At 32.2% G+C, this 72,089-nt stretch overlaps 1 protein-coding gene across 4 annotated transcripts; it reads left to right on the plus strand.

Moving 5' to 3' along the window:
• The first annotated feature begins 4,763 nt into the window (after positions 1-4,763).
• On the plus strand, positions 4,764-54,765 carry LOC127723540 (V-type proton ATPase subunit H-like). Of its 4 annotated transcripts, none has more exons than XM_052230190.1 (16): positions 4,764-4,898; positions 7,452-7,524; positions 27,100-27,181; positions 28,098-28,197; positions 30,076-30,165; positions 33,282-33,395; positions 35,657-35,761; positions 37,577-37,645; positions 37,920-37,948; positions 38,982-39,092; positions 39,771-39,855; positions 42,931-43,109; positions 45,151-45,276; positions 48,772-48,873; positions 51,512-51,625; positions 53,542-54,765. In XM_052230190.1, the coding sequence occupies exons 1-16, from the start codon at positions 4,824-4,826 to the stop codon at positions 53,615-53,617; spliced, it is 1,530 nt and encodes a 509-aa protein (XP_052086150.1). In that variant the 5' UTR covers positions 4,764-4,823; the 3' UTR covers positions 53,618-54,765. The 4 variants fall into 4 exon arrangements, with proteins under 4 accessions (XP_052086150.1, XP_052086151.1, XP_052086149.1 ...); XM_052230191.1 differs by lacking the exon at positions 37,920-37,948 and adding an exon at positions 38,058-38,086; XM_052230189.1 differs by lacking the exon at positions 37,920-37,948 and having other exon boundaries at positions 4,765-4,898; positions 37,577-37,674.
• Positions 54,766-72,089: the final 17,324 nt, after the last annotated feature.

The raw sequence follows: 72,089 nt of genomic DNA on the forward strand, positions 1-72,089 counted from the left end.
ATGAAGGACTTATCAAAAGGACGGTATAAATATATTTAAAAACAGGGTCAGGTCCCATGATATGTGAAATAAAGTTCACAATTATAAATTCCGGAAATGCAATATAACAAAGAGATAAATGTATTACACATATAATACACAATACAGTATAATATATCTGTCATTGTGACTATCTCATATAATACAATGGATGCTGACATTCTAATCTGTAACTTAATAGATAAAAAACATCTGTTTGGGATTCGAATGTCAATTCAAATCATATTATTGAATTAAACAGCATCAAGTACAGTCGTAAATAAACAAAAAGATAACAAAAAAAAAGTAAAAAATAAGTGCATGCTATAAAAAATAACATGTGAGAGTCCAGCCCAGTCCAGTCCAGTCCAAGAATTAAGTCCAGTCCTATCAAGATTTTACACTTTGCCGCTCAAAAATTAATACGAATATAAGATAAGATAATATGATTTAATATGATCTTTGTATTGGTATCTAATCCAATATTACAGGATTATTACCAAAATTTGACAATAAAATTTCGATAAAAATAAATTCATCAGCAGTGAACTTCTCGGATTTCAATGACGTAACATTTTCTTGCTGAATACCTTTTCATGACAACAGTAATATATACCCAACAACACAAATAACTTAACACTTCTTCCAATATATATAGTAGTTTCATAATTTCTTGTTTTGCCTGATAACACATAACACTCTCAGTTTTTTGCTTAATATTATAAAAAAAACTCTAGTTTATTTAAAACCTTGAAATTAATCCAGGAGTTTAAAGAAAAATTTATATGGTAGTGGCGACAATGGGAATTTCATTGAAAAAAGAGTTAAAAATCAAAATCAGAGATTCGTCAATTTCAAATTGGTCATCTGTTGAAAAAAAAATCATCGATTAAGACATTGAACTCAAATGTATTTTCATATCTTGTTTTTAAGTGAAAAGATACACTATACTGACTTAAGGTATATTTCGGCAACCCTTTTCTTTATAGGATTGAAAATGTGGTTTTTGAGAGTTGAACTAAATTTTTTTTTTAAATCTTCCTTTTCACAGAATTGGATGTTTTTGACCTCAGGAATATAGTGTCAAAATTTTTGCTCATTTCAATCATTTTTTTTTAAATTATATGGAATTAAAAGACAGTCGATGCAAAGAAATTAAATATAATTCTTAATTGTCATATAAGTAAACAAGATACTTGTGACAAATACAAAAAATAACAACAACAAGAATGTTTTGTCGTTGTTATTTTTTGTATTTGTAACAATTATCTTGTTTACTTACATAACAATAAAGAATTTTAAGTATAAAAAAAAATGGAATATAGGATTATCTATTGCGATGTCATTACAAAGTTTTATACGTAATATTTCATTATTTTCAATTTGACAGTAAACGTGGATGAATGGAGATGTTGCGTTTATGTTTTGGTTAATATAGATACCATATATTAGTAAAAATCACAAATATAGAGACTCCGATGATTATGGTAGAACGATTCCACGTGCATGAATCTAATTTAAAGTTGTATTTCGCAACCTGCTATCTGTGGTAATATTCAAAGCTTATAGATATAACAAGGTATAGTAGGAATAGTCCTTTAAATCTGTCTCCTTGGCTAGTTCATGATTGAAGTATTGTCTCGATATTATTTCCATGGCTATATAGTAGACTTATTGATAAATAGACTAACATATTATATGGCTTTCTCAATACAACACCCGTACCTTCCCGAGAAACAAATATAATCATAAAAGCTCTTCTCGAAGAATTATATTGGTTGAATGATAAAGCCTGGGTGATAAAGTCGCTGTGCAACCGTGGTTGAACCATTGCCAATTGTTGTATAAAATTGAGAATGGAAATGGGGAATGTGTCAAAGAGACAATAACCCGACCGAAGAGCAGAAAACAGCCGTAGTCCACCAATGGGTCTTCAACACAGCGAGAAATTCCGCACCCGGAGGCGGGCTTCAGCTGGCACACACAATTTACTAATTATATCACAAATGTTATAATTCTATTGACCGTTGTTGTTAAATCACTGCGTCTAGTATTTTTGTCTCGCCTGCGACGACATAGGGATTACAATCCGGCGGCGGTGGCGGAGTAAATTATTTGTATTGAAAAGCTTTATATTTCAGAGGCCAGTAGACCTGGAGTCTTCTTACCTTGCCTCCAGATGCCTTATGTTACGAAGTTTCCGTCTGTCAGTTATCTGTTGTCCTTGACCTCATTTTCATGGTTCAGTGACCATGGTGACTGCTTGAAAAAATTTAGTTTTTTATATGTGAATTTCTCACTTATCATGAGTAATAGGATATCTATATTTTGTATATTGGTTCCTTGCAAGGTCTTCATGGTCGCCATGCAGACGGGGTTCACCTGACCATTGACCATTTATGGATCATTGATAATGTTAAGTTTCTATGATACTTGTAGTAAAACTAAAACTAAAGAACTTTCAACGTAACATAAATTATGAATATTAAAGCAGAAGCGAAATTTTTGCGTGTGCACTGTTGTTGGAGAAAAAATCATATTAATTCGCTAATGCATAATTTGAGGTCATATAACCCCGTAAATTTGTGGGTTACATTAAAGGGACATTAGTTACGAATTTGAAAAAAAAAAAAACAACAAAAAAAAAAACGAGTTTTTGTTTTGCAAACATTTATAAAAGCGGAATAATGAAATAATATTTTAATTTTACCTTTGGTTTAGATGTTGCATATGTGTTCATTTAGTGGTTTATTCATTAAACAGAGAACAATGCCAACATTGAAGTGTGAAACAAGGGAGCCACCAGGAATAACAACTTCGTGGACTGCTCCGACCCCCACAAATCATTCTTGTACATTTATTTCTAACCTATAAGAAACAGACCTAGAAAAATCCGATTGAACAGCTTTTTTATTGTATGTTCTTATATGTTTGTTTTGTTATTGTACTGATAGGATTAAAAAGGGGGACGTTTGAAATCTAATCTCCTGTCATGGTTTTGTTTTTTCTTTATCGACTGTGGTTTCATTGGCGCAAGCTAGCCGGCTCATTTGTATAATACGGTGACACAAGTAGCAGACACCGAGATAATCCTAGTCGAAAGGGGTGTCCAGGATCGAGACTAAATATAAGTTGCATTAATTTTGCCAACGTGTGTGATGTCCAAGCTACCTGTATTTTATATGTACACAGCCTTATTTGGGAATGCAACCTGTATGGTCCAAATTGTAAAGACAATCTGGACCATATATGCATATTGGTCTGACCACTCGGGTCTTGGACGTCCCGGCAGACTCATTATAATATGTACAACGAAATATACTTATATCGTGCGCGTTAAATTGAACAGATTACTGGACAATTTTGACAATATTCGCATATTGGTCTGACCACTCGCGCCTTGGACGTCTGTATAATATGTGAAATATACTTATATCGTGCACGTCAATCTGACCGGACTATATAAGTATATATGGCTAGGTATGAGAAGATAGTAGGAGTATTTTGCTGGGTAAAGCAAAGGAAAGATGTTTGATTAAAATAAGATCAAAGGACCAGGAAACAATGTAGATTAAAGAAAACAATTATAATGAAATTTAATCATAATTTGATGCACACGCTTATTATTTCCACATTATACTTGAATTTGTCTACCGTATCTACGATGTACGTACTTTGATATACAAATATAAAGATCACACAGACTATTATCTCTATGATACGGTATCCAAATCCTATCCAAACCTCGCTCCGCTCACAAGTTAAATACAATGTACACGAAAGTTTACAAAAAAATACTAAGCAAACTGGTCACTGGTATATGTATTCCTATCTACTCGGAGAGGTGTCTAAACCCCGGCAAATGTAACATATTTTTTCTACCAATGAGGCGTTTATGGCCGAGTGTTCTAATTAAGTAGTTCATCTACGGTGAAAGTTATAACTTTTCAACATTGAGATTATGAGTTCGAACCATGCTTTTGTGAGGTGTATTGGACTCCGATCTTCGTTTTCCAGGTACTGCGGCTTCCCCGCCAATAAAAGCTGGCCGCAATGTTTAAGCAAAAGGTAGAGCTGAAAGTTGCGCCAGCACACACTCAAACTTCTGTCAATAAAAATGGCCGCATTGAGATAGATTGGCTAATTGATTGTTGTTTACTTATCGTACAGTAGCAAATATTTCATAGAATTCATTATGACTATGGTATTGATCGAGATTGTTCCTAAAGAAAGTATATCAAAATTGCAAGAAAACACCGAGAAGACGTTGCAATAATTGGACGAATGTTTAAACAATCAAGCTTATGTAGCATAAACCGATTTAGACAAACTGGGTATTTGAAAACCTGCAAAGTTAGTATTTTTTAACGGAATCCGTCGAAATTGTATGTCATATGAAAGAACTTTTTTTTTCTTTCAAATAAATATTTCATTGGATGTAGGAACACAACTTTCCTAGCGTCTATAGTACCATGTATGGAACTTCAGTCTCGTTATAGTATCTTACGGAAGTAAGAATGCGTAACAGTACAGTGTATATATAATCTTTTCCGGCAGTGTATTTCACCCTGTTTAAGTGCGTTTACTACATATAACGGTTCTGACGTGCGTGCCGGCCCCCTGCTATCAAGGTTAGATTGCGATATTTATGTAATTGTAATAAACTTTTTATCAAAACAGGTCGATAGTTTATCTTCTTTCTTTATAATTCAGTCATAATTTATTTTCCTTTTATAAATAATCACATCCGGATGTGTATCGTTACATACATGTATATATGATTTCCTGGGAACTTTATTACAAACATGCCTGGTAAAAAGCATGACAAGGGATTACACAAGGAGTTACACCATTTCCCTGAGTTCACAGACAACGATCAGGTTTGAAGTGAATTATTTAAGTTCATTGAAAATAGTTAAATTCCTTTTAAAGTGCACTGCGCAGTTTCTTTTTCGTCTTCTGATTTTATGTTCTTTGGTATTTTGTTAACATTCAAATTTTTTACGCGAATTATATATGAAATATAAAATAAGTTTAATTGCTGGGCAACTGAGGTGCTGGTAAAAAAGTATGTACATGTCAGAGATCAATAAAAAAAGGGGGAGACAGATAATACCGTAAACTTAATGTGCTAGAAGGTATAGGATTTCATTCAAATAAGGGTCATTTCTATGAAAAGATGAAAGAATGGTGGACACATATGTCATGATAGTGGAAGCCATGAGAAATAAGAAAACTTGCAGCTTCAGAATCTAATTCACGCTGAACAATATTTTCAAAAGTGTACACCAAAACGTTATGATTATGGATACTCTACCAATCATAGTATTTAAATAATTTTGGTGTTCTAAAAATGAAATTAACCATAATTCTTGAGATTCTGAAACGATGAATTGTATACGTTTTCCACTAATTATCTGATATTGTGATTTCTTGACTGAATATCATATTATTTTGTGACATACACAAAACTGTCCAGTATACGTCTGCTGCAAAGGAGGTTGGATTGTGTCAGATTACTTTAACATGTGTTATAATAATCTCAGATTGTGTATACTGGTTTTCTTCTGTTCGTACGTGTATCCGTCCGTCTGTCCGTCCGTCCGTAACAAATGTCTGTAGTACTTTATTTTGTATCAGCAACTCAGATTACAGCTTCTTGATACTTGGTACCAAGGTTCGTGTTGCTAAAAATCCAGATTTATTCTGTATGTTTATTACTGTATCATATTTGTTTATCGTTTGCTGTATTGTACATACAGGCCGATGGTTTTCTCGTTTGAATTGTTATGTTGGAGCCTTTCATACCTTCTATTCATCATGTGCTACGCGCATTGCTGAAAGCCGTATTGCGACCTATATATAGTTGCTAACATCTACGTCATTTTGGTATCTGGTGGATAGTTGTCTCATTGGCAATCATACCACAACTCCTGATTTCAGATTATAATTTAAAAACTCGATCCAAGCGCGCATTTCGTTTACACGGAACTTGCCAGTGCCGCTGAAATCAAAACATTTTGAAGGTCAAATCAAATACGAAGTTGACTGAGAGCTTTGAAAACCAAAAATTCCCCTAAGTTGTGTCTGGGATAGAAAAACATTAGTGTTCCGAATGATTTGAACATTTCATGAACAGTTAATTTACATTAAAGACCGCTTCAATGATATTTGACTACTCGGTTGGTGATAACCTGGTGTACGAAACGTTCACCAGCAGTGGTATTGTCCCATGTGTCTACTTCCATATGAATTTCGTTTCATTCAAAAACAAGAATGGGCCTATAAATTAGTGAACATTCCATCCGTTTTCATTGCTGATCGTGAAAAAGTTTAAAGAATCACAAAAAAAAAATATTGGAGCTATTGCCCTTGGAAAAATCGGAGGTGGACATTAGAATGCTGTTCTTTTATTAATATTAGATAAGCGAGCCGATTGTCGATATTGACAATAAAACGCTTTTCGTAAAATCCCGAATTTCATAGCTCGACTTTTCCCCTTGACGTGAATTTCCCTTTCTCATGTTTGTTCTTAATTAAGAGTTCTACTCTCCTTGCACGACAAAGACCCTGCCTCCATAAGTTGACGGCTAGTCCTATTTCATGGTTGCGGATGCTGAAGTTATATGTTCCTACTCTATTCAACTCCCTATAAATGTCCATGGGGGATTCAAACTATGTTGCCCTTTTGTGTCCAATCCTACTCCCCTTTTTCATTGCTTATTCAGTTCATCGTCTCGGTGTAGACTTTTATTCTGCTTTGGCGTAAAATTCTAACGATAAATCAATCAATTTCTCTGAAGATCAGTAGCATGTCCAAGTGTTGTTGGGGAAAAGAAGAAACAATAAAGTATCTGATCTTTTGATAAACTAACTATTTCTTATTTGTGTAGTTTTTGTCACATGCATATTTACCCTTGACAATCTGAGTAAAACTAATGATCTTTTTCCATCGTTTTCTGACTTTAAAATAATACACGAAGCTATATATATTATGGTAATGATTTTGATGGAATAAGGAAAAATTGGTGAATGTCGACAATGCAGGCTACAGTATTCTTTTGAAGTTAATTGTGTAATTGGGTTACTGTGATCATTGACGTCCTTATACATGGACTTACGTTGGCAAATTTGATTTCTAATCCATTGAAGACCCCCAACCCCCTCAGTAAAGCTATTAAGGTACTGAGTTTGGTGGAATAAGGAAAAAGGTGGAGAACAATGACAAAGCAGGCTATAACATGAACAGTAACAATTCACTGCAGCAGATTCGCATTTAATCGAACATAAATGTCTCCGGCTTCAGTGATGCACCGGCGAGGCCAATAGTTGTCTTTTGATTAATCGTGTGGTTGGGTTGCTGTCTCACTGACTTACAGTATGCATTTCCTATAATTCTTGCTTACGAATTGACAACAATTTTGTTTTTACAGAATAATACCAAGGAGACATTAAATAATGACAAACAGGAGTACTCTACAGTTACTACAGAACACATACACGAAGGTAAATGACACATCTAACCCTGTTTTTTTTAAGTGAAAAAGCAGCATTGCTATACATTATCTTTTTTTAATTCTATTTCATATTTGTATAAAAACAAATTCGTGTATTTTTAGTTTATATTCTTGTTGTTATTTTTCAATTACATATAATTTATTTTTATAATTGGTGTGCATGCAATGCTTTTTGATAGTTATAGTACTATAAATCCTTGTTGGTAAGCTATGAAAGTTAAAATTTACTTTTCAAATTTAGCATTTGAAGCCAGGATACGTATGAGCGGAATTCTCACAAATGTTCAATAATGCACTAAAGTGCTTTTTCAATCCGTGTTGTGCTATATGGTGAAACTATGATTATATACTTAGTTTGGTATGTCTCTTCTTACTTGTTTAACATGTTTAAACATATTTATATTTTACTCGGATAAGGATAATCAGAGACTACTATATATAACGTCTCAGGGATAATCAATACGAGAAGAATACTGAATATTTTAATGTTCAAGTTAATAAAAAGTCAAAGTTTGGCACCAAAATTTCACAATAGACATTATATAAAATACCACACAAATACATTCTAGTAGATATATTAACTCTATATATTTATATATATCCCTTCCAAGATTAAACTGATAACTTGAAAACGGAAAATGTTGTAAGGATATGTTTACAAACAAAAGTTTTAACGCGTGTTCGACATGCGAGCCAAAAAATAAGATTTCCAGTATAGATATAAACGTTGCATTTCGTGCAAAATTTCTTTGTCGTATACATTAATCCGATCACCATTGTCTCCAACAATATCCCACAAACAGTACAGAGTGAAAACAAAATATCCGCATTTTTTGGTTTATCCGTATGTTTTTATTCAATGGAAGCTAGACTTGATGCGTTCCGCTTTTTATATACACCAAATTGAAAAGCTGTAGATTCACATCAAAAATGCGTTTTGATAAACATTAACTTTATGCTAGACGGAAACAGTTTATCGACAATGACTATCACATGATAATTTTTCTACAAAAATATACCAAGCAGACAACTTGGTGAAAATGGCTAATTTAGGGACTATTGGAAGCGTAATTGGCAATATTGATGATTTAGAGAAAGGTTATTTGAGTTCTTGTTTGTCAATTTATTTAAAAAAGCAAAAGTCATCACTTGACTTAAGGTTCATGTGGACCCTTTGGCTAAAATGGCTGCATTTTCACCTCAAAATTTACTCTGAGTACAGACAAACCTGCGCATCTGGAAAAGTTTTAAGGCATAGCATGCCCTAGATAAATAAACTTCTAATGCATGGTATGTTTTAGAAAATTAAAAACTTAACTGGATTTAGCAGTGCACTTTTTTTCGTCCCTGCAGAAGATGATAAAATTAACAAACAGTTGAGTTTCACTTGATATGGTCCACTCAGATACACAGTTTAAATCACCAATTATTGTCAGGTATCTATTGTCCATCTATTGTCCATGTCAATCAAAACAGTTCACTTCAATTATTACCTGTGGGGAAGTTCTCAAACCTCTTTCCCAACTTAGTTTATTTTGGCACCTTCTGGAGGAATGAAAAAAAGTGCACTGCAAAATCCGGTTAAGTTTTTAATTTTCTAAAACATAAAATATATTTGAATTTTATTTATCTAGGGCATGCTATGCCTTAAAACTTTTCCAGATGCACAGGTTTGTCTGTACTCAGAGTAAATTTTGAGGTGAAAATGCAGCCATTTTAGACGAAGGGTCCACATGAACCTTAAACCCTTAGACCCTATAGGCCATATTTTGGATATGCAAATTATAACATTTATAATGGTAATGCTGCACACTTTCATTTGTTAGAATAAAGCAAGTGCTACCTGATGAGCTTCCAAAAGATATTGGTTTAAAAGTAGATTGTTGCCTGTTAGTAACTTTTCAAACTCAATCGCATGTGACTCGTCCAGTGTATGTGGGGCAAAGTCAAAATAAATGGTTCCCTGCATATAAAGCAATATTTATCAATCATACTGATAATTTGATTGAATAAAGTAATTTCAAATGATGTGGCTTGATGTGTAGAATATTCCTGCAAAATATCTTTGGAAAATCTCAAGTATTAAAAAAATGACGTTAAAAAAAGATGCCAAAATTGTCAGGAGTGCAACACTTTTTTGTGACATTTTGAGAAAATACTTTTTTTTAAAGACACAGCAAATTGTTGTATGGAGGTATGTGCCTTAAATTCTAATTTGTTTTACAACAATTATGTCTTAGTGATGATTTTAGCTTAGAATGAAGCTTCTCCATTAAACCATTTTGATACAGATGTGTTTTGAAAAAAAGTAGTGCCCTGTCAGGAGTGCAACACATAAATTAGTACTACTGAGGAATAGAATGATTTTTTAATAAATGAATCACACCTAAACATAAACAAAAGTCAATCCTGTAAAACAAATTTGTCCTTTCCAGAATGAATACTTCATTTACCTGATTATTGATATAAATAATGTGTGAGAGTCAAGTAAATAAGGCCTCCCTATGAGTGTCAGGAGTGCAACTTTGAAGTTTAAAGACTCGCACCTAATAAAAACAAAAGCCAACATATTGTTCTGTTTTATTTTTCAAAAGATACTATACTAGATACAAGATTGCACCCAAAGAGTAGCCTGATAAACAAGGAATTTATCTTTTTGAGCCAATTCTTTAATGTCAGGAGTGCAACAGTTTTAAAATGTTATTTTTTTGGACTTATATTTTAAGATAATGTCAGCTCCTTATGACTTATTTGCATCTAAACATGTTTTCTAACTATTACGGCTACATGTATGAGTTAAAATAAATTCTTAAGGTGAATTTCAAAGCAGGACTTTGATCCAAGAATTAAGTTTTGTCACAAGCAAAAATATCTGAATGATGAATTTTCATATTATTTTCAAATTATGGAAGCTTATTGTCTTAAACTTTGTCCTTTGATTAGGAAATAACCATATTTCAATTTAAAAGTTTTATAATGGTTTCATGTAATACTAATTAAATTATTATAATTGTTATAACAAACAATTAATTTTGTTGCACTCCTGACATGAATTTACCATAACAAGCAGTTTTGCACATTTTGAGTTCAATTTTTATGATCCAACCTTTGAAAGAATGAAAGATGGGAAAGGTGGTTGTGAAACTGAACTTTAGAAGAAAATCAGACAGGCTAAGTGCATACAAACACACCATCAAAGTCAACAACAACTTCAACTTTGAGGAGTAGAAAATTGAGAAAAACACTGAAAGAAGATCGAAATCTGAAGGACAAACTAGACAAATATAAACAAAGAAAGTACAAGAAAACAAAACAATGTAAAACTAAATTCAAAAGACATAGACCAGAATTAAAAACACATATGAGAAAATGAAAACAAAACAGAGAAAGTGGCAACAGAAGAGAAGAAGAAAATTGACACAAGCTAAAAAAAGTTGCAAACCAGCAGAAAATTGTCCAGTCAAGTAGCAGAAGTACAGATGCAGTTACAATACATAGGAAAATCAGAAAGAGAAGTCAAAGAATAAGACATTATCTTCCTGACCATCCCAAACCTTGGGCTAAAATAATTGAGCAGATCATATCCATGCACAGCTACACCAAGGTGGTTGTCAGAATTAATGAGAACTGATGGCAGCTGTGTGCAAGAAATTGATGAGTATTGAACATGTTGAAGTATAAACAAAGTTGAGGAACCCCTCAAAAATCTGAAAACTGTTCAAAAGAAAATGGCATTTTCAAAGAGTCCCTTAGTTCTAAACTTTTCAGGTAGCATTCTTTTCTTTTTGAAAATGCCAGTTTCTTTTCAACAGTTTCCAGATCTATAAGGGGTCTCTCAACTTTGTTTTCACTTCGGCACCCATCAATTTCTTGCACACTTCCATCAGTACTGATTAGTTCTTACAACTGCCTTGGTGTAGCTGTGGATACAATGTATTCAATTGTTTTAGGCCAAGGTTTGGGTTGAAGAAGGAAGAATTTTCCTTATACTTTGACTTTTCTTTCTGATTTTTCTAGAAAGTGTATCTGCACCAGTACTTTTGCTTCTTGACTGGACATTTTTCTGTTGGTTTGCAACTTTTTTGGCTTGTGTCAATTGTCTTCTTCTCTTCTGTTGCCAATCTCTGTTTTGTTTTTTTCATTTTCTCCATCTGTGTTTTTGTCTTCAGGTCTAAGTCTTTGTAATTTAATTTTACATTGTTTTGTTTTCTTTGCTTATATTTGTCTAATGTGTCCTTTAGGTGGATCTTCTTTCAGAGTTTTTCTCAATTTTCTGCTCATCAAAGTTGAAGTTGTTGTTGACTTTGATGGTGTGTTTGTATGCACTTAGCCTGTCTGGTTTTCTTCTAAATAAAATTGAGAATGGAAATGGGGAATGTGTCAAAGAGACAACAACCCGACCACAGAACAGACAACAGCAGGTCTTCAATGCAGCGAGAAATTCCCGCACCCGGAGGCGTCCTTCAGCTGGCCCCTAAACAAATATATATACTAGTTCAGTGATAATAAAGTTCAGTTTCACAACCATCTTTCACATCTTTCATTCATTCAAAGGTTGGATCATAAAAATTAACCTCAAAATGTGCAAAACTGCTTGTTGTGGAAAATTCATGTCAGGAGTTCAGCACAATTAATTGTTTGTAATAACAGTTATAATAATTTGATTAGTATAACATGCATGACATGAAACCATTATAAAACTTTTAAATTGAAATATGGTTATTTTCTTATAAAAAGACACAGTTTATGACAATTAGTTTCCTAAATTCAAAAATTATATAAAAATTCATCATTCAGATATAATTGCTTGTGACAAACAATAATTTTTGGATGAAGGTCCTGCTTTGAAATTCACCTTTAGGAATTTATTATAACTCATACATGTAGCCTAAATAGTAAGAAAACATATTTGAAGGCAAATAAGTCATAAGGAGCTGATATTATCTTAAAAAATAAGTCCAAGAAAATAACATTTTAAAACTGTTGCACTCCTGACATCAAAGAAATGGCGCAAAAAGATAAATTCCTTGTCTATCAGGCTACTCATTGGGTGCAATCTTGTATCTAGTATAGTATCTTTTGAAAAATAAAACAGAACAATATGTTGGCTTTTGTATTTATTAAGTATGAGTCTTTAAACTTCAAAGTTGCACTCCTGACATTTATAGGGAAGCCTTTTTTACTTGACTATCACACATTATTTATATCAATAATCAGGTTAATAAAGTATTTATTCTGGAAAGGACATATCTTTTTTACAGGATTGACTTTTGTTTATGTTTAAGTGTGATTCATATATTCAAAATTCATTCTATTCCTCAGTTGTACTAATTTTTGTGTTGCACTCCTGACAGGGCACTACTTTTTTTTTAAACACATCTGTATCAAAATGGTTTAATGGAAAAACTTCATTCTGAGCTTAAATCATCACTAAGACATAATAGTTGTAAAACAAATAAGAATTTAAGGCACATATCTTCAGACAACAATTTGCTGTGTCTTTAAAAAAATGTATTTTTTTCAAAATGTCACAAAAAAGTGTTGCACTCCTGACAATTTTGGCATCTTTTTTTAACGTCATTTTTTTAATACTTGAGATTTTCCAAAGATATTTTTCAGTTATATTCTATACATCAAGCCACAAAATTCAGCCCATTCTAAAACAGCAAAGACTGCCATTTTAAAAAAAAATATCAGCGTAATGTGATGAGACTTGAACTTCTGTATACAATAAGTAATAGATATGAAAAAGTTCAAAAATATTGTTTAAATGAAATCAAAACGTTAAATCTGAAAGGTATATACACTTCATCTAGAAATCATGGGCTATTTTGATGATGTATAACTGTTTTGATATAATATATATTGAGTGTCAGGAGTGCAACAGAATAGGAGAAAAAAAGTACCTTATATAGGTAATAATTTAAAAAAAAATTATAGTTCAGAAAAACTTTAAAGATTGCAGATCTCTTTATAAGTTGTCAAACAACAATTCTGCTGAATATTTAATAGAATTTAGTTAATAGTTTGGTAACTTAACCTGATTTTAATAATAATGTGTCAGAGAAATCAATTTAAATATGATCTGAAGTGCATAAGATGCATAAGTTAAAATAGAAATAACATTCAAATGACAGATTTAGGTCTTTATAAATCAGCAATGATTACAATTTTTTTAAAATCATGAGTATTTTTTTCTAGTTTCTGTATTTTTTGTTTGGTGTATAATATGTCAGGAGTGCAACAAAAACAGGGGAAATTGGATGTATTTTCTTTTTGATATATCTTCTTTATTAAAAGATTTATCTATCAGTTTTTTTTCCTCAGTGAATTTGAAAAAGGGTTCATTTTAATATGGAGAAGTTTTTTTATCAACTAATTGATGATTTATGTTTTAATCAATACTTTTTCAATCAATTTTAAATGAATTGATAAAAAAAAGCCAAAAACATAAAAAAAAATGATAATCAAAGAGGAGATTATTAATCATTGCATCAAAAGTAATGTTTGGATCTCTGCAATCAATTGGGGTGAAAAAAATATAAATATTTGATATTGTTTGTCTGAAATAATATTCCAAAAATGTATACTTGATTTAAATTTTGTTTATTGGTTTATGTCAATAAAGTTTCAGAACTTTTTTATTTCTTTATACTTTTTTATATCCTTATGGATTTATTAACTTAAATGTATATGTATCAAGATACAACAAAAGAAAATGCACTGAAACAATGTTGAAATTTGGTCAAAAATTTAAAATTTGGACCATTTATTTTGACTTTGCCCTGTGGTTAAACTCTGTCTGTTAGTGTCATGTTACTCGTCGGGTTCTCACCTCCTGCTTCAATCCCAATCCTTACAGTCCTAATAATTATTTCAATATAGCTATGTGTGATTTATTAGAATAGAATGTTCACAAAAAACAGATTGATATGATACCTGTGAAAGAGGACTTAGTCTGTATAAGTACAATGTAGCTACATGTATTTAAAATATGTATATATATACTTATGTTTAAAAAGGTATTTATACCTGAAATGGTATGGTGTCTTGTTAATCTGTGTTTACAAAAATCTGCATTATCTAATATCTATCATGAGATTTTTTGTTCCTACATGTATCTTAGAATTGTATGTAGAATAAACATTAAAATTCATAACCAGGTAACTATGTAAATAACACGAAAAATCACTTCCCTTCTAAATTATGTTTCTTCAAGTGATTTAGAAGAATCAGACAATTTATTAAAAAAAAAACAACTAGCAGACCCCCCACCCCCTTCAAAAAAAAAATTGTCAAATAGTCTCTGTTTAATTTTGGAAGATGCCATTTGAAATTCAGTTCTTGAAATAAGTTCACATCATGACATCTATCCAACATTACTTTGACCGACTGAGAAAAAAAATTGAAACTTTCCTTATTTAACAGCACAAAAATTATTAATCCTGTTTAACTTTAATATTTTATATAATTTTGAATTTCAAAGTATATATCATAGCAGATTTTATACGATACACTCTTGATAAGACAGAAATTCATGATAGTGAAATTCCAGTTATCTCCCCTTGTTCAGCTGTATCATTATTATCCAAACTAAACATATTGATAAGATGTATGTTTTTATAGTGTTACCATTTAATGTAAGATACTGATTTCATTGCACACAATATTTCTGTTTAATGATGTTCTAATTACCAATTATAATTGAAAATTAATTGATTAATGGTTAATGATATTATCTGTATCAGTTGCTTTCATGGCTGTTCTTCTGTTTAGTGTACATTAGATGAACCTATTAAATAGAAACAATGCTATTATTAATAATATGTTTTTAATTACTTATCAATTATTTCCCTTGCAAATATATGGTCCTAAAACATCAAAAAAGGAAAAAGAAAGAACAAAGCCTTGAGGCGTACAAAAACCTGGAAAAAGAACTAAATAATAATCAGGTCAATCTTGAACATGTTTGACTCTTGACTGAAAATCAGAAAAACAGTCAGTTATGTGGGTATTTTTCTTCATTCAAAATGACTGAATGTAAATTGTTGAACTACGTGTAGGTGCATATAAAATCATATAAAAAAGCTGTAAAAATCTTTCTTTTTTTTTTTTTTTTTAACCAGACCATAAAATTTTTTTGAAATGAATATGTTTTTGTCAAATAGGTATATATCTGTGTAAGGGAGCTACCATTTGATTTTTAGGGGGGGGGCTAGGATGAAATTTGTAAAAAAAGGCAGGACAGGAGTTTTGAGTAAAAAAAAAGGCAGGATGACAATTTATGTAAAAAAAGTCAGGATAAACTAATAAAAAACTGTCACCGGGGGTAGAGATGCAAATTAGTGCTTTAAAAAGATCAATCTATTATCTTTCTGTGGAATTTTTTTCGGTTGAATTTATGCTTATGCACTAAAAAGATCCATTTGTATTTAACCTACCACAATCGACTGTTTTATGAAAATTTGTCTATAATTTAAAAGTTTACAAATATTTCGAAGCTCCATACTATAATTTAAGTAAAAAAACGTTTATAAGATGCATAAAATCCTAAATTATGCACCTTTATTAAAGTTTTAAAGCCCATAGAAACAGATGTAAATAATTCAAATATACCAATTTGACTTTTTTACCTTCTCTAACAAAGAGTTCCATTTCTTTTGTTTAATTTCAACTGGGTATCTGCATGTGTCTTGATAGGGATCTTTTATAGCTTAATTTTCTGTATTGTGTTTCGCTCATTGAAGAAAGTTGTATAGTGACCTTAGTGGACTTGTATTTGCTAACACCCACATCATTTCATTATATGGTCTCTGGTGAACAGTTGTCTCTTGAGGCCGAAAAAAAAAAATCTGTGTTTCCGTTAACCCGACCGACCCTGTTTTTTTAGCCCCGACCCTAATTTTTTTATTGGATCTTAAAAAAAAAAAAAAAAAAAATTGGTATCAACCGACCCTGTTTTTGACACAGGCTTCTGTTAATCGACATAATTATTTATCTAACTGCACAGAAAGCCAGTAAAACTTTATGTCAAAAGGTATTCCAAATAGGTTAAAATCCAAGAAATTTGCACAGCAGGTGCTTCAAAACATTGCAAATGGCCGCAAAAAAAAAAAAAAAAAAAAAAAATCCGACCTACCGACCCTATTTAACAAAATGATGTTACCGGAAACACAGATTTTTTTTTTTTAGGCCTCATTGCTCATTGGCAATCATACCACACCTCCTTATTTTCATATTGTGAATGGGAAATTTATTCAAATAATTGAATTATGCAAATTTTGACATGGCCTAATCCCTTTGTTATACATTGTACATGTATTTCCTGTGTGTATGAATGAATGGAGATTTTGTTTGTTTCACATTTTAAACATCACCTGTGATATATCTGATTTTCATACAATTTTCAAAATGTGCAAGTACAGAAAAATGTAACATGTAATTTCCAAAATAAGATTTAGTTTTAAACTTTGTTTCTGAGTTCTGAATTGATCTTCATGTTTGTATAATTAAAGTATTTAATCTTAATTACAATATACAATGTATATATATTTAACATTTTTATACGACCGCAAAAATTAAAAATTTTTTGGTCGTATATTGGTATGACGTTGGCGTCGTAGTCGTCGTCGTCCGGCGTCGTCCGAAGACACATTGGTTTTCGCACTCTAACTTTAGTTTAAGTGAATGGATCTCCATGAAATTTTACCATAAGGTTCAATACCACGAAAGGAAGGTTGGGATTGATTTTGGGGGTTATGGTACCAACAGTTAAAGAATTAGGGGCCAAAAAGGGGCCAAAAATAAGCATTTTTGTAACTTCCAGACAATAACTTGTGTGTAAGTGTATTGATCTCTCTGACATTGTACCACAAGGTTCCATATCACAAAGGGAAGGCTGTAATTGATTTTGGGGGTAATTGCCTCAAAATTTTAGGAATTAGGGGCCAAAAAAGGGGCAAAAAACAAGCATTTTTCTAGTTTCATGACAATAACTTGTGTGTAAGTGTTTGGATATTTCTGAAATTGTACTACAAGGTTCCATATCACAAAGGGAAAGCTGGAATTGAGTTTGGGGGTAATTGCCTGAAACGTTTAGGAATTGGGGGCCAAAAAGGGGCCAAAAATAAGCATTTTTCTAGTTTCCAGACAATAACTTGTGTTCAAGTGTATGGATCTCTCTGAAATTGTACTGCAAGGTACCATACCACAAAGGGAAGGCTGGGATTGAGTTTGGGGGTGATGAATAATAAGGGGGTTCAAAAAATTTGGGGGGGGATTTTTTTTTTTTTTCTTTTTTTTCTTTTTTTCCTTTTTTTTTTTCTTTTAAAATTTTCCATTTTAAGTTGGTTATTTCTGATTTATATTTAAAAGCAAATACTAATGATATGGCAGGAGATACACACCAAACAGGATGTGTAAATTATTATATAATAAGTATTGTGCAATAGCAAGAAATTTTCAATTCCACAGTATTGCACAATAGCAAGAAATCTTCAATTGCACAGTATTGCGCAATAGCAAGAAATCTTCAATTGCACAGTATTGCGCAATAGCAAGAAATATCCAATAGCACAATATTGCGCAATAGCAAGAAATTGTCAATTGTACAGTATTGCGCAATAGCAAGAAATATTCAATTGCACAGTATTGTGCAAAAGAAGATACTTCGTATAAATTGCTTATTTCTTGATCAATTTCAATGGGGTTTTATTCTTGAATTCTTGGGGTTCTTTAATATGCTGAATCTAACCGTGTATTAAGTTTTTGGATTTTGGGCCCCGTTTTTAAATTGGTCCACATTGAGGTCCAAAGGGTCCAAAATTTAACTTTGTTTGATTTCATCAAAAATTGAATTATTGGGGTTCTTTGATATGCCGAATCTAACCGTGTATTTAGATTCTTAATTTTTGGTTCCGTTTTCAAATTGGTCTACATTAAGGTCCAAAGGGTCCAAAATTAAACTTAGTTTGATTTTAACAAAAATTTTAATTTTAGGGTTCTTTGATATGCTGAATCTAAACATGTATTTAGATTTTTGATTATGGGCCCAGTTCAAGTTGGTCCTAATCGGGGTCCAAAATTAAACTTTGTTTGATTTCAACAAAAATTGAATATATGGGGTTCTTTGATATGCTGAATCTAACCATGTACTTAGATTTTTGATTTTTGGGCCCCGTTATCAACTTTGTCCACATTGAGGTCAAAAGGGTCCAAAATTAAACTTTGTTTGATTTCATCAAAAATTGAATTCTTGGGGTTCTTTGATATGCTGAATCTAACCATGTATTTAGATTTTGGATATTGGACCATAAAAGGTGAATGTCCAATTTAAAATTTTGAAGTTCTTAGACCACATTCATTCTGTGTCAGAAACCTATGCTGTGTCAAATATTTAATCACAATCCAAATTCAGAACTGTATCAAGCTTGAATGTTGTGTCCATACTTGCCCCAACTGTTCAGGGTTCGACCTCTGCGGTCGTATCAAGCTGCGCCCTGCGGAGCATTTTATTAAGACTGGTTTAAGTAATTTTACAATATCTGATTTTCATAAAAATTTCAACATGTTCAAATAGTTTATTATATACTTATATGATTAGTAGTAAATACATGTAAATTGTATGTTTAATACGACCAATGTGGTTTCCAACTTTGCTTTTGATTCTTACCTGGTACAGAAATAGTTCTTCATGTCTGTAAAACAATAACATTTATAGGATTTGATAAGACTGGTTAAGGAAGGTTTTATGTAAAACTCACAATTTTGTCAACAAAAGAAGCAATATTAAATCTATCTATTTAACCTTATTTTGTAATAGTTTGATGTTGTTTAAGGGAAACACAATATATAAGGCTAATTCAAAATAAATACCTTTATTGTGTAAATAAACCGATTTTGTGATAATAAATTTTCGCAGGGAATGATTTCAGTTTTCTGTTGATGTTCCACCCATTAAAACTCTATCAGTATTATTTCACGTGTTTGAATTATTCTGTGATTATGTGAAATAGAAATTAATATTTTCAAAATTTTATCTACTGTGGATTCATTATTTTTCGTTGGATACCAATGTTCGTGGGTACAGTTGAACCACGAAATTAAATGTTCAACGAATGACAAATTTTCTAGTGGCTTGCATGCAGATTTCGGCAAAACAACGAAATCAAATATCCATGAACATGCAAATTTTCCTTGATCCACGAAAATTGGTACCCACGAAAATAAATGAATCCACAGTATATTAAATTTATTCTAAATCTGAATTTTATGTGACCCAATATTGCAGATTATTAAGTGAAGTTATGGTTTTATTTTGGAATTTTTAAGAAGTTGTGATTACATATACATGATATATACATTATACATGTTATACATTTATGCATTTCAAAATGGAAAAGGTGAGTTCAGATGTTTATATAAGAGATAAATGAATTCATAAATATTAGTTTGATACTATTTTTATTTTTATATTTTATGGGTCGTAGGTCAGGGAGAAACAATGAATTAATTTATGCATGAAATACAACTTTTTACCTCCTTTGATAAGAGCAAATGATGAAACAAGAAAAATGCAAATTTTTTTTCTTCATGCAATTATCATTTATGTTTTTGAGTTAATTATGATTATAAGATTATTTTTAGGAATTGAATTAGAATTTTTAAGAACAACAAAATATTTTCTGATGTAATGTTAAAACTGTTTGCATTAAATTTGAAAGATTTCAATTTTCATTTGTAAAAATAAATATTGCATGTTTGTCTGAACTGATATTGGGATTAATGTAACTTACCTTAAACCACATGTTAAACCACATGTTACCCTTTGAAGGCTGAAACGATCTTATTAATATAAAACCCAATCATCACTTCCTGTTATGCCATAGGAATATTTGTTTATGGGTTGCAACTCTGATTTTTAGTCAAATAAATTAAAGACCTAGCTGATTTGACATCAAAGATAGCTTACATTAGGTTATTGATTTTCAGATGACATTGATTTTATTTCCAACAAGGATCACTGTACACAGGATATTGCCGGTTGTGTACTGTAAATTGAAACTGGTGTACCAGTTATTAGGGTAGCTGAAGCAAGTGGCAAAGAGTTGCACTAGATATCTGTTTTTTATATGTAAATGTAGTTAAATTTTACAAACTATATCTACAATTATATCCCATACGTGCAAGTTTCTTGTTACACTTGTGTAACCATATATATGCATTGAAAATCGTCTCTTGTGGATAGTGGTCTCATTGGCAATCATACCACAACTCCTTATTTTATACAGACGTGTTTTTTTCCCCCCCTCCACTATTCCAATTCTGGGTACACTGGTTTCAATTTACAGTACAGTACTGGTGTATTATTGGTGTACTGGATTTCACCGTGAGGAAGAAATTTGAATTTTGATTAAAATGTGATTGGACTAAATCTGACTTTTCTTATATAATTGTTATGTTTTATTTCCAAAATTTAGCTGTCAGCACAAACAAATATAAACGTAATGTTGGTAAGACACTCTGGTATCACCACAGGGTATTTTAGGGTAGCGCTTCTACACCGTTGAACTAAGGTACCACCCTTGGATTTTGAGATTAAATGAAATTTTTTTTATATGTTATGCAAATTGGTCTTACATCGAAATAAATTTTTGAACAGTTGAAAGACTTTGTTATAAGCACCAACTTTAAAATTGTATCTGTGGTGATCTCTGATGCAGTTCTTGTTTTAAAATTGAGAAAAAAAAGGATGGAAATAAATTTAACTGGTTTTGAGGAAGTTCAATGATTAGGCTAAACAATAACTGTGTTTGTCTCTCCCTGAATTTAGTCACAAAATGGAATAGATTTAAATAGGGTTGAGAGAATGTGGATTATAAAATGAACCAAAATTTCCTTCCTTTTAATGGTTATATGTTACTTTCGTTTTCAGTTAGGCCTTTACTTAAAAATTGTATGTTTCCCTAAGCCCAACCTGGAAAAATAGCTGTTCTTTTGAAAAATGATTGAGTACTTTAATGAGTGTTTGCTGAGCAATCACAGCCTTGTTAATATCATGCTTATAAGGTGTATATTGACTAATTTATATTTGAATGAAAGATTTTAATTTACTCAGATCGGTTTTGGAGAAACAAACAATAAGTTGAATTTGGCCATTTAAAGAACTTTATTTGTGTTGTTTATTGAAAATCAGAGAGAAAAGAAGTTAATCTCTATTCAAGTTTTCATATTATTTATTAGAATTGCATGCCTTAGAAGTTATTTCTATCTAAACAATTATCTATTTATATAAAATTAAGTACTAGTAGCGAACATCCTTGGAAGCATTTCTTTCTTTAATTATAATTTACTTCGCTGTGGTAGCAAAATTTTTGTCTTGCCCTCATTTTCAATTATTGAACATCGTTTTAAGAATATGTAATATGTTTAAAAATTGGGTGAAGTGAAGTAGATTTGTAAGATTTTATTTGCTTTTTGTTGACAGATGCATTATGGGAGTTTATTGTCTGTCCATCTTTCAGTGAATGTCTTGCAATAACATAAAAATGCTGACACAAAATCTCATCGGGGCCTCGGTGGCCGAGTGGTCTAAGTAATCGAACAGATTTGAATAACATTTTATCAAGAGAAAAGTAGTCGAACTACTGTATCACTAGCCTGTCAACACTGAGGTTGTGAGTTCAAATTTGTCACATTGCAGGTGCGTTAAACTCCAATTTTAATTGATTAGGATTGTCAGTTTTCATACCGAAGGTTTATGGTTATCTCCAGGCACTCCGGCTTCCTCCACCAATAAAAACTGACCGCCACAAACTTGCACAAACATGCTGAAAGTAGCGTTTAAACACCAATCAATAAAAACAAAATTTGATCAAATTTTGACACAATGTAAGCATGGTAAGGTTGAATGAAGACTAATTATATTTGATTGTGATACTTTTCAGCATAGTTGAATGTAATCAGTTACAGGATATTTATTGACAGAAACAAAGGTAGACAATTTATCTTGTTTATCACCATGACTTGAGTATGCTTCAATAAATCTGTATGAAAAAGGTTTTATAAAGGCAGGCCAACTTTCTAACTTGTTGATTTTAAGATAAGTTTAATTTGTCCTGAGTTATTTAACTTAAATCATCAAAAACTATGTGTAATTTTTCATATGTCTGGTGATTCCACTGAATCATGTTAAATATTTTGACTATATCACAAATAATTATAGAGGGAAAGTCGATTTCAGTTTTTAAATTTTTCAAAAACTTGACCCCCCTTACCAACTTTGGGTTTTAGTTGCCCTGATGTGCTTTCTCCTCCCTATTTTTTCAGTTCAGTATTTTGTGAAAATCATTTGAAATATTTCATCAGAAAAAAATTAAGAATATGAAATTATTTTTATTTTTTACTTTTATTGCCTTCCACTCAATTGCATAAGTCCTGAGAATAGAATAGCATTGAAGAGAAAGTTATGTTTTATGTCAACATAATTAGTCCATTGTAAAAATTTGTATTGATTGCATACAAAGTAAACAGTTATCTGAACTCTTATGCAAATGAAAGTCTGTGTTTGATAATTCAAAAGTCAATAGTCAATTACCATGTCATTTTTGTCATGCTATGATACTATTATAAACTTGTTGAGGGAATTACAATGTAGGTAATAATTAGCTTCATCCTTTTGTGGATTGTCTCAGAACACAACATGCAATAATAGACTTAAAAGTATTACATAAGGCTTCTGGATATTATTGAAATATGTTTGTTTTTTTTTCTATGACCCCAAAGTTTTTGTGGCAGTATAAAGAATGGTATTGATGTTGTCCTTGTCGTCATCCAACAACATTTGGTTTCTAGACAATAACTTGAGTACAAGGGTATGGATCTCTATGAAATCGAACCACAAGGTTCCATATCACAAAAGGAAGGTTGGGATTGATTTTGGGGGTCATTGTTCTAACTGTTGAGGAATAAGGGGCCAGAATCATTTTTCTTGTTTCAGGACAATAACTTGTGTTTAAGTGAATGGATCTCTATGAAATTGTACCACAAGGTTCAATACCAAATAAGGAACATTGTGATTGATTTAGGGGGTTATGGCCCTAACAGTTTAGGAAAAAGGGGCCAAAAACAATACTTTTCTAATACTTTGTATAAAGTGCTTATTTCTTGACCAATTTCATTGTGGTTTAGTTCAAAGTGAATGTGTTTTTAGATTTTGGGCCCAGTTTTTAAATTGTCCACATTGATGTCCAAAGGGTCCAAAATCAAACTTTGTTTGATTTCATCAAAAATTGAATAATTGGGGTTCTTTGATATGCCAAATCTAACTGTGTATTTAAATTTTTAATTTTTAGGCCCTGTTTTCAAATTGGTTCATATTAAGGTCCAAAGGATCCAAAATTAAACTTTGTTTGATGTTGAAAAAAATAAAAATTGAATTCATGGGGTTTTTTGATATGCTGAATCTAACTGTGTATTTAGATTTTTGATTTTGGGCCTGGTTTTCAAATTGGACCACATTATGTCCCATGCTGTGTCAAATATTTATCATACTCCAATTTCAGAGCTGTATCAAGCTTGAATGTTGTGTCCATACTTGCCCCAACTGTTCAGGGTTCAGCCTCCGCTGTTGTATCAAGCTGCGCCATTTGGAGCATTTTATTTTAAATGTACTACAGGGTTGTTTTACGACCTTAACTACCCATGAGGTTCTCGCCCAGTCAGCTTATACATCTCAATTTGCATTACTTGAATATCCTAAGGTTTAGATATGCAAAAGGGGGAAGGGTTGTTGCCATGTAAAACTGGTTAACCCCGCCACGTGTTGTGCCTATATCAAATTAGGCTTTCTGGACCATATGTTGATGGTTGTCTATTTTTTAGAGGAGTCAAGGGTTGGCAGTTGGTGTAGTCAAATAGTTTTGTTAAAGTTCCTTTTTACCTTGTTATAAAAACATACAGTAATTTCAAATTTTTTAAGAGAATATGAAATTTTATGCTTCCTTCCAAAGATTTGAGTTTTTATTATCAAACTATCTCATGTACAATGTATCTTTTTTGTACAACTGATAGCACAGATGTTGAAAAAATTGTTTTCAGCACAATTTTTAATTACACCAATATTTTATTTATCAATTAATTAATATAACTAAATTTTGAATTACAAAATAAACTTACTTTATTTAAGTTGAATATTTTCACAAACTTTTGACAGTGTTGCAGAATTATCAATTTTGTCTGAGCAGGAAGTCTGCTTAGTTTGAAAACTTCATAGGTGAGAACTTTGAGAAAACCCGCTGTAAAATTAAGATAACCATAACAACGCATAGATTAGAAAAAAATGTTTTCTAAACTAGTTTAAATTAGTAGTACCTTCTTCAGTCTTCAAAACATTGGTTCCACATTAAATAATATCCATGTTTAAAGTTATTCCCTGAAGGGCTAGCCATCCATCAAATTTGCATGAGTGACACATGTTCCGAAAACCAGGAAAATAGCGAAGTACATGATTGTATTGATTTTACTTTTAACACAACAATTTAGAAAGTTTCTTTTCTCATACATCTGTGCAATTGCTATGTTATACAGTGTTTAATACAAAAAGAGAATTAAAACGTTTTTATAAATCCTTGTGTTGTTACGAAATTTACAACTGCAACATGTGGGCTGTTCAATTGAAGCATGTACTGAAAATTGAATAGGTTGAATAACTGTTTAAAAGTTATACAATTTCTGAAGATTTCGTCATGATTTACAGTTTAATGGATCTAACTAATGGATGTATTAATTAGTATCAAATTTAGAGATTGGAGTGACAGAAAAATAGAGTTTATGGATGTTTTGGATATTTTTAGCTTCACGTTATTGTGCCTTTAACAATAAGATACAGCTAAATGAGCATATCTGTATTAAAAATTTAATAGACAACTGACATTTATTTTTTAAGTACTGTGACAAAAGTAATTTTCAAAGAAAATTGAATTTGGAACTGATCTGATTAAAACTTTGTGAAATCCACGATAAAATCTATCCTATGTTTAATGATATTTCTGGTTACTCCTGCTGATCATATACAGTTTCAGTAAGAGACGGGTTTACTAGTGTTCTTAATAGGCTAATCCATTAAGACAACAGGAAGAAAAAGGATTGGAACCATTTTATGTTTAGAAGTAAAACAATATTCTTCATCTGTTCTGGTATCAGGACCTAATTGCTGATAATTTTGAAAAGATTGGATATAAAGACATTGATTTTCATCACAATTTTTCGCTAATTTTGTTACGGGATATTTAGCTTGAATATTTCCGACTATTTGGTGAAGCTGTATTTCCTGTGTATAGCTGTAATGATGTCTTAAGTTTAGAAATAGTATTGACCATTTAAATTGATGTATGACCTTTGTTCAAAGGAAGGAAAACTTGAAATTTTCTAAACATCTCACTGTCAGAGAGTTTATTTGATTTAGTTATAACAATTTTTGGAATATATAAATAGATATTATAATAAAACGTTTTTTAATTGTGTGACTCCTCGCTTGTTTCAAGAGATTTTTGTTAAAAAATTTAACAACATATTAGATGAACTTTTGATAAAATTCTACCAAGTTTTTGCTGATGGATTTAAAAGATGTGAAATATTTTTAAGAGAAAACAGTCATCTGGTACAAACCATACTTTGAGCAATTTAAATTGAACGCTATCTTGAATTTAATTTTAAAAAATCTCATTATGAAATCAATGAGGAGACAATCGTCCTACGTTGTGACAGGGACAAAGTCAGCGGATGTGGATAAGGAACAGGATGTATCCACTACAATGCAGCAGGGAAAGTTCCGAAAGTTAGTTCTTCCCCGTCGATTTTCTACCCCAGTATTTGGGTTTAGGGAAGAGGAAGAATCTATGGAATCTCGTCACCTAATTGAAGCTGACCAGTTTGTCACTAAACAGTATTTAGAAAAGAAAGGGAAAGGTAGACTTGAAACAATATACATTTTCTTTGCACATGTTGCATGCATAAATATTATTTGGTAAATTAAGTTGGAATAGCATTCAAAATTTATGAACAAATGTACTGATTTTATTTCAGAGTCACATTGTTATCCAGGTAACTATAAGTATATATAATAATATATCTTTCCAGTTTGCATTTTGGCCGATTTTTACTTGATTTTAAAGACTGTATGCACTTTTTAGCATTTACAGGGGACCAGAAATTACCAGTTTTGAGACAGGGAAAGGAAGTGGAATGCAAGCTTAAGTCTGTACTGTAAATTAAGAAATTATTGCATGCATTTATTATTGCGATTATTGAAGAATTGACAAAAATGCTAAATTAGTTTTTAATGATTTCAGAAAAAATTGGCAAACAGATATATGTATCGAATTCAGAATGTGAGTTCTTATTATTCCAGTCCCATTATTGGCATTTAGAAAATTATCGCAATAATTTCAGAATTTACCGTATATGCTTGATAGTCATGATAGGTCTACCTGTATCATATCTTAAGTTTTGTATTTGAACCATGCAATAGGTAAACATATCTATCTGTTATATTGTACATTTTCAGGAGCACAAGTGGCCACCAGTTTATTACAACAGAGAGCCAATGATGTCAGAAGTAACCGAGTCAACTGGCAGTCTTATCTACAGTAAGTCCTTAGAACATTATTGACTATAGCATTGTTGTACCCCCACAGCTGTACAATTGGGGCTGTATTGTAATTCACTTGTCCAGCCATTTGTCCCTCACTTCGTTGTCCATTAATATTATCGTCACACTTTTGTCAGAAATTATTAAACAGAATGACTTCATATTTGGTCAGCAACTTGACTGTAACGGCCTGACCATTTAGTATAACCGACGATTGAGTTCAAGCAAGAAAGACTATCAGGTGCTGATACTTTATTCCTAAACCAATCTAACAAATGGTAAAAAGCTGAAAATACAAAATGAAATACAATTGCAATTATAAGGTGAAATTTCCAGTATATCACGGATAAAGAGTTCAAATATGTGATGAATGGATTGAAAGCATCAAATACAATGTTATAAATGTAAGTCACTCTGTGGTTAGCCACAAATTGTGTCCAAGATGATGTTTGTCCTTAAATGTTCTCCAGTTCTGTGATGACCTTGCAGTTCAGTTCGAGATATGTGTAAGAAAGGGAACAGATAACGATGATAACGATATTTTTAAGTTCTTATACGGTTTAAAGATGAATAATCCTTCTAGGTCAGGAACACATAAACAGATTAAGAATATAATCCAACGAACTATATGAATTGAGAAACGAGGTAACAGAATATTGACAGTGATGAGTTGTAATATTTGTGCACTTTTTGGATCTCTTCAGATACCTTCTTCTTTCTGATACTTTGAATTTTTCGATATGTTGAAAGAACCTAAAATTGTTCATCCACTTTTGGACCATTGAACTTTTTTGGTGGATAGTTGTCGCATTGCCAATTATGCCACATTTACTTATTTTTATAAATAACGAGATATAAATAATTTTTTAACATTTGATTGATCTATATAAAGATAATGTTATTTTGATTTACAGAGGACAGATGATATCACATGAAGATTTCCAGTTTATATCAAAGTTTGACAACGCTAATTCAGAAGTCAAGAATGCCATCCTTATGGATAATCCACAACAGGTATATAAATGTTGGTTTTTCTTTCAAGACTTGTAGTTAACTTTCAATCACCAGCCATGACACTTATTAGTGTACATATGTTATATACATTTGCTGTGGCATGGGTGGCCAAGTCGTTTAAGCAGTTCAACTTCTGTATCACTATGAAAATAGAAGATGTGGTATGATTGCCTCACTTGAGACCAAATGACATAGAAGTTAACAAATAAAGGTCACCGTATAGCCTTCAACAATGAGCAAAACCCATACCTCATAGTAAGCTATAACAGGCCCCCAAATTACAAATGTAAAACAATTCAAACGAGAAATGTATCACTAGCCTGTCAACACTGAGGTTGTGAGTTTGAACCCTGGACATGACATGTGTTGACTCCAATCTTGATTGACTAGGATTGTCCATTTTCCTACCGAGGTCAGTGGTTCTCTCTGGGCACTCTGGCTTCCTCCACCCATAAGAACTGACTGCCTTGAAATAGTCAATAGTGCTGAAAGTGGAGTTAAACACCAGATCCTGAAAAAATGTTAAAATCAGTAATTATATATATATTGTCCAACTGTGAAATGAAAAAAATGTTTACTGTTGTAAGTTGGACATATTACAAATTTTAAGAAACAGAATGATAATTTTTTTTACCAATAAACTAATTATCTAAAGGTCCTATATTTTTACGTTTTTATTTGTTTTTGTTTAATAACTTGTTCCTAGCATCATTTAATAGGAATTATTACAACTGTAGATCATTATTTGTTTGACTTAAGGGACGTTGACTCCTGAAAATACATCTGTTATTGTATTCATAAAAAAAGATTGGATTACCTTTCTAATAAATGTATATAAGCAGTTACAATGATTAATTTGTTGTCAATACTTAGTTCAATGTACATGTATTGTTTGTGCAAAAAGACCTGAAATTTTGAAATATTGCAAATAATTGTCAAGATTAGGTGTTGTAAAGAATATTGATAATAAAATACATGCATGAGTTTCTATTTTAAAAAGAAATGATTCAAAGAAGACAACTTCATTTATAGTTAACCTTGTTTGGAAATGCCAAAATTGCCTATAACTGAGGATCGGTAAGGGAAATGGTGTTTCTTTGGTCCTGTATTCTTCAGTTTTTATTCCATTTTTCTCTATTCTTATTTTTTTTACCCGATATTACAAATCTCTGGTCTTTATTTTGTTTGTCTTTTTTCTCTATTCTTTATTGTTTGCCCTTTATTCTCGATTTTGTTAACCCCATCCAGACTGTCAATTTGCTTCAGTGGCATTAGTTAAAAAAGTGAAAATGAAAAATTCTTACTTAATGCGTCATTTGTGGATAAATGAAGAAGTAGGATATACATCATTGAGAATGTAGCCCAACAACAAATAAAACTTTATATAAGTTTTGATAAAATAAACTCATCATAGATACCAGGCTTTAAATTTTGTACACCCTACATAGTTTTGTCAACAAACGACTTATCAGTAACGCTCAAATACAAAAAAATAAAAAAAGACCAAATAAAGTACAAAGTTGAAGAGCATTGAGGACCCAAACTGGTAAAAAACAATATTTCCATAGAGATGGTGGGAAGTTATCTCATGAACATAAACTTAAAAACTGACAAATTTTTTTTGCATTGTGATACATTCTACTCTGTGTGAAGTAGGAAGGGGTAACTGTTCAAGTCCATCTTATGTCATTTGGGATACATTCTACTCTGTGTGAAGTAGGAAGGGGGGTAACTGTTCAAGTCCACCTTATGTCATTTCATTGTTCTTAATTTCTGTTGTGGTTCTCCATTTCTGTGTTTAATGTTTAATTTAGAGATTATTTGTTATTTTATCTTTTTTTTTCAATATCAATACATTTTACCTATTGTTTGTTTCAGTTTGCCAAGACAATGTTTAGTCTAATGAACAGAATAGCTAAAGACCAAACTTTACAGTATATATTGACCATGTTAGATGATGTTCTTCAGGTAAGGTTAACAGAATAGCCAAAGACCTGACTTTACAGTATATATTGACCTTGTTAGCTGATGTTCTTCAGGTAAGGTTAACAGAATAGCTAAAGACCAAACTTTACAGTATATATTGACCATGTTAGATGATGTTCTTCAGGTAAGGTTAACAGAATAGCCAAAGACCAAACTTTACAGTATATATTGACCATGTTAGATGATGTTCTTCAGGTAAGGTTAACAGAATAGCCAAAGACCTGACATTACAGTATATATTGACCATGTTAGATGATGTTCTTCAGTTAAGGTTAGCAGAATAGCCAAAGACCAAACTTTACAGTATATATTGACCATGTTAGATGATGTTCTTCAGGTAAGGTTAACAGAATAGCCAAAGACCAAACTTTACAGTATATATTGACCATGTTAGATGATGTTCTTCAGGTAAGGTAAACAGAATAGTCAAAGACCTGACATTACAGTATATATTGACCATGTTAGATGATGTTCTGCAGGTAAGGTTAACAGAATAGCTAAAGACCAAACTTTACAGTATATATTGACCATGTTAGATGATTTTCTTCAGGTAAGGTTAACAGACTAGCCAAAGACCAAACTTTACAGTATATATTGACCATGTTAGGTGATGTTCTTCAGGTAATGTTAACAGAATAGCCAAAGACCTGACATTACAGTATATATTGACTATGTTAGATGATGTTCTTCAGGTACAACTTTTTATAGGACTGAAAATATATATGCTTAACTAACAAGAAGATTGTTTATGACAAAAGGGCCATTGTTAGGTGTTATCGTTCAAATATTTCTTAACTTCTTAACCCAAATATGTGCATTGTCATCTTGAATATCCAAAGAACACATATGGTGCTGAGTGTTTAAAGCGACAACCCACATAAAAGGAGACAGCATTTATAAATCGGACTAGAAAACGTTTTGTTATAGACAAAGATTAACAAAGTAGCCACATTTTGTAAAACTGATGACATGTCGATATATTCAAAACACAATAGTCAATTAGTGGTCAAATTTTTATACCAACCAAATTTGGAGTGAAAATGACATTTAAAAAAAATGGTTGTAAACACAGAAAATCAAAATTAGAGAAAATATGGTGATGCATGAAAACTGCTGTTAATTGTTTCGCCCTGAGTCAAAGGTTGTCACAAAAAATCTGCAAATTTCACCAGACTTATTTCAAATCTAATCATGGATTGAGATAAGAATCTATGAACTATCATTTGTTATGTTGTCAATGGAGAATGTATTTTGAGTTGTTGTTATGTGTAAAGGAGAGTTTAATGCATGTCAGTTGTTATGTGTAAATGAGAGTTTAATGCATGTCAGTTGTTCTGTGTAAAGGAGAGTTTAATGCATGTCAGTTGTTATGTGTAAAGGAGAGTTTAATGCATGTCAGTTGTTCTGTGTAAAGGAGAGTTTAATGCATGTCAGTTGTTATGTGTAAAGCATGTCAGTTGTTATGTGTAAAGGAGAGTTTAATACATGTCAGTTGTTCTGTGTAAAGGAGAGTTTAATGCATGTCAGTTGTTCTGTGTAAAGGAGAGTTTAATGCATGTCAGTTGTTCTGTGTAAAGGAGAGTTTAATGCATGTCAGTTGTTCTGTGTAAAGGAGAGCTTAATGCATGTCAGTTGTTCTGTGTAAAGGAGAGTTTAATGCATGTCAGTTGTTATGTGTAAAGCATGTCAGTTGTTATGTGTAAAGGAGAGTTTAATGCATGTCAGTTGTTCTGTGTAAAGGAGAATTTAATGCATGTCAGTTTTTATGTGTAAAGGAGAGTTTAATGCATGTCAGTTGTTATGTGTAAAGGAGAATTTAATGCATGTCAGTTGTTATGTGTAAAGGAGAGTTTAATGCGTGTCAGTTGTTATGTGTAAAGGAGAGTTTAATGCATGTCAGTTGTTATGTGTAAAGGAGAGTTTAATGCATGTCAGTTGTTATGTGTAAAGGAGAATTTAATGCATGTCAGTTGTTCTGTGTAAAGGAGAATTTGATGCATGTCAGTTGTTCTGTGTAAAGGAGAATTTAATGCATGTCAGTTGTTCTGTGTAAAGGAGAGTTTAATGCATGTCAGTTATGTGTAAAGGAGAGTTTAATGCATGTCAGTTGTTCTGTGTAAAGGAGAATTTAATGCATGTCAGTTGTTCTGTGTAAAGGAGAGTTTAATGCATGTCAGTTATGTGTAAAGGAGAGTTTAATGCATGTCAGTTGTTATGTGTAAAGGAGAGTTTAATGCATGTCAGTTGTTCTATGTAAAGGAGAGTTTAATGCATGTCAGTTGTTCTGTGTAAAGGAGAGTTTAATGCATGTCAGTTGTTCTGTGTAAAGGAGAGTTTAATGCATGTCAGTTGTTATGTGTAAAGCATGTCAGTTGTTATGTGTAAAGGAGAGTTTAATGCATGTCAGTTGTTCTGTGTAAAGGAGAATTTAATGCATGTCAGTTGTTATGTGTAAAGGAGAGTTTAATGCATGTCAGTTGTTATGTGTAAAGGAGAATTTAATGCATGTCAGTTGTTATGTGTAAATGAGAGTTTAATGCGTGTCAGTTGTTATGTGTAAAGGAGAGTTTAATGCATGTCAGTTGTTATGTGTAAAGGAGAGTTTAATGCATGTCAGTTGTTATGTGTAAAGGAGAATTTAATGCATGTCAGTTGTTCTGTGTAAAGGAGAGTTTGATGCATGTCAGTTGTTCTGTGTAAAGGAGAATTGAATGCATGTCAGTTGTTCTGTGTAAAGGAGAGTTTAATGCATGTCAGTTATGTGTAAAGGAGAGTTTAATGCATGTCAGTTGTTCTGTGTAAAGGAGAATTTAATGCATGTCAGTTGTTCTGTGTAAAGGAGAATTTAATGCATGTCAATTGTTCTGTGTAAAGGAGAGCATAATGCATGTCAGTTGTTATGTGTAAAGGAGATTTTAATGCATGTCAGTTGTTCAGTTTAAAGGGGAGTTTAATGCATGTAAGTTGATTTGCATGTGTTGAAGGAGATTAAATGGGCAAATCATTTAAATGATGAGTAACTAATTTTAGTTTTAATTTAAAAAATAAATTGCACAATTTCTGGTAGAATACAGTATTTCAAATATGTATATTTTCAGGATGATAAAAGCAGGGTAGAAATATTTAAGGAATATTCCAGGAAGAACAAAGAGTCTGTATGGGTTCCATTTCTACACCTTCTTAATAGGGATGACAGATTTATAGTAAATCAGGTAGGAACTATCAAATCGTTGAATCAATGTAGTTTTGTTTAAAAAATACTGACCTAAACACTTTTTCACTAGCTATGGGTTTTAGGACCACTGTAGAAAGTTGAAAACTGGTTGTCTGTTTTAAATTTTACTATAAGAAATTATAGGGTATACGGTTTTGTCAACAAATCAGCTGGAAAAAACTCAGTTAAAGTAAAATAAATAAAAAAACTAAACTCCAAGGAAAATTCAAAAGGGAAAGTCCCTTAACAAATGGCAAAATCAAAAGCTCAAACACATCAAACAAATATAAAACAACTGTCATATTGCTGGTTTCGTACAGGCATTTACTTATGTAGAAAATGGTGGATTAAACCTGGTTTTATAGCTAGATAAACCTCTCAATTGTATGATGTAAATGATTATTTGTTCATAAATTGAATTTTTCCCTGTTTAAAAAAATTTAGAAACAAGAAATTCTTTAAAAAATAATTTCACAAATTGTACATAATATTGACCATCATTGGGAGCAACTCAAGCTACTACATGAATAGATAAAAATTAAATGTTCATTCACCAATGTACTCATAAATTTAGAGAATAAGCAAGCTTATTGAAAATAAGGATTAGTCTCATGCCAGTTGGCATTTTATTAACTAGACATGCTTATTTGCCATATTTCATTGTGTGTTGCAAATTTTTCATGCTATACATACTGTGGATTCATTTATTTTCGTGGGTATCAATTTTCGTGGATTGAGGAACACTTGCAATTTCTTGGATATTTGATTTCGTGGTTTTGCCAATCTCTGCATACAAAGCCAAATTAACAATTGTAATTCGTTGAACATTTGAATTCGTGGTTCACCTGTACCCACGAAACCCACGAAAATTGGTATCCAACGAATATTAATGAATCCACAGTATTCCATAACACAGGTAATCCTTTCTTTCAAAACATATTGATCTCACAAAACATGTTTAACCCGCCGCATTTTTGCGCCTGTCCCAAGTCAGGAGCCTCTGTTAGTCTTGTATGTTTTTTAATTTTAGTTCATTTATATGTTTTGGAGTTTAGTGTGATGTCCATTTTCATTGAACTATTACACATTTTTGTTTAGGGGCCAGCTGAAGCCCGCCTCCAGGTGGGGGATTTTCTCGCTGTGTTGAAGACCCATTGGTGGCCTTTGGCTGTTTTCTGCTCTTTGGTCGGGTGGCTGTCTCTTTGACACATTCCCCATTTCCATTCTCAATTTTATATTTATTATTTTCATCATTTCAAAAGTTGTCTCCCATGTCTGGGATTTTCATGAATTGACTTGAAAGGTATTCTGTGTTTATGTGTTCTGTACCACTCATATATATATATATATATATATATATATATATACAAGTCTAAATTGAAAACAACGTTCTATCCTATGATTGCGTTGGATAAAAACCGCAATTTTTATACGTGTGCATGCAAAACAAATTTCTTGGTAGAGGGGTCTAAATACAGCACAAACAACATTTTCCAAAAGACCAAATGAGTGAAAAAGTATATTTTAACAAAACGCATTTGACTAACAGGTCGAACATCAAATGTTCTTAAATCCTGCTGACTGCCATTGGCGATTACCAAATAAAAGGATCACAAGGTGTAATAAATGGATCTTAACTATAAATTTAATACCAAAAAGAAAACAATAAACTTGCGGCGAAGATGGTATACCGCAAACAAAGGTGCAAAGATTTTTTGTACACCATATCCGGATTTCGACAATTAATGTCTCTTCAGTGATGTTAGGAATCGAAAACGGTTATTGGAAGGCCACATAATTTACCTCAATTTAGGATAGACTCTTGAATTTTGAGGAGTCAAAATAGGATGAACAGATCATATATACCTGAAGGCAAATATAATACAAGCCCAAACGAAAAAATATAAACAAGTCAAAATTGAAAACAAAGTATATATATGTACATGTGCATTTTTATTTAATTTAATTCAATTTTTTTTTGGGGGGGGGGGGGGGGGGAGATGTAAGCAAAAGTGGAAAATTTTATATTAGGACATAAAATGAAATAATAATAAAGTTCAGGGAAGAGAAAAAATAGAATTAATGATTTGAAAAGACTTTGGTAAAATAGAAATAAATCTTACTAACTTGAAATATGAAAAGAGGGAAAAGATATACACTACAACATCTTTTCCTTACAGCAGAATAACCAGATTTGGCTGAATTAAGTTGTCTTAAAAATTATCTGACTTCTTTATCATGCTATTTTATCTTTTACAGACAAGCAGAATAATAGCCAAAATAGCATGTTGGGGAAAAGAGCTGATGGGATTAGAAGATCTCAAATTCTATTTGAACTGGCTTAAAGATCAACTCAGACTTCCAGTAAGTAGTAGTGGTAGAAGAGTAGAGTAAATCATAATTATAAAACATGGTTGTCGAGCCTGTGACTTTTATCGCAAAAGCGAGACATAGCAATCCTACATTCTGTCGGCGGCGTCCACAAATTTCCACTCTGTGGTTATAGTTTTTGAAATTTTAATAACTTTCTTAAACTATCCTGGATTTCTACCAAACTTGGACAGAAGCTTGTTTATGATCATAAGATAGTATCCAGAAGTAAATTTTGTAAAAAAAAAAATCCTGTTTTTCCGTATTTTACTTATAAATGGACTTAGTTTTTCTGCCAGTCAACATTACATTCACTCTGTGATTAAAGTTTTTCAAATTTTAATTACTTTCTTAAACTATCCTGGATTTGTACCAAACTTGAACAGAAGCTTGTTTACGATCAAAAGCTAATATCTAGAAGGAAATTTTGTAAAAATTTATTTCCTGTTTTTTCGTATATAACTTATAAATGGACTTAGTTTTTCTTCAGGTTAACATTACATACAGTCTGTAATTAAAGTTTTTAAAACATTTATTAGATTCATAAACCATTCTAGATTTTTACCAAACTTGGACAGAAGCTTCTTTCAATCAAAAGATAGTATATATAGGAAAATTTATAATAATTTTTTCCTTATTTTTGTTGAGCCTGTGACTAGCAGCAAAAGTAGGCGAGACACTTGGTTCCCCGGTACCCTTACAATTTTTTTTTATATCAGTCCCTTTTCTCTCTTGTCTTGTGTTATTGCTTGACATAATTCAAGGAAATTTGTCTATTATTAAAGCCTATGATGATTTCTTTTTTCCTTGGTTATATTGTGGAGATGCTGTCTAGTTGGCATTTGTCCCACTTTTAACTTACTTTTACACTAACATGGTATCAGATTTTAACAATATAATAAGATCATACTTCTCATTTACCTAAAATTATAATGAATCCATTGAGTTAATGAGTCTGTCACAGGCAATAGCACCTCTCAATAATTTTGTTACATGTAGTGAGAAGATCATTTTTCATCCAAAGATATCATTGTGCCATTTGACATTAAACCCTGGATTTCTTATAAAGTAAGCCACATCTCTAACATTTGGTTTGATTTTGTTCTAAAATTGACTCTAAAGACTGTTTATTGCTCCTTTTTGTGACATAAGGCATAGTACACCACTGCCCCATAAGCTAATTAAGATCTGATTTGGTTTACAAGTTTTCTAAAACACATATATATCTATAGAAGGGAGTAGGAGGAGGTGTCATCCTGAATTCCCAGAAAAATAAATCATTATTTCCTGGATCCTGAAATATTAAGTCCCGATAACTGTAAATCCTGAATTCCAGTAAAAATAAAGGCCCAATCCCGACATCTCGTCTTTCTGCCCCTCTTTATACATCCTTTTCTATAAAATTTGTGTGCTTGTGGTAACCTAATGAAGGTAAATCCAGAAAAATGCTTCAGACACCAAATTTATAAGGTGTTATTTTTATTATTTTAAAGGATTACATTGTTTTAGTATGCTTAATGCAGGACCTCTACAAATCTACTACTGTGGATTCATTAATTTTCGTGGGTATCAATTTTCATGGATTGCTGAAAACTTGCATATTCGTGGATATTTGATTTCGTGGTTTAGCAAATCTCTGTATACAAAGCCTATTAAAAATATGTTATTCGTTGAACATTTGAATTCGTGGTTGACCTGTTCCCACGAAACCCACAAAAATTGGAATCCAATGAATAATAATGAATCCACAGAAAGTGAAGGGATGCATAACTGTATATGATTAAAGTGTTGGGTTATTATACTTTGTAGGGAAATGAATACATGCAGACAGCAGCAAGATGTTTACAGATGATGTTACGTATAGATAAATATAGACAGGTCTTTGTTGACGTGGACGGCATATCAACGTAAGTTTTCATGATGTTATGTATAGATAAATACAGACAGGTCTTTTTTGACGTGGACGGCATATCAACGTAAGTTTTCATGATGTTACGTATAGATAAATATAGACAGGTCTTTGTTGACATGGACGGCATATCAACGTAAGTTTTCATGATGTTACGTATAAATAAACACAGACAGGTCTTTGTTGACGTGGACAGTATCAACGTAAGTTTTCATGATGTTACGTATAGATAAATACAGACAGGTCTTTGTTGATGTGGACGGCATATCAACGTAAGTTTTCATGATGTTACGTATAGATAAATACAGACAGGTCTTTGTTGATGTGGACGGCATATCAACATAAGTTTTCATGATGTTACGTATAGATAAAAACAGACAGGTCTTTGTTGATGTGGACGGCATATCAACGTAAGTTTTCATGATGCTACGTATAGATAAATACAGACAGGTCTTTGTTGATGTGGACTGCATATCAACGTAAGTTTTCATGATATTACGTATAGATAAATATAGACAGGTCTTTGTTGACGTGGACGGCATATCAATGTAAGTTTTCATGATGTTACGTATAGATAAATACAGACAGGTCTTTGTTGACGTGGAGGGCATATCAACGTAAGTATTCATAATATTCAAACATACATAAAGACATGAATATGTTTTTACAGATACTTCAAAAGGGGATGGAAAGTTCCCTTTTTGAGGTCTTAAATAATTGCTTACAAGTAGATGCTTATCATGCTTATGAAATAGCCCCAGAAGGACAAGGTATGATATGTTAATAAAGAAATAGTATAATTTTTCAACCCTGTTTTACCTGGCGACTATGATTTACTCAACAAATAAAATTGAATAATATTGAATTTTATGAAACATAAAAAGTAGGTTTAACCACCTTCCCCTCTAACAAGCAATCAACATGAAAGATTTGTTTTTGGGGAAACATTTTATTAATATCTTTTATTAAGCCAGAATAATATTCTAGTATATTGTCAGTGCAATAATATGTCCAGTATTAACCAGAAATTATCAACTATAAACCAATTTATTTTTGTGGATACTTATTTCAGTGTTCAGCCCTTGTTAGTTGATTTACTAGCAATTTTCAAACAATGTTGTTTGACATATTATGACTATTTATTTTAATGTTGATTTTTTAACTTTGATCAAAGTTTGACATGTTTACAACTATTTATCTTTGTGTTAATTTTCTACCCGCGAAAGTCACGAAAATTAATTACTCACAAAAGAAATCACCCGTGAGTATAAGTTTGTTTTATGTTTGTTTAACTTATATTTTCAGAATTGTGATGGTTTTGGTTGGATCTAAAGCAGGATTTCAAATACAATACCAGCTTATATTTTGTTTATGGTGTCTGACCTTCAACCCTTTCTTGGCAGAGAAAATGAATAAGTAAGTATATCCTACGGTAAATATATGATTTATGGTTAGCAAGTTTCACTTAAAAATCTTTGTCATAAATTGTTGGTTGTACAACAGCTGTTTTAAGCTGCTGTTGATGATACACATGTATCAAAAGGGGCACAGCAATACTGTTAATTGTCCACAATGTGCCATCAAGTAACATCAGCGACAATTCTTGTATTATGAAAGCTGAAATATTTGCTTCTGGATCACCTCTATACTCCAGAATTTCAAGTGAAAGTGCTTATTTTAGAGTTAACTGTAAAAAAAAAAAATGAAGAAGTGTTTCCCAAATGGTTGCCTCATATTTTGCAGGGAACTTTTACCCCCTGACATTCAGAAAAGGTAATGCATTGCAAAATAAGCTAACATTTCTAATGAAATAACAAATATTGCCTTCTGCTTCATTAAAAAAAAATATATATATCTTTTGTCACTCGCTGGATGGTTAATTTTGCTGTATGAATTTTTTCATTGGATTCTTTAATCTTATTCAATTTTTACAATGCCGTCACAAACAAAACTAAGTAAAAATTGGACATTGAATGTTTATTATTGTGTGCACAATTATCTCCCCTGAAGGTGTGGTATCCCCTGAAATAAAATAGAAGTTTTTCATGTTGTGCAATTATTAATCTTTTAAATTATAGTTCTGTGTTTTTACAGATTTCAAGTAATTCCAACATTAGCAGACATATTAAGTGAAACAGTGAAAGAGAAAGTTTCCAGGATTATTCTGGCTACTTACAGAGTAAGTCTTTAGAATTATTCTAAGACATGGAGATTAAGGTTATCATAGTATTGATTTGTACAGTAACAAAAACTAATGTTGTCAGACTATTTAATGCTCCAGACTTTGACTGTGTGTTTCTGTTGATCCTACAATAGGTCAATTTATTATACTAATAATAGTGTAAGACATAGCATTCCTACGTTTTGTTAACTAAGGCGGAATCAATATTTAGGTCAAAGTTTTTTTAGATGTCAACAACTTACTCAGTTATCTCCCTTGGATGGTATATTCTAGATAAAATGTGGGATATATATTTTTCATTGGCAAATATTTGGTACTAATTACCTCCCTTTATAAATTTTTTGTCTTTATGTTTGCAAAGGAGAAAGTGTGTTTAGGAAACCTTTTTTGCTGCTTGTGTTCCAAAATCAATGCATATTATATTTTTCACATATAACTTCCTTTACATTAATCTGTCATATATCTTTCAAATCTGAGATGGCAGCATCATAAATGCTTATTAGTCCCCTACCGACGAAGTCGAAGGGGACTTTAGGTTTGAACTCCGTCAGTCTGTCCATCCGTCAGTTTTCCACACTTTTTTCTTCATGCTTGAAGATATTGATTTGATAATTGGTATATAGTTTTATCATGTCAAGTTACTGACCAAGTTCAAATTTTGTTCCGGTCTGATGATTTCGTGCAGAATTATGGTCCTTGGAATGAAAAAATTCACTCAAATAATCAGTTTTCCACACTCTTTTTTCGTCATGCTTGAAGATATTGATTTGATAATTGGTATATAGTTTTATCATGACAAGTTACAGACCAAGTTAGAATTTTGTTTTGGTCTGATGATTTTGTGCAGAGTTATGTCCTTGGACTTAGAAAGTTATAGATCAAGTCAGCATTTTGTTCCAGTACAATTCATTTTTAGGCAGTTAAGCTGCCTTATGCTACCACCCTAGATTTGTGTTCTTCCCACTAAATGGTGTAAAAAGTGTTTTTTTTTTTTCATACTTTCAATTCTGGAATACAAAAAATATGACCAGAAAAACCTTAAATGATCGTCGAACTACCCAAAACTTTTGAAGTTGCACATAGGAAGTAGTGCTCAATAGAAATCTGTACGTAGTTTATCATCCCATGTGCTTTTGGCTAAGATGTCTAAGTCCACTCTGACCGTCTTAGAAGACAACTCGGACCGCTTGTCAGATTTACTTAGGGTTTCATAAAATGTTAGACTAACATGTCTAGCGGAGTTATCAATCTTTCATTTGTGCATTGGGGTCTATTTAGGGGTATTTTGAGGGGCCTAAATTAGGGAGTGGTTTACTATAGAATCCTATGGGATTTTATTTTTTTCAATTTTCAAATAACTATTACTTGAAAACAGTAAGTGATAGACACATATGATCTTCAGTAATGATAACAGGACAATAGAACAAATCAAATAAAATATAGGGTGAGTCCCTGGGGGTCATCCCACCCCCTTCAATTTGAAAATGTGTTTTTATCTTGTAAATGGTCGCGATCCCCACCCCTACACCATATATATACTTGTATGGGACAATAAAACAAATCAAATGAAAATAATATGGGGGAGTCCCAGGTATCACCCCCACCCCTTCTGTTTGAGAACTTGTAAATGGTCGAAATCCCCACCCCTAAACCATAAATATAACCTGATAACAAATCAAATGAAATATAGGGGGAGTCCCTGGAGGTCAACCCCATCCCCTTCTGTTAAGAACTTGTTAACAGTTGAGATCCCCACCCCTAAACCATAAATAGTCTTGTATGGTACAATAAAACAAATAAAATTAAATATAGGAGGAGTCCACAGGGGGTCAACCCCGCCCCCTCCTGTTTGAGAACTTGTTAATGGTTGAGATCCCCACCCCTAAACCATACATATTCTTGTATGGAACAATAAAACAAATCAAATTAAATGTAGGGGAGCCCCTGGGGGGTCACCCACCCCTCTTCTTTTTGAAAATTTGCAAACGGTGGAGATCCCCACCCCGAAACCATATATATTCTTGTATTGGACATTAAAACAAATCAAATGAAATAAAGGGAGAGTCCCCAGGGGATCAACCCCCACCTTTTGAGAACTTGAAAACGGTTGAGATCCCCACCCCTAAACCATATATATTCCTGTTTGTCAACTCAAGAATGTTTGAATGACATACAGGGTCAATCTCCTAGGCATCACATATGCATATCACTTTACTTGACCAAACCAATTTGCACTGGACTCAGCCAAATGTCAGGCAACCATGGGAATGACGAATTATAGGAGCTTTGTTTGGGAGACTTCATACAGTATCCTGTTACAATTATTTCTTATTTATTATAGATGCAAGAAATAAGTCTAGGTTGAATTTACTTTTATTATTTTTTTAGTTATTTCTGGGCCTATAAAAATTTTCATTTAAGGTTCATTTTAAAGGAAACATATTTAAAATAGATTAGAAATAAATTTTGAAAATGGTAGGATTGGATAGCGGAAACATCAAGGTACAAACATTTTTTTAACTTGAAATAGCTGAGATAAATAATTAAACCAATTCTTCCACAATATTCATCTTAGCTTAAGCTTCTGCCACGTTTGCCTTGGGTTTTTTTAATTAACTGCCTATATTTGATTTATCTGGTAGGGGACTATGTATTGCCATGCAATACTCTCAGAATGCTTGTTTAAGTGAATAGTGTCTATGAATTTCTAATTACTGATGGCAAAATATAGACTTTGCATTGCTTAATATGGGAATTTTTCAATTTAAAATCCTTGTCTTTTTGCTTTGTGTTAATTGAAATGAAGTGAAACTTGACAGAATTAATCTGTTTTGTGCAGATGGGATTTTTGTAATGTAAATGGAAATGGAAAGAAATCTGGGAAATATATATTTTGGTGTCAAAAAATAACTTTAACATTATCAGGCTGTTTACATTTGTCATTTCCGGCCCTTTAATAGCTTCCTACCAACCTATACTTGTTAACTTCTATGTCATTTGGTCTCAGGTGGAGAGTTGTCTCATTGGCAATCATACCACATCTTCTTATTTTAATATTGAATTTGATTTTAGAATTTACTAGAGAAGCCAGAAGAAAAAGAGGTTGTGACAGACCATGCCCTATCCATGGTCCAATGTAAAGTTATAAAACAATTAGAATTACTGGATTCAAGAAAGTTTGATGATCAAGACATTGTGGATGATATAGAATTCCTCTCAGAAAAACTACAGTCATCTATTCAGGATCTGAGGTAAGGGACACAACTCCTGGGAAAACAGGATTTAGCCTGGCATCCCGGCCCGATCTAGCTGCGCGTCGCAAGGGCCAGGTGGGGAACAAATACTACGTGATCGATTCAGTGCCAGTTGACTCTGAATCTAAAGTGAGGCTGAATAATTATTTGCATAAATTTTTATGTTTGATGTAAACCAGCGATTTCAAACCAATGATTAAGAAACATTGCTTCTGATTCAATAAATTTTGCTCTCAGATTGACGAGTCCCCATTGTCAGTAATATAATAAAATAAATATATATTAAACAGTATAAATAAAAACTAGTATGTGTAATCAAAAGAAACTTTGAAAAATGTTGTACATTTAATATATATTTTATCAGGAAGGATTATATGGGGTAAGAGTCAACGAAACAACTCTTTATAATAAAAAAAATCGAACTTAATAAATATTGTAATTGTCTAATGTAATTATAATTTAAAATATATACGATGGTGTATCTTCGCACATGTACACATCATTTGATATGTAAACTCCCCCCCCCCCCCCCCCCCCCCCAAAAAAAATAACTGCAATTTTTGTTGGCCTTTACTTTTTATGGTTTTTTCCATATATATTTTGCCCTTTGAGATACATGTGTACATGTAAATTAGGTCGTAAAAGTGAAATCCAATTCACACCTTGGTCATGTGAAATCTTAAACTTTTAACTTTCTCACCAGTTGATTGCTGATAAGAATTAACCCTTTTCTGCTTACTAATTATCACCATACTAATAATTAGATATGCGAACACTGTACATCAATTCATAAAGAAAAATAAATACAGTCTAACTTTTACTAATTGATGTTAAACAAAAATTGATTGGATACAGATGTAAAACAAACATTGCGGGACAAAATTAGTATTAACCAATCATTGACAGGCAGGACATTGATACACGCCTGGCTATACTGACAAGATTAGCCAGGACCCCAGGCTAAACAGGATTCTCTCAGAAAAGCTAGTCATCTATTGACAATCTGAGGTAAGGGAAATAACTCCTGCTAAAACAGTATTTGTCAATGTGTTTCTCTTAGAAATACAACATTCATCTATTTAAGATCTTACGTAAAGGGAACAGCTCCGGTGCAAACTAGATTTGTCACTGTATTTATCAAATACAGTAAATTCAGAAATTAATGCATGCACTTATTGTGAATCCTAAACCTCTGGCAACAATACTTAATATAATTAATGCAATTTTAAAATTTTTTAAAAAATTTATGAAGGAAAATTGTTACTTTAAATATGAATGAAAGTTTTTATTATTGTGAACAAGATACTGTCGCATTTTTGCGCATTTAAAAAAAAAAAAAACATTGCAATAATTTCTGAACTTACAGTAATGTAAACCAACTTGTTTCTCTAATACTTTTCGCTGGTTTAGCCCTTTCAAATTGACTACAAAGCAGGTTATTTTCCTGGCATACCTTTTATGAGGGAAGATGTAAGTTTGCAATATTCATGATATATTTCCACTTGCTTAAGCTGGTAAAACTAATTCTCTTACGAAAAGTAGTTGGCTTTTCATTAAAATCTATAGTTGGGCCAGAATAAACTTTATCAAAATGATAAATTGAATATAGTTGCAGTAATTATTCACCTTGAAACTCTTGTAAAAGCTAGTCATGATGTTATTTATTTATACAACGTGCAGCAGTATGGTAATTTGCTTATGCTTTTCAAAGTAGGACATTAAATAAACAGTAGAATAATGTTGTGAAGTGTAAAAACATTTCAAACAGAACAGAAAATGAATAATTATTAAGATAAGAATATGATTAATGATTGTCAATGAGGTAACTATCCGTCAGAGACCAAATGCTGTGCACGTAAGCTACTATAAGTCACTGTACAATGGTTAACAATAAGTCCAACCCATACCGTATAGTCAGCGATCCACATCCTTTCCTTCTAAAAAAAGAGAAGTCAGGTAAATTATTGGTTATAAATTCATATAACAAATTTGTTCTATTAGACAATCTAATAAACTATTTACCTTCCTAATATTCCAGTTCCTTTGATGAATACACAACTGAGGTGAAGTCTGGTAGATTAGAATGGAGCCCTGTACATAAATCTGATAGATTCTGGAGAGAAAACTGTATCAGACTGAACGAGAAAAATTATGAATTATTAAAGTGAGTATTAATTGTACACTTTTTGATGGGAATAAATAGGAGATGAGGGGGTAACATCAATGAACAGCACCCCAACAACACAAATAATCAACACTTCTTGACGCTGTTCCATTAATCAGTCTTTTCTGGGTTTTTTTTTTCATTGTAATAAAACTGTAACTTTCTGACTTCATTTTGCATGATATATTATTCTGGTATTTCTTTCATAACCATGTGACCATAAATTTTTCGAGGCAAAACACATAAAATGTTTGTGATAATATATAAATAACACATAGCAGAGAGGGTGATAGAGCAGATTGTTGCCCTGAGAAAACATTGTCAACTGATGTGAAGCCAAGGTTGACAATGTCTTTTCGAGGGGTAACAATCTGCTCTATCACCCTCTCAGATATGTTGTTATTTAATTTATTATACTGAATGTTCTGTTATTACTGTCTATTAAATTTCAAATTCAAAGTAATAAACTATGTCGTCTTGTACATAACAATCATCCATATTTATTAAAGTGCACACTTGTGCAAGCGTCTCCGTGAAGGGTAATAGAGTATTTGCCATGGGATAGAGTAAATTGTCTCCCTCGTATTAACCAATCAAAATCTGGCATTTTGACATGAGGTATAATAATCACATTTGATTACTGTGTAGAGTTTAAATTTTAAGATTTTTATTGCCAAACCAAACCTGTTGGCAAGGTTTTATCTAAGTGTTTTTATACGACCGCAAAAAAATTTTGTGGTCGTATATTGGTATGACGTTGGCGTCGTCGTCGTCGTCGTCCGGCGTCGTCGTCCGAATACACATTGGTTTTCGCACTCTAACTTTAGTTTAAGTGAATGGATCTTTTTGAAATTTGACCATAAGGTTAAATACCACAAAAGCAAGGTTGGGATTGATTTTGGGGGTTATGGTACCAACAGTTAAGGAATTAGGGGCCAAAAATAAGCATTTTCTTGTTTCCAGACAATAACTGTGGAACGGTGTATGGATCTCTCTGAAATTATACTACAAGTTTCCATACCACAAAGGGATGGTTAGGATTTGCTTTGGGGGGTTATGGCTCAAACCGTTTAGGAATTAGGGGCAAAAAAGGGGGAAAAACAAGGTTGTCCTGGTTAATGGACAAATACTTTAGTACAAAACATAATTTAAAGCAGTGTAAGGGAGATAAATCAAATACATCATTGAAATTATCTCCCTTACACTGCTTTTAAATTATGTATAAAGTAATGGTTAATGAACAATAAAGATAATTTAAAACAGTGTAAGGGAGGTAATCCAAATACAACGTTTTGGTTACTTCCCTTACACTGCTTTTAAATTATGTTTAAAGAAATGCATATTTATAAAGGAAGACCAGTAAAAATATCTGCAAATGTTGCATCTTTTTTTTTACAAAAAAATCCATATGAAAGATTTGACACTATATTTTTAATTCTATTATAAAATAGATTAAGTTAGCACTATGGTAAATTCAAATGGGTAATTATGGTTGCCAACTCCATTGGAAATTTGAATTGAGATTTTGACCATATCTTGAGGGAAAGAATTTTTTTGGGGAAAAAAGGGGGGGGGGGATAAAAAGAAATTGTGGGGGTCAATTTTTTCTCATTTCAGATTTCAGAAATTAAAAAGAATTATTCTTCAAATATTATTTTTTTTTCAAATTTCAAATATTGAAAAATTTCAAGAAGTAATCTTTAATTGCACAGTATGGCGCATTAGATTTGTAAAATCTTTGATCACATTTATTTATTTGTTATGCCGAATCTAACAGTGTATTTAGATTTTTAATTTTGGGTCCAGTTTTCAAATTGGTCTACATTAAGGTCCAAAGGGTCCAAAATTAAACTTTGTTTGATTTTAGCAAAAATTGAATATATGAGGTTCTTTGATATGCTGAATCTAAACATGTATTTAGATTTTTGATTTTTGGCCCAGTTTTCAAGTTGGTCCAAATTGGGGTCCAAAATTAAACTTTGTTTGATTTCAACAAAAATTGAATATATGGGGTTCTTTGATATGCTGAATCTAACCATGTATTTAGATTTTTTATTTGTGGACCCCGTTATCAAATTGGTTCATATTGAGGTCAAAAGGGTCCAAAATTAAACTTTGTTTGATTTCATCTAAAATTGAATTATTAGGGTTCTTTGATATTCCAAATCTAACCATGTATTTAGATTTTTAATTTTGGGTCCTGTTTTTTAAATTGGTCTACATTGAGGTCCAAAGGGTCCAAAATTAAACTTAGTTTGATTTTAACAAAAATTGAATTCTTGGGGTTCTTTGATATGCTGAATCTAAACATGTATTTAGATTTTTGATTATGGGCCCAGTTTTCAAGTTGGTCTAAATTGGGGTCCAAAATTAAACTTTGTTTGATTTCATCAAAAATTGAATTATTGGGGTTCTTTGATATGCCAAATCTAACCGTGTTTTTAGATTTTTAATTATGGGCCCAGTTTTCAAGTTGGTCCAAGTTGGGGTCCAAAATTAAACATTTTTTGATTTCAACAAAAATTGAATATATGGGGTTCTTTGATATGCTGAATCTAACCATGAATTTAGATTTTTTATTTGTGGGCCCCGCTATCAAATTGGTTCATATTGAGGTCAAAAGGGTCCAAAATTAAACTTTGTTTGATTTCATCAAAAATTGAATTATTGGGGTTCTTTGATATTCCAAATCTAACCGTGTATTTAGATTTTTAATTTTAAGTCCCGTTTTTTAAATTGGTCTACATTAAGGTCCAAAGGGTCCAAAATTAAACATAGTTTGATTTTAGCAAAAATTGAATTCTTGGGGTTCTTTGATATGCTGAATCTAAACATGTGTTTAGATTTTTGACTATGGGCCAAGTTTTCAAGTTTGTCCAAGTTGGGGTCCAAAATTAAACTTTGTTTGATTTTAACAAAAATTGAATATATGGGGTTCTTTGATATGCTGAATCTAACCATGTATTTTGATTTTGGACATTGGACCATAATAGGTAAATTAAAAAAAATCAAGTTCTTAGACCACATTCTTTCTGTGTCAGAAACCTATGCTGTGTCAAATATTTAATAACAATCCAAATTCAGAGCTGTATCAAGCTTGAATGTTGTGTCCATACTTGCCCCAACTGTTCAGGGTTCGACCTCTGCGGTCGTATCAAGCTGCGCCCCAGCGAAGCATTTTATTTTCTGTTGATTTATTTGTTTCCTAATGATCAAATTTATGGGAGGGGTGACATTGTACTTATTTGATTTATTTGTTTCCTAATGATCAAATTTATGGGAGGGGGTGACATTGTACTTATTTGATTTATACTTGGATGGATGGTGATTTATACTTGGATGGATGGTCAATGACTGAACATATATATGAAAATTTATCAAATTAAAAGCAAATGTTTTGTGAATGTTTAGTTTAGTTATTTCTTATGAAAAAATAACCTTATTTGGTTTTCTTAAGTTTTGCAGATTTAAAATGCTTTAATTCTTCATTTTCAGAATTTTAGTGAAGTTATTAGAAACAAGTAAAGATCCCCTGATTTTGTCAGTTGCAGCACATGATCTAGGGGAGTATGTACGACATTATCCCAGAGGGAAAAAGTAAGTTTTTTGGAATAACAGTAGGTACAGCAAATACATTTTTATAGGGCCGCAAAAAAATTTTGCGGTCGTATATTGGTATGACGTTAGCGTCATCGTTGTCGTCCGAAGACACATTGGTTTTCGCACTCTAACTTTATTTTAAGTGAATGAATCTCTATGAAATTTTACCATAAGGTTCAGTACCCCAAAAGGAAGGTTGGGATTGATTTTTGGGGTTATGGTACCAACAGTTAAGGAATTAGGGGCCAAAAAGGGGTCATAAATAAGCATTTTTTTAACTTCCAGACATAACTTGTGTGTTAGTGTATGGATCTCTCTGACATTGTACGACAAGGTTCAATATCACAAAGGGAATGCTGGGATTGATTTTGGGGGTAATTGCCTCAAAATTTTAGGAATTAGGGGCAAAAAAAGAGGCAAAAAACAAGCATTTTTCTAGTTTCATGACAATAACTTGTGTGTAAGTGTATGGATCTTTCTGAAATTGTACTACAAGGTTCCATATCACAAAGGGAAAGCTGGAATTGAGTTTGGGGGTAATTGCTCAAAACGTTTAGGAATAAGGGGCCAAAAAGGGGCCAAAATTAAGATTTTTTTTAGTTTCCAGACAATAACTTTTGTTCAAGTGTATGGATCTCTCTAAAATTGTACTGCAAGTTACCATATCACACAGGGAAGGCTGGGATTGATTTTGGGGGTAAATGCCTCAAACTTTTTGGAATTAGGGGCAAAAAAGGGGCAAAAAACAAGCATTTTTCTAGTTTCAGGACAATTACTTATGTGTAAGTGTATGGATCTTTATGAAATTGTACTACAAGGTTCCATATCACAAAGGGAAAGCTGGGTATGAGTTTGGGGGTAATTGCCAAACTAAATATTTAGGAATTTGGGGCCAAAAAACAAGCATTTTTATAGTTTCCAGACAATAACTTGTGTTCAAGTGTATGGATCTCTCTGAAATTGTACTGCAAGGTACCATAACACAAAGGGAAGGCTGGGATTGAGTTTGGGGGTGATGAATCATAAGGGGGTTCAAAAAATTTGGGGGGGGGATTATTTTTCCTTTTTTTTTCTTTAAAATTTTCCATTTTAAGGTAGATAGGGTGTCTTCCTCCATCTTGGATTTTGAAATACCAGAAAACAATAGGTCTAGATCTTAAATAAAAGGTGCAAATTTTGAGAGTAGTAGGTAATTCATGTGTAAGAATTTTCATTTCAATATAGAAAACAACATATTTTATCATATTTATGGTTGTATTTTACAAAAAAACAGAATACTTTTGTTTGATTCTATTTTTTCCAACTTTGCCACATAAGGGGAGGCAACTCAAATGTAAGGGCAGATAATTCAGATAAAGGTACTTTTACAATAGAATGTGTTAGGAATTTACCTATTTTATCATGTAGCAAGAAAATGGGTCCCGTGACCCTATTTTTTCTTTTTCTTATCTGAAAGCATACTTTTAGAGCTATCTTCTCATATTTTATCTCAAAATTCTATGGTGTAGTTTTCGTTTTATGGCAGAAAATTGGGTTTTCCATGCATAATCTATACAAAATCTGTCAATTTTGCACAACCTGTAGCGTGAAAATAAGCCCCGTGACCCATTCTTTTTATTATTTTTTTTTAAAAAGCATGATATAAACTACATTTTGGCAAGTTATTAAAAAATTCTATGGATTATAATTTAGACAACCCATCTACCTTAAATTGGTTATTTCTGATTTATATATAAAAGCAAATAATAATGATATGGTTTGAATAGGTAAATTAAATTTTTTTAAGTTCTTAGACCACATTCATTCTGTGTCAGAAACCTATGCTGTGTCAAATATTTAATCACAATCCAAATTCAGTGCTGTATCAAGCTTGAATGTTTTGTCCATACTTGCCCCAACTGTTCAGGGTTCGACCTCTGTGGTCGTATCAAGCTGCGCCCAGCAGAGCATTTTATTATAATTATTATTAGATTGTAAGTAAATATGTTTCATGCAAGCACTTATCTATAAAATAATATTGTATAGTTTCTTTGTTAAGCATTTTTATATTCACTGAACACAGAAAAGGAGGAGGTATTAATTGGCCACTGAAATTTTAAAAGTTGTAAAATTCTTCAATGCTTTCAATTTAACACACATTTGTATGTCTCGTATCTAAATGGTTAAAACAGGATCTCAAAATTAGGCTATTTGAAAGTGTTTTTTTTCCAGTTTTTAATTTAGAGCAAAAGATTAAAAGCCATAACTTTTTTTTTATATGCAAGGCAAAATTGAAAGAAATAAATACTGACATCTTCCATTTCAAATTTTAATTTTTTTTCTCTGTTTACTTTCATATGATCACAAATATCCAATATAATTATGAGTGGCTGTCCTGTTCCATATGTATAATATATGGACCAGCTAATGTTCAATAGATGAATAGGACCAATACAAGTACTAAGTTATATAAGGTACCTGGGCTCTCTGTTATAAAACTTAAAAACAAAATTTGTGATGGAAACAGCAAATCCTATTTTTTGATTGATTGATTTCTGAGTCAGAGTACGATAATTGGGCTTGAAAATTTTATGATTGCAAGACCTGATATCCTATGACATGTATTGATATTGAAACAATATATATGATTTTACAGTGTAATAGAGCAGCTAGGAGGTAAACAGTTAGTGATGCAGTACCTTTCACATGAAGATCCTAATGTTAGATTTGAGGCTTTGATAGCTGTACAGAAACTGATGGTACACAACTGGTAAGTATAATCATATACCCTTACTTACAGAGTGGATGGTATTTTGACATCACCTTGTCCGTCTGTTCTGTCCTCTGTAACTTTTGTTATATATTACATAGCTTCTGTATTAAGGAATAATTTGAGATTAGGTCTAAAACTTTAGTTGTACCATGTATGCAGTGATTTGTAGATCTGCATGGCAGTCACTTTCTGTTTGACAACACTTTGAATTTTATTTTACCCACTGTGTGTGTTATTAAATTGTCAGGTTCTAAAAAATGAGTGGGGTACTTTGCCATGTTTGCAGAATGGCATAAAAGACATAACAAAATACTGTCATCTCAAAGGTAAAAGGGGAAAGTATAAATACAGATAAAACTTAACATTCAACTATATCAATCATCAGAACAACTGGAAAACTACTGTCAAATTTCTTACTTGATACAAGGGGAGACAAGTGTGTAATTTCTTGTTTTTCCTTGTTTTTGATGTATTGTAGTATCCATCAGATTCCAATCCTTAGAAGCAGTTTTAGAACCTATGGCAAGCAACTTGTTATTCGTTTTATTTATTCTGTCCCATATTCATTTTATTCTTTCTGTCCCATATTCATTTTATTCTTTCTGTCCCATATTCATTTTATTCTTTCTGTCCCATATTCATATATTTATTCTGTCCCATATTCATTTTATTCATTCTGTCCCATATTCATTTTATTCATTCTGTCCCATATTCATTTTATTCATTCTGTCCCATATTCATATATTCATTCTGTCCCATATTCATTTTATTCTTTCTGTCCCATATTAATTTTATTCATTCTGTCCCATATTCATTTTATTCATTCTGTCCCATATTCATATATTCATTCTGTCCCATATTCATTTTATTCTTTCTGTCCCATATTCATTTTATTCATTCTGTCCCATATTCATATATTCATTCTGTCCCATATTCATTTTATTCATTCTGTCCCATATTCATTATAGAATAACTAATCGAAGAATTCAAATAGAGAAAAATATTCAACAAGTGACCGAACAACACATAAATTCATGATTGAGCGTAGCGCATGAGTTAATTATCAGTGTTGTTCGGTCACGAGTTGAATATTTTTCGATATTTAAATTCTTTGATTAGTTATTCTTTTTATTACATTGGAAAATGGCTTTTTTGTGAAATTAAAGTAGAAAATGTAAGGAACTATATCGTTTTCTACACATTCACAATTTGTTTTGATCCGACGTTATCGACGTCTTGACAACGCCTATTGTTGTATGACGTCAGAGGAGTGAAATAACCATGTTTATTTCACATATGAAATTATCGGTTTTTATTTCACTGGGAAATCAATGTAATTCATTGCAACCAATGTAATAATTTTATTTATTCTGTCCCATATTCATTTTAGTCATTTTGTCCCATATTCATTTTATTCTTTCTGTCCCATATTCATTTTATTCTTTCTGTCCCATATTCATTTTATTCTTTCTGTCCCATACACCCTTAAGCTGGATTGAAAGCTTTAATAGCATACAACTTGTATAATGATTGATGTGATGTTTCACACTTTTTTTTTAAATAGAAATAAATTTGCCGGTGCCCAATATTGAAACTTACATCAGGAAAAGGATACTGTACATACATTCTGGAAATATAAAAAGTCTCCATTCATAAGTGCCAAATAAGTTGCTGAAAAATTAACAATAATCAAATCCCATTTTCGAAAAACAATGTAAAAGAAGCTTTCTTTATTTTTGAATGTTGCATGTCTTGTGTTTTGACAATTTTGTCCTCCATAAATTAAAATCAATAGACAAATATTCAATGACCAACTATAACTATGCGGATTAACAATACACAGATATATCAGTAGATTTACTTGAATCATCAGTATCAACATATCAAAATGATTGTTTTCAATATTTTTTCAGGGAATATCTCGGCAGACAGTTAGAAGCTAGTGATAAACCTAAAGACTCCACACAGCTTGTGTCAGCAAAAGCCTAGTTAATACATTCCATTATAGATTGTAAAACAATTCAACAGATCTTAATGTGACGTTAATGTCAGAGAATATATGACATATATATAGAGGATTATTGTGATATTATGAAAAATATGTTGACAAACTACATTCCTCTCACAGCAAAATGTGAGGAGTCTTTTTATTCAAACTTATATGTGTTTTTGTTTATAGTTATTACAAATTTGCGAAGAGTTCAAAAGTTCACGCATCCTGTATGACTGAAGAAAACTAGGATGTTTAATACTGTAAATTCAGAAATTTTGTTTGTATTTATAATTGCTATTATTTAACATTGGACACAAATGCAAGATTGATTATTGCCATTTCAGGAAATGCTGCTTACAAATAATGCTATCGAAATTTAAAATGCCAGTTTTTATTCAATATAAATTTTTGCTATAATTTCAAAATTTACAGCTTTTTTTACTGTTGGGAACACTTCCTTAAGAGCTTTACTCTTAATATGACCAGCTTTCATCCTAATTTTTGGATAAATCCTAATCCTAGCTTTACCCCCAAGTCAAACTTAATTCTAGGAAGCCTCATTATTAGCCCTCAAGTGAATTTTCCCCTAAAGTAAAACATTTTATAATTCATGAATGTTGAAAAATTGTTCATAATCAGTATTTGTTAGATATAATATATTGTTTTGTAAATGTAATTATAAAATTGCTGTTTGACCTTTCAATCCAAAACATTAGTAAGTTATATCTTCCAGTGGTGGATACAGGAGGGTTAGGGGTGATGATGGTCCTTTGATCGCCCCAAAAAAATCCAATGTTTCTCATGGTTTATAAGATTTTTGAGCATAAAATCATCAAAAAAAATTCCCCTTAGTTTGCTCTGTGATATATATTGCGTTTTCTGGAATTAAACTGCCTCTTTCAATAATCACAGACCCACCTCGGTCTTCAAATTGAAAAATGTAGATTGAAATTGCTATATTTGAACTAGAGAATTGAAAAGAGAGAATGTAAATATGTCAATTATCTCCCTTAGTTAATTTTGTAAAAGGAATTTTATTGACTAAATTCCCATGACATGGCTGGAATTCCATATGTAATTGTAAATGTTGTATTCAAGAGAGATGATAGTGATTGTATGTATGCAATAGTAAAGAGTCTAGTCAAATTGTGTTACTTGTTTTTATATCCTTCACATTAAGCACCATCAAACAGATTTTTCTTTCTTTGTGAAAAATAATGTTTCCATGTATAGTGACAAAATGACTTAAGTCTACTTCATATTTTTAAGAAATAACAGCATATTTGTGCTTTCGAATACAAATATACAATTTTTACCATGTTCATGCCCCTCGTAACTAGTAGTATGAATAAATGATAAGTTAAACCTGTCAGTCAATCTATCCCTTCTCTGTCCCTCCACATTTATGATATATGGTTTGCCTGTTGAACTTCCATTAATATTTTAAGATGCAGTTGTGCATATACTAACGATGTATATGTATATGTAGATAAGATTTTGATTTTCTTCAATTTTTCACAAAATTACCAGATGCTTAGTCAATTTTTTAGAAATTTCTCTATTAGGCAACTTGGTTTATCTGTTAAACTCCTGCTTAAGTTTACAAGGATACCAAAGAATTGCAATAATGCATCTATATTTAGTTGTGCTATATCAAGTTTTTTCCATTCAATATAACATTATGGATAGCTAAAATAGTCTAAATAATGATTGAAATAATGCACACAATTCTTTAATCTTTCCACCAGTGATTTCGGTCTCTCTAAGGTAAAAAAAAAACCTAACAGAATTAAGTAACTTTTGAACCTGATTTCTTCATATGAAAGAAACAAATACATGACAATGATGTTCCATAGATCCTACCTACCATATTTTGTATCAACTGGTACACAAATTTTCAAGAAATATTTGTAGAAACATTTCTTACAGACACAAATGCAAAACTCAGTTCACAATTACCATATTGGTTGACTGAATACAAAGCATAGGGTTAAATATAAACATGATAAAGCTAAATATCTACATATTTGGTCGACTTGATTTTAGTTGAATGCTGCTCTTGTGCACTGTAAATTGAAGGTTCCTGTCATAAACGTTAGATTCACAGGTAGTCTTGGTTAGCAAAGGCTGTATTAGGTCTCCCAACGTTCCAATGTTCTGTTCCAATACAGTCTAGTCTTTTAAAAATAGAACTGCAAGATTTGTAATATAGTTCCTCCAATATGTGTTTACAGCCGGAGACATTTTTTTCTTCCAAGAATTTTTTGTTGGTGGATTGTTGAAGATCTCGTGACCAGATGGTATTTCCTATATTGTTAGTATTTTATTTTATTTTTAGAAAACCAGCTGCTATCATTATTATTTTTTTAAGCATAATTAGGGCCCTGCCGAATGGCGGACGCCCTATAGTGATCAGTCTGTCCGTCCGTCCACGATCCATCTGTCCGTAACAAATCGTGTCCGCTCTATATCTAGAGAACCGTTATGATTTCAAAAGTTTATACTTCACATGTATATTAACCAACACCAGAGGGTGTGTCATAATGTATGTACAACTTCCTAGGTCAAGGTCAAAAACTTTGGTTTTAGTTGACAACCCCATGTCCTATGGTAAAGATCGTGTCCGCTCTATATCTTCAGAACCGTTATGATTTCAAAGTTTATACTTGATATGTATATAAACCAACACCAGAGGGTGTGTCATAAATTATGTACAACTTCCTAGATCAAAGGTCAAGGTCAAAAACTTTGGTTTCATTTGACAACCCCATGTCAAATGATAAAGATACAAATTTTTTACCACACATTATTCACAGTGGGGCCCACAGAGATGGCTCCCATCTCAATGATATCTAGTTTCTTCTATACTATGTCTATTATTATTGAACCTTCAGTTCAATAGACGTTAGCATACATCTCTAGTGCTCTCTTAAGTGTCTGACTTAGATACTAGAAAAGTTGTCTGTAGTCTTACTGATTGTGACATTTTGACTAAGTGTGAACTCACATGGCAGGTGAAGCATGTGTAACAAAAGACGCTAACCATGTCAACGCACCCAGTCTCACTCCTTTTAGAGTTCATGTGATTCCCTCAGTTTTTGTTACCTTTACCTTAGCAACAAAAACATTGTGGAAAATTTTAAACAAAAAAGTCAACAAATCATAGATTAAAGTTAAATTGAAGCAGTGCAAAATGCTTCGGCCTCAAGGACCCTTCGGCCATGGGTCCTACTAAAAAGCGCCCGGGAGCGCCCGGGGAAAAGAAAAAGCCCCCGGGGAAGAAAAAAAAGCGCCCAGGGAAAAGAAAAGGCGCCCGGGGAAAATATATAGATATTGTATTGGCATGAGACAACTTTGTGTAGATAAGTTATGCACATTGATTTTTTTTAAATTTTAGACAAGTATTTTGCAAATTCAGATAATAGACATTTGTAATAAAGCACAAAAATAAGTATGAATGTTTCAATTTTAACAATAATATATGAATACTATTTCGAAAGACAGATAATCATGAATCACAGTTTATGCTGAAGATTTATAAAATGTTAGACATCAAAAGACATGTTTTTCAAAAACGATATCAAAATGAAAAATGCAAAAACAACTTAAATTTCACAGATAAATATTCATTTTATAAAATTAAAAATGTTACACATTATTTAAGAACGATAAAAGTGACACGCACATGTATATCAGCATCAGCAAATAAAACAATTATACTATGCATGTTAAAAGTGTTTGGTATAAAACAAATAACATTGAATCACGGATAAACATTACAAATCGCATGCCGCGATTTAAACAGTTTTGGTTTTATAAAAAAAATTATAATAAATCAGCAAATAAAGCAGTACTAGTACTATACATGTACCGTAGTTAAAACAAGGGGGCAAAAAGCAGGAGTTTTGGTTTAAATTTAAAACTAAGCATTAAAACACTGATAAGCATAGCCATTAAAACAGTTTTAGTTTTATAAAAAGATATAATAAATCTATATCAGCATCTGCATATAAAACATTTACTATTGTTAAAAAAGCATTAAAAGTGAAGCACTATGCATCTTACCACCTATTCACACAAACTGTCAAATACATTACTGTTCATAACAAATATAATACAATGTACATTAAAAGTTATGTTGAAAATTTCAAGGTAGTGGTCTTGTTGCTACGAATACGCTTCTTTTAGTTTGGCTTCCTTGCGGTGGTTGGAGTTTTAGGAATCTTTAATTTTCCGTCAGATGATTCCACAAAATTGTCTCTCGGTTTGCTTAGATTCATAAACTTTCTGAAAATGGCGTCCTTTTCTTTTGCACATTTCGGCGACCATACCACTTCTGTTACTTGAAGTTTTTTAGCCCGAGGAGCCAACGCATAGTTCCCCTGGTCATGTAATGCTCGGCGTATATCTCGATATTGTAATTGAACAATTTTGTGTAGTTTGTCTATAAGGTCCGGGAGCTTAACGGCTTTCCAATTTGTCGATAGTTTTAAAATATTATTCATGGATTTGCATGAATTGTTCTTCCAGTTAATTGGGGCAATGTCTTTTTGTGTCGGTTCCCAGACATAGCTCTTCAGAGATGATGTATTACTGCTAAAATAACGTTGAAACGCGGGAACACTGTGCTCATACTTCGCTTCCAATTCCATTACCTTTAGGTTTATATTTACTTACTTACCTATATACAATTTTGAAATCTAAAATGTAAAAGTGCAACAACACTATCTACACACTTTAGATGTAGCATCGTACATATCCCCCTTTATATAAAGGACAAAACAAGCAATGATCATTTTTTTTTTATTCAGGAAAACATTTATTGTTATAAAATATTATTATTTTATTCACCCGGGCGCTTTTTTTTTCTTCCCGGGCGCTTTTTTCTTTTCTCCGGGCGCTTTTTCTTTTCCCCGGGCGCTTTTTCTTTTCCCGGGCGCTCCCGGGCGCTTTTTAGTAGGACCGTCGGCCATAGCCGTTTTGTCCATTATCGTTTCGGACATATAATCGGTCCTTACTTTGTGACATCGTTTTTTTTAGGTTATGAATATTATAATTGAGGGAGGGGATAAAGGGATACTCGCAAAAACGGGATACAAATTTATAACTGGAGGATTGGTTGCTATAACAATACAAGCTGTTTAAGTAGTCCTTGGAAGTACAAAACATATCATTAGGGAAAATCGACCTTCAGTAAAGTTATAAGATATTGGTAAGCTGCCTTCCAAAATTACTTACAAAAATAACATAGCATGTTTCCAATTATTCTGCTCAAACGTAGACCACACAAAGTACCTAAACTGTGTCTCTTTCATCGTCGGTTCCTCCGTTTTTTTTGTCGACAGGCTATACATGTATGTTTCTTTCACAGTCAATTCCTTTGAAGGGTATCGGGTCCGTTCGCACACGTTCGCTCCCTATTTTTATTCAAATACAGATTCAATTATTAGATGTATCAATCAAAATATTTATAATTTCATTAATAAAATTCGGGGATTTTATGAAGACTGTATGGACCATCAGACAAACCAGTTGACGATTTTCCGCCACAGTAGACTTTGAACTTTGATTATAATTGTGACTGTTATTTTATTTAATACATTAATTTTTAAATAAACTATTTATATTAGTGCATATTAGAAAGTATTCTGTGTTGTGTGAATGGTGTACAATGTGATGTGATGTTTAAATTTTATAAAGTAGTTACTCTAAACAGTTAAGTGTTGTTTTTTAAATGAAATATTTCATGATTTGAATGATTGTGTACGGTTACAGTGCATGAAGTAGGGAATCTGTTTATGTTTTTAGAATGTCACTTTATTTTTGAAACGATAAAAAAACCTTATTTATTGCAATACACTAACCAAAACATGATTAAACAATTATTCAACACAAAACCAGTAAAAAGGGTGCGAACGTGATTTTGGGCGAATGGACCCTCTAAAGAGTACTTGTAGAGAGGTTATACCATGGACAATCTTTTCTCCGTCGGTTCACCCGAAGAGTTTTTGTAGACAGATTATAAATGAATGATCCTTTCACCGTCGGTTCTTCTGAAGACCATTTGTTGACAAGATATACCGAAGAGTAAATCAAAATTCTATTAAGAGCTGTCAGAGACAGTACAATTGTATTATGTTTCTCTGGAGCTGCATGTTCCTGTTGCAGATATACTTGTATATTTTTGGGTAACTTTTTTCGTCGAAGGACATCTTTAACCAACATTATTTTTAATTGTCTGAAAGACACTATATACAATTACTTCTAATACAACTTTAGATTTTATCTTATAAATCATTTGAATAAATACTCAATCATTACAAAACTATGTGAAAATTGCAGTTTTGAGCCATCTTTAGGCATTTATGATTTGGTTAAATGTTCGCAAATACGCCAACTGATGTTAAAGCCTCAGATATGATATTGAATTAGTTCACGAGGTAGCATCAGCTTAGTAGTCAATGATTCGGTACTGATATGATTTATAACAAACTTTTCGTAATTCTCCGTTGATAAATTAAGAAAACATTAAGAAACGAAGATTCCTACTACCCCAGGCAAAGTTGAAATTTGATAAATTTGGCTATTTTTAGTTCTATTTTGGTCATAAAGGTCTTCATGTTTTTAAGTTTCTTACATCCTTGGCCTTCAATTGTTTGAGATTGAGCGTTCCTGATTAAAGTAGATTCAGAATAGCATTTCGAACACACGAAATTGATCAAGTGTTGTTTCTTTTTATTTATGGAACATGACCTTGATGTGAAATAAATTCAGCGGAATTTAACTCTATAAAATATTTTATCAAAATCGTCTTCACCAGCCCAGTAGTCAGCACTTCTGTGTTGACATGAATGATCATTGATATGGTCATAATTATAAATTAACTGTTAACAAAACTTTACATTTTTGAAATACTAAGGCTTTTCTACCTCGGGAATAGATTACCTTAGCTGTATTTGGCAAAACTTTCAGGAATTTTTGGTCCTCAATGCTCTTCAACTTCGTACTTCATTTGGCCTTTTTAACTTTTTTTTTTTGAGCGTCACTGATGAGTCTTTTGTAGACGAAACGTGCGTCTGGAGCAAATACAAAATTTCGATTCGGTATCTATGATGAGTTTATTTACTTCAATAGCATTATGGCACTGGAAGAAATTTCGATTTCATCGAAACATGGAAATTTGGTACAAAATCCACTACGTATATTATTCATAGTCTTTTATATTTTCAAACTCTCTCGAATTCTGTGCCCCGTCGGTGAAACAAAGTTTATCGAAATTTCCACTACCTCTTTCTTTTGTTAATTAATTAAATCTACACATTTCGGTACTATCGTGATTAATAACAAACCTTTCTATATTTGCCAGTTTGAAAATTTTGAAATTATAAAGAAACTAACATTTCAACCCCATCGGGCAAAGTTGGCCTTAGAAGGATTTGCCTTTTATTTTAGTTAATTTCTTATTATATAGCTCTTCAACTGTTTCGGTTTTATACAGCCTTGGCTTTCAAGTATTCGGCTTTGACCGTTCCTGATGAAGGTAAATCCAGAAAAGCACTTCGGACGCTTAAATTTATAACGTGTTGTTTTCATTTTTTACAGAGATTGAACCATTAGGTTATTTTACACCGTGTAAGTGTCTAGAAGGAGCATTTAATTTTAACATTTTGTTTTTCATATGTAATAATGAATACTAGAGTCATCCCGGTACAAATTTGCACGATCAGATCGTTGAAGGTTTCCCGACGAGTTATCCACTTCATTATTCTTAGAAAAAAACCGGTAATATTTTAAAAATCTTCAAGGTATAAAAACAATTATAATCGGACAAAAGGACGTACAATATCTACAACAGAATGGAAAAACAACATTACAGATAACCATATTCTTTCATCGATAGGGTCAAGTCTATTTCCGATCATTTTAAAAAGAAGTTCGCTCAGTCCACACGTACCTGTCTAAATCCAAAATCTGTCTTATCTGACTCTTCTATCAGGACTATGAGAAGAATCTTTATTTAACATAGGTAAATCTTCTTCCTTCCTTCAAAATCATCGGGATACAATAGTTCAGACAGGTCTAATATAATGAAAAGGAGAATTTAAAATACTAGTAACCCAAAAAAAGGAAATAATCTTACTCTATGTAACGTGTAGTTGAACTGTTAAATATACTTTGCAGTAACGTACGTGTCGAGAGAGAACGTCATTTTTAATTCTTGATAAACTTCCAGTTACAAGTTAAATTCATATTCGGGACGAGAACATGGTATCTGATCTAAATATAAACCCTTCTTTTTTCTTGACCTACATGCTGAGCAGGATTTCATCGTGCTAGTTCACAGAAAAACGGTTATTTTGTTTCGTAATGCACTTGCGTTTTAAACATATCATTGCGATTATCTTGATAAGTTATTACAATATTTATGATTTGACCGAAAGACATATTTTGAGTTTATATCTTTACGAGCTAATAACAAATCTACGAAAATTTTCCGTCATTTGTATCTGTTTGGTAAGATATACAAACATCCCCAACAAATAAGACATATCACAATATTTCCAGGTTATGTCTGTAGTATAACCATAAAATTCAATCTTCTTCCTTCCTACTCCTGTGCCAAATGACAGGGAAATAAAAATAAACAGGGAAAGATATAATTTTTTGCAGAGAAATTATTAATGTATGAAGTGAGATAGCATTTATATATGCTACTGAATACACAATATTTGAGTTTACTGTATTTTGAATAGAGGTTTTGAATCTAGTCCATCTGTTGGTTCACTAAACTACATTTACCAATGATATGTCATTTAGAACAAACCTTTCATTATTATTCCTTATTCATATATGTGTATCAATTCAGCAAAATAAAGTTTGGAAATAACAATTTGAAGGGATTGGTCCATTCATTATTTAACATTTAAGATTATAAAACACAGTCATCTTGTTATAGGCAAACGTGTGTCTAATCCAGTCATTTTTTATATATCATCAATGAAACTTATAGAAGGTTTTTTTTTCTTCAATTTAATACATATATACTTTTTTCACTATCGTTTTCTTTTCGATAACAAACTACATGTATAATTTTACATTTACAGTTTTCGGGAGCTTTCAAGTGAATTAGAGGCCAATGTTTTTATTTTGTCAGTGCCAGGATGTTTAATGATCATCTGATTACAAAACATCGCTTAAGACGCGTATGTTTACTAAAAATAAAATTTTACAACTACTACTGTGGTCTGGGAGAACATGTAATTGGCGTATTCAGTAATTGCGAGTACACTTAGTAAAAAAACAAAGGATATGGGGTATCCATCCATGACACAAAATCAGTACATGTACAGCAAAAAACAAACAAAAATTAAAGAACAGCGCTTTTATTGCTGTTCTTCATCTCAAAGTTACAGTGAGGCCTTCAACACGGAACAAAAAAAGTCTCACCTAATATTTTTATTTTGCATGTATACCATTTTAATGTTAGTTTTTGTTTGTTTGTTTGTTTGTTTGTTTGTTTGTTTGTTTGTTTGTTTGTTTGTTTGTTTGTTTGTTTGTTTTGTCTATTCATTTATTGGGGGAGGGATGGATCGTTCAAATTTATTGATTTTATACCATTTCCAACTGATTTATACATTATTGTTTTCTGATATTGTACTGTTACACTACTGTATCTAGTTAGAAATAGAGTTTAGAGCTTACAAACATGTTTAACCATCCAACATTCTGTATATGTCCAAAATCATGAACTTGTAATTCAGTGGTTGCCGTCTGTCATATTTCTTTTTCTTTAATTGTGTTGTCATAGAACAGGTTGCATTTTATGTGGGTCTAGATAGGGGTTCATAATTTCTGTATTCTTAAAAAATATTTTTGGCATTTTCCTTTATCTTTAAAAATAATTATTCTGCAAAATTCTCATGAAAACGTTTCACTACTAGTATCATTTTTTTAATTAAATGATTTCTCAGGTCATCTTTTATAGCTGACTATGTAGACCAGTTTTAATCATTGTTGAAGGCTGTACGGTTTTAATTGCTTACAACCATATCATTTGAAGTCTGGTGGATATTTTTTTTTTTAATAAATGAATTCATTTGCAAAAAAAATACACATGTTATAACAAAGATGATACAATGTTGATTAACGATATGACATTGAGTTTTGTAAATGCTGCATTCGGATAGTTATATAGTTTTGTAGTCAGGGTTTTATTGGATTTTTTTACAATTTATCCCGTGAACAGACATTTGTTCAAGGTAAGTGGTATTTTATTAACAATGTGTGACCTAACCGGAGGACAAACTAAATCATTCAACAACGTTGCCAGTTGTGTCATTGGCAGTCATACCACATCTTCTTATATTTATACAGACTATGAAATATTATTATAATATTTTGATTACATGATTACCAAGACCAACTGTTTGTGACCATATAATTATAAGACTACCTCTATCACGGAAGGGAAGGATGAGGGGTAAGCGGCAATAGTTTTTCGAGGTTGAGGTCCATTAAAAGTGATTTAATCAAAGTCAAATTTAAAACAATTCGTTATAGGCTGTATTAGTTGGTTAGGAATGAACTTACTTAGAAATACAAAATGTAAAAAAAATATACTTCATTGTCAATAATTTCACAGATTTATTGTAAACTATGTATATCTATCAAATTCGTATTAATTTTAAAGAATGAGCTGGTAGATTGTAGTGTGGGTTAGATCATTGTTCCAAACAAATTGTGATGTGTGCTCTTAAAAGAATCAAATTTCCACTGTAAAAATGTTTCTCATATTAACCAGGAAATCATATCTTAACTATATTAACAGCATTAACCGAATATATATGATATACGGCATAAAAGGATTTAGTATCAAGACTATTTTCACTTTACCCGTTTCCGAGAATGTTAAGTTGCAAAATACTACGTAAAAAGGATAATAGATGGAAGTTTACAGAATAGAGAATAATGAGCCAATAATTTATAAATAAGACAAATGCCCCTAGTAAATGAAGAATTGAGAAAAATAGGTTAGATAAAAATAAGATAGAGAATAATGGGGTGCATAAATACCAAACTCTGTCAAACTTGCAGCTTTTTACCATCTATAAGGCATTACAATTTGGTTCAATGTTACAAAATACGCATACTAAGTTGCTTACTCTCTGAGGCAAAGTTGACCTGAGATGGATTTGGTTATTATTTTTGTGTTCATTTTTTTGTCGTATTAATCGTCACATATTTCATTACTTATACATCCTTGGCCTTCAAATGTTTGGCTTTCAGCGTTCCTGATGAAAGTAAACCCAGATAAGCGCATCGGACGCATATATTTATAAAGTGTTCTTTTCATTTTTGTTAAAACTTTGAGACCACACACTCATACTATGATACTGTGAATTGTAGTAAAAATTGAGAGATATTTAAAATTTGTCTAGTGTGAAATTACTTCCGGGGAAACAGGCCTTACCTGTTTGAATTTTTTTCTATCAAAATGTCTTCAAAGGCAATGTATAGCATACATAACATTCCGCCTTTATTGACTTATGGAAACTTGTTGCAAAATCCTTAACGTATATCATTAGATTATATCAATATTCAATGCCATTGCGTTCCAACCACTTCCAAATTTTGAACCCGTCGTTGAACAAAAAATCAGTAGAATTGACCACAATTCTTTCTCAGCTAATTAGTTGAATCTAAACATATAAAAAGAACGATAATTAAGTTCTCTTGCATCGAAATTTATCGTGTGCATTTAATTATAACTTTTTCAGTAGGAAGCTCCCAATGTGCACGGTGAGATTGTTTGGGATTTCCCGCTGATTCATTCTTTTCCTTGTTCTTAGAATATATCTTATTATTCATACTTCGAAATTCGTATGTAAATTTGGATACAAAATATGTATGGTATAAAAACAATGATTATCAGATATTTGATCAAAAGAAAAAGCCTAACACCATCGACTACAGAACAAAAAGTTTCATACAAATTGTGATGTGTGCTCTTAAAAGAATCAAATTTTCACTGTATAAATGTTTCTCATATTAACCAGGAAATGATATCTTAACTATATTAACAGCATTAACCGAATATATATGATATACGGCATAAAAGGATTTAGTATCAAGACTATTTTCACTTTACCCGTTTCCGAGAATGTTAAGTTGCAAAATACTACGTAAAAAGGATAATAGATGGAAGTTTACAGAATAGAGAATAATGAGCCAATAATTTATAAATAAGACAAATGCCCCTAGTAAATGAAGAATTGAGAAAAATAGGTTAGACAAAAATAAGATAGAGAATAATGGGGTGCATAAATACCAAAATCTGTCAAACTTGCAGCTTTTAACCATCTATAAGGCATTACAATTTGGTTCAATGTTACAAAATACGCATACTAAGTTGCTTACTCTCTGAGGCAAAGTTGACCTGATATGGATTTGGTTATTATTTTTGTGTTCATTTTTTTGTCGTATTAATCGTCACATATTTCATTACTTATACATCCTTGGCCTTCAAATGTTTGGCTTTCAGCGTTCCTGATGAAAGTAAACCCAGATAAGCGCATCGGACGCATATGTTTATAAAGTGTTCTTTTATTTTTTGTTAAAACTTTGAGACCACACACTCATACTATGATACTGTGAATTGTAGTAAAAATTGAGAGATATTTAAAATTTGTCTAGTGTGAAATTACTTCCGGGGAAACAGGCCTTACCTGTTTGATTTTTTTTTATCAAAATGTCTTCAAAGGCAATGTATATCATACATAACATTCCGCCTTTATTGACTTATGGAAACTTGTTGCAAAATCCTTAACGTATATCATTAGATTATATCAATATTCAATGCCATTGCGTTCCAACCACTTCCAAATTTTGAACCCGTCGTTGAACAAAAAATCAGTAGAATTGACCACAATTCTTTCTCAGCTAATTAGTTGAATCTAAACATATAAAAAGAACGATAATTAAGTTCTCTTGCATCGAAAGTTTTCGTGTGCATTTAATTATAACTTTTTCAGTAGGAAGCTCCCACTGTGCACGGTGAGATTGTTTGGGATTTCCCGCTGATTCATTCTTTTCCTTGTTCTTAGAATATATCTTATCATTCATACATCGAAATTTGTATGTAAATTTGGATACAAAATCTGTATGGTATAAAAACAATGATTTTCAGATATTTGATCAAAAGAAAAAGCCTAACACCATCGACTACAGAACGAAAAGTCTAACAGAGAACTTGATAAAAATAGGAAATTCATATTTCAACAGATATTGAAAATATATTCACAATCGGAATATTTGTTGGTTAATTAGCATTAGGGGAAGAGTTCTATTAAATTGAACGAAAACTACATAATATTTAACCTCAACCCATCATCGACAGGGGCTCAATTCTCATTCAGGTCATATAAAAAGTATTCTCGTCCCACACGTATAGGTGAGTGATCAGAGTGTATTGATATAAAAGGGAGAGATCTAACCAAGATTGCGCACCTGATACGTTTTTCTGTTAGTTTTAAAAATTCTAAATTATTATACTAACTGGCATATCTTGTTACATATTGTTTTAATTATATTATAAAATAATAAATAAATAGAAAGGTCATTTATGATAGCATAGATGTATAAATCGATAGATGAAGCTCAACACTGACTTCAAAGGTTCTTTGTGCATTTTAATGGCTTTCACACTTTTTTGATAATGACATGAACCAGTTGGTCATTCAGATGTAGCATGACAACCCGACAATAGAAAACAGACATTTAAAAGCTACTTAGCAATTAAACATGTTAAAAATCAGAATGAAACAAAATTAAAATATGTATTTTAGAATGACAATGTATATTTCCCTTGTACAATTAAAAATATGAGATAATACGCTTAAGAGATCAATGGATACAACGAAAGTTCAAAGATGCTATTCAGATTTTTATACTGGTACATGTACAAATTAATGTCACGACAGAGAGATGACTCGTTACAATTTTACGAATACTTGTGTCAGAAAATTGGTTCTGAAGAGGATGTTAAAGCTAGAAGAATTACTTCTATTGTTTGTGATATTGGGAATGGACGATCAAAACAAATCAGGAGTGGAAGTAACGGCGAAGGACTGAATTTAAAAGGTAGCGAAGTTGATTTAATGATGATATATTCCAAATGTACAGTGTATGAATATTATAGCGATATTCCTGTTCAAAATAAGACAATTCCTTAAGTTATGGACCCAGAAGATACACAACCTTGCTTTACAAAACTAAGAATTGTACGTGGCCGCTCTTCGTCATACCTTGGTGAAGTAGTACCGTATAGCGGGTTATTTTCGCGGGGTGTAAATTTTCGCTTATTTTCGCGGATAGAAGAAAATCGCCAAAATAAATTCCGCCAATTTAAAAGTGCACATGCAATGGTATTGATAAAAGTTTTGATTCCGCCAAAATAATAACCGCCAAAATAATGTGTATACCTTATTCAATTAAAATCGCGAAATTTTACACCCGCGAAAATAACCCTCTGTACGGTATTACACGCTGATCTCAAAGGGGTTGTCCTTTCCAGCAAAATGTTTAAACAGATTAAACTTGACTTCTATTCTAAAATAATACCAAACATTACTAAAATACATGGTCCATGTTTGGCAGATACATTAGACCTATTTGATATAGCGTTATGCCTCAAATGTGACAAATGGATATCCCAGTCAGAGTCATGGATAAAAAGATCTCGTGAAAAGTGGCCTTCTTCTGATCTTATTTCCAAACCATTTCTTGTGGTGTTTTGTTTGTACCAATAGGCGACAAAGGGTCAATTAATGAACACATTGAATGGAGAATATCATATTCTGTAGCGGAAAAATTTCTAATATTTTCTTTCAATCATTCACAATTACTTTGTTATGTGCTGTTAAAAATTTTCCTGAAAGAAATAATCGACAATGAAAAATGTCTGAAAGGTTTGCTTTGTTCTTATTTTATAAAGACTCTCATGTTTTGGATTTTAGAAGAGTCCGATCCGTCGACCTGGAGACCAGATAATATCATTCTGTGTTTTCGAGCATGTTTACAAAGACTCTTGTATTGTGTAGACTACAACATATTGTTACATTATTTCATTCCAGAAAACAATTTGTTCTATTTACGGTTCAATTCAATTAACAGTAACAAGTTGTGTAATCTCCTTAAAATGTCGTATCAACAAGGAATACGGTGTTTATTCGCTACAGAAACACTTATGGATTATCCAAAGTATTCTGGGGAAATCAACCAACCATTTTGTCGTAATGCCAGACTAGTCAATGAAATCAACCAACCATTATGTCGTAATGCAAGACTAGTCAATGAAATCAAACAAACCATTTCTTGTGGCATTTATGCAGTTGAAGAAAATAGTTATATGCTCTTAAGCATGTTACTTAATTATTCTAGAAGTGGGATGTCTCGAGATATTTTTACATTCTTTCTGTCACGTGCACATCAGATTGCACCACAAATTTCTCAAGTTCATCAGGGGTCAAACAAACAAAAATACCTCAAATTGAAAAATATAATCAGTCATCTACTTATAGGTGTACATACAGATGCAGTAAGTGGGTGGATGATGCTGTTCTCTTTCTTTTATGAAACAAAAAATTACTTTGCGTCATTATCTATTTTGGATCATGGTTTATTGAAGTGTACAGACGAAAAAGTTCAACTTGAGCCAAGTATGTTTCAGGGTAGTCTTAAATTGAACCAGATATATGCACTGAATATGATTGCAAACGAAAAGCTTATGACGTCCTTGAAAACAAATACAATGAATATTCTTTTTTTTGCTGCCAGATCTTTAGTAATACCAACAGAGCTACAACTGGATGTGCAAAAAGAAGGTTATTGTACTCATCTTAAACCATTTGCGCATTTCCTCGGTTTTCTATGCTGCTACCATTTGAAAGACTCTGCATCATGCAATCATTTTATACGTCGGTTATTACAAGACCCTTTGAATATTATTGATTCTAAGCAGAAAACAGATTGTGTAGTTATATGCCATTTTCTGATATGTATTGGGATAGCTATGCAGATGATTGGTGAAACAAACAGAGCAAGATGGTGGTTACATCAAGCATATGTGCTCGATGAATACAACATAACAAGTGCAAATATAAGGCTGTATAAAATTAATTTACATGATTGAGACCACCTTGACCACGATTAAATATTTTGTATTGGTTGGTGTTTTTTTTTTGTGTTTCCTCAGATAAACATGAATAATTTCATTTAGAATTCAATTTGACGGAAGAACAATAAAACTTTATTAAAAACATTGTCTTCACCCAAAATCCGTCTAATCTGACTCTTCTATCAGGGAGATATCAGAAGAATCTTTATGTATCTTTAAAATGTGTAAAATGAACATTTTTCTAATTCAAACTAAATCTGTGAGATTTAAAGGGGTTCATTTCAGTCTAGTCTTTTGTATTGAAATAGAGAACTTAAAATATCCCCAAACCCCATAAATTATATAGATACCCCTACTCAATGTATCGTGTCGTTGAACTGTTAGATAGACTTTGAAGTAATGTTTTTATTTGACAACCTGCAAATAGTTATTAGATTTCGAAAGAAGTCATGTAACAGTTGATTTCACTCAAAAAATAGTTTCCTCTTTGTCTTGTTTAAAGAGAAAACATCCATTTCATCTCTTCATAAACCAATGTGTCGAGAGTGAACGTCCATTTCATCTCTTTATTAACCGACGTTTCGAGGGTAAACGTCTATTTCATCTCTTCATAAACCTACGTGTCGAGAGTGAACATCCTAATTCTTCTCTTAATAACCAACGTGTCGAGAATGAACGTCTATTTCATCTCTTCATAAAGCTGACGTGTCGAGTGAACGTCCCTATTTATCTCTTGATAAACCGACGCGCTCCTTTGTTTGATATGTAAAACTAACACTTTTAATGAAAATGATGTGCATGATTTTGTGCAAGAATTAAACTAAGCGCATGGATGTCATCAAACCTGTTTTTAATGACAATGATTGTCATATTGATGAGTTAGTTTATGTATTGTCAATGTCTAAGTTGCGGGTTTGCTAAGAGGTTTTATTCCTCGAGTATCACTGAAGAGACACATTAATTGTCGAAATGCGCACCTGGTGTATTATAATTGGTACCGTTTATGTTATTTATGCCCCAGTCACAATAGACCACGATCGCACCACTCTCGCCGCGATCTAAAATAAACTCAGATCGTGGTGTGGTCGCTGTATGAGTGGCATGAAAATGTAACTTTTTGTTGTTTTCACGATGCTACTACGTCCACATTACGCTTCTACAACGATCCCGCTACGATTATACCACGTTCTCACCACGCTTATTCTGCGACCTCACTACGATTATCACTATCTTACTACGCTCATCACGTTCTCACTACGACCATACCACGATTTATTCGATTGCAACACGATCTTACCACGCTTCCACTGCGATTATAGCACGCTCTTACCACGTTCATACCGCGATCTTACTACGCGCTCATGAATAACGTCAGCTACGTGTTCCATATAAATGCTGTTCCATTCCTTCTATTTCTCATTAATACGTAGATTTCTCGGAAACAACACAGTCATGCCACCAAAATCTACCAGAACTCGTGGGCGTGGTGGTAGGGGTAGAGGTAGAGGCAGAGGGGCCTCTGATACGAATCCTGATCCAGAAGAGATGTCGGACCGACCAATCAAACCTGAATCACAACCTATTGCTGGTCCATCAAGATCAAATGACGATGTTTTAGTGAACGATAGTAGGGATTACTAATCAGAAGTTTCCATTTGGTTCATAAACAAGGACGAACCCAACAGGACCTACGCCGTCTAAAATTTCTTCTTATTCTTCCTCCTTGCTCTCCCAATAACAATATCATGACCTGGTCGTCAAGATTTTGTATCTGCGTCAAGGATTGTAGAAGCATTTATACGTGTACATGATCTTGTGTTTCCATGGTTCAATTGAAATTGATGTTTCAAACAAAACCTGGAGATTCTATATATTTCATGTGACAATGACAATGGGCATGACTTGAACTCGAAATGGTCGTAATTTAAGCGTAGTCAAGTCGTAAGAAGAGCGTGGTGAGGACGGCATGAACGTGCTAGAATCGTGCTATGGTCTTGAACAGCGTGGTATAAACATGGTATAGTCGTAGTAGAAGCGTGGTTGGGTCGCGGTCAGAACGTGATGGTCGTAGTGAGGTCGTAGTAACGTCGCTGTGAAATCGCAGCGCAGTCTCTCCGACTAGAATCGCGCTTTCGCTACACTCTCGCTACGATGGTACAGCGACCTTTGCGATCTTACAACGACCGTACTGCGCTCTCACTACGCTTCTACTATGACCTGATTTCGCAACGACCGTACCATGATTGTTTTGAACATGTTTAAAGTTAGTCACGCTCATCACGATCATGAAGACC

Source organism: Mytilus californianus, unplaced genomic scaffold, assembly GCF_021869535.1.
Source record: "Mytilus californianus isolate M0D057914Y unplaced genomic scaffold, xbMytCali1.0.p SCAF_13, whole genome shotgun sequence".
In the NCBI taxonomy this organism is placed as follows: Eukaryota; Metazoa; Mollusca; class Bivalvia; order Mytilida; family Mytilidae; genus Mytilus; species Mytilus californianus.

Bases quoted from the DNA above. Each gene is read 5' to 3' on its own strand.
- LOC127723540 (XM_052230190.1), top strand. From the start codon at position 4,824: ATGCCTGGTAAAAAGCATGACAAGGGATTACACAAGGAGTTACACCAT. The intron at 27,182-28,097 runs GTAAGTCCTTAG...TTTGATTTACAG, and splicing joins AACTGGCAGTCTTATCTACA to AGGACAGATGATATCACATG. The intron at 37,646-37,919 runs GTCTTTGTTGAC...AAATACAGACAG, and splicing joins GTATAGATAAATATAGACAG to GTCTTTGTTGATGTGGACGG.